This window comes from Gossypium arboreum, chromosome 3, assembly GCF_025698485.1.
Source record: "Gossypium arboreum isolate Shixiya-1 chromosome 3, ASM2569848v2, whole genome shotgun sequence".
Taxonomy (NCBI): Eukaryota; Viridiplantae; Streptophyta; class Magnoliopsida; order Malvales; family Malvaceae; genus Gossypium; species Gossypium arboreum.
The window spans coordinates 71,167,695-71,239,783 of NC_069072.1; the positions used below are offsets into that span (position 1 = coordinate 71,167,695).

Here is a 72,089-nt window from a genome sequence, read left to right on the forward strand (position 1 = left end):
AATGAAAGAATGTTGTGGGATTGAGGGATGGTTTGAATGATCAGAAAGGGATGGCTTTTATAGCTGATTTTCCTGCTAAAAATACCAAATTCTAGCATCCAAAGAGCCCCCCTATGGCCAGCCATCTACTTGGCAAAAGTTGAGACTTTCAACTTTGCTAAAAATAGCCTGGGGCAAATCTACAAAGTCACAATTAAAGGTGGGGTTTGAATGCAATTTGGAAGTCTTTCAAGGGCCCTTTTGCAAGCATATTTAATCAGCTAAAATGCTAATTTGGGTCGACATATGGACGGTTCTGGGCTGCCCTATTGGTGGCTAGTTCGGTTCACTCAATTTGGTTCGACCAGTGCGGTTCAACTGGACCATTTTTCATAATTAATTAAAAATAATTTATTTAACCCAAATTAAATAGGGAATGATTTAAAATTAATTAAATTATGAATTAATACACATTTTTGGACCATCTTAGGCTGGAAATTAATGTTCCTCGATACTTCAAATTGCTTCTCGATTTTGTGCTTTCAACAGTGTTAGCCGAGCCAAGTTTCGCCCTTTGCACAAATTTGTCGAAAATAGTCAAAATTAATCAAAATTAAGTATAAAATTAACTAAAATTCAACATGTTCATATTTTTAACACAATTTAATTTTTTATAATATTTAATTATTTTTCGACAATAATTTAACCAGATTTACATGAATTTAAGTAAAAATGGGTATGAAAAAGCATATAATTTTTTTGTGTTTCCATTGCTCCCGTATTATTCGTGAAAAAGAAGGACAGTTCTATGAGATTATGCATTGACTACCGGTAACTCAATAAGGTGACAATAAAAAATAAGTAACCTCTGCCAAGGATTGATGACTTGTTTGATCAGCTGAAAGGAGCGACATGGTTCTCTAAGATAGATTTGAGATTCGGATATTACCAGTTACTAGTTAAGGAGTCAAATGTGCCTAAGACTACCTTTAGAATGAGGTATAGCCACTAAAAGTTTCTTTTTATGCCATTTGGATTAATGCATGCTCCTGCCGTGTTTATGGACTTAATGAATCGAATTTTTTGGCAATATTTGGATAAGTTTGTTGTGGTGTTCATCGATGATATTCTGATTTATTCTAAAGATTAGGCAGAACATGTCGAGCACTTGAGAACTATATTGCAGACCTTGAGAGATAAACAGTTATATGCTTGGCTTCGACAGGTCAGATTCTTAGGCCATATTGTTTCAGGAGATGGTATACGAGTTGATCCCAGTAAGATTTTTTCCATTGTTGAGTAGAAGCTACCAAGGAATGTAACTGAAGTTAGGAGCTTTTTGGGTTTGGTCGATACTACAGATGGTTTGTGAAAGGATTCTCTATGATAGCCACTCCTATGACAAGATTACTTCAAAAAGATGTCAAGTTTGAATGGTAAGAAAAATGTCAGTAGAGCTTTGAGAAGTTGAAAATGTTATTGACTGAGGCACCAGTGTTAGTGCAACCGGAATCAGGGAAAGAATTTGTGATTTACAGTGATGCGTCCTTGAATGGACTAGGTTGTGTGCTTACGCAAGAATGCAAAGTAGTAGCTTATGCTTTGAGGCAACTAAAGCCCCATGAGAAAAACTATCCTACGCATGATCTAGAATTGGCCGCCATTGTATTAGCTTTGAAGATGGTGACATTACCTATTCGGGGAGAAATGACATGTCTATACAGACCATAAAAGTCTTAAGTATTTGATGACTCAAAAAGACTTGAATTTGAGGCAACGAAGATGGCTTGAATTGTTAAAAGAATATGAGCTTGTGATTGATTATCACCCTGGTAAGGCAAATGTGGTCGCCGATGCCCTGAGTAGAAAGTCTTTATTTGCTTTGAGAGCTATGAACACACGGCTGATCCTATCTCTTGATGGTGCAATTCTAGCAGAGTTAAGAGCAAGACCGACTTTTCTTCAATAGATTTGTGATGCTCAGGAAGCTGATAAAGAGTTACAAGTTAAGAAAGCTCAGTATGAGTCGAACAGCAAATCAGATTTTCAGATAGATTTTGATGGTTGTCTGAGGTTCCATGGAAGGATTTGTGTTCTGAAGAATGCTGATTTGATTTAAAATATTTTGCATGAGGCTCATAATGGAGGTATGTTAGTTCATCCAAGTAGCACGAAAATGTACAATGATTTAAAGAAAATGTATTAGTGGAATGGTATGAAACGAGATATATCCGAGATTGTATCGAGGTGCTTAATTTGTCAGCAAGTAAAGGCCGAACACCAGGTACCTTCAGGTTTACTTCATCCTTTTTTAGTTCCCAAATGGAAATGGGATCGAATTACTATGGACTTTATGACAGGCTTGCTGTTGACACCAAGAAAAAAAGATGTCGTATGGGTTGTAGTTGACAGATTGACTAAATCGGCTCATTTTATACTGGTACACATTGATTATTCACTTGATAAGTTATCCAAATTGTATATTTCTGATATTTTGAGACTTCATGGAGTACCTTTATCGATCATTTCGAATAGAGATTCAAGGTTCACTTCGCGATTTTGGAATAAGTTACAAGAAGCTTTGGGTACGAAGCTGAATTTTAGTACCGCTTTTCATCCACAGACTGATGGTCATTTCGAAAGAGTAATTCAGACACTTGATATGCTCAGATGTTGTGTTCTTGGATTCCAAGGTAGTTGGGAAAAGTACTTACCTTTGGTTGAATTTGCCTACAATAATACTTATCAGTCGAGCGTGAAGATGGTGCGTTATAAGGCATTGTATGGATATAAATGTCATACACCATTGTATTGGACTGAGCTTAACGAGAATAAGATTCATGGAATTGATTTAGTTAAGAAAATCGAAGAAAAGGTGAAAGAAATTTGTGATTGTTTAAAAGTGGCATCGGATAGACAAAAGTCATATGCGGATTTAAAAAGGAAAGAAATTGAGTATCAAGTCGGTAAAAAGGTATTCTTGAAAGTATCTCCATGGAAGAAGGTTTTGAGATTCGGTAGAAAAGGCAAGTTGAGTCCTCGTTTTATAGGACCGTATGAGATTACCAAAAGGATAGGGCCTGTTGCTTATCGATTGGCTTTGCCGACTGAGTTAGTAAAGATTCATGATGTGTTTGATGTGTCCATGTTACGCTGATATAGATCAGATCCTTCACATGTGACTATACCGACAGAGGTTGAAATCAGACCCGATATGAATTATGGTGAGGAACCAGTTAAGATCTTGGCTCGGAAGGTCAAGCAATTGAGAAACAAAAGTGTTGCTCTTGTGAAATTTTTATGGCAAAGATAGGGGGTTGAAGAGGCTACTCGGGAGCTTGAAGAGGCTATGAGGAAACAGTACCCAAACCTTTTTACCAGTAAGATTTTCAGGGACGAAAATCCCTAAAGGGGGAGAGTTGTAACATCCCGAATTAGGGCCTAGTCAGAACAGTGGTTTCGAGACCACAAATCTGAGATAGAAATAATTATTATATGATTCTTATGAGGTCTATGATATGAATGCATGCTTATGTGAAAGTTTCATGAAGAAGTTCTATGCATAAAATGTCTAATTGAATTTTAGGGACCAAATTGAATAAGATGCAAACTTTCATTCTAGAAGCTTTTACATGAAATTGCTTTAGATTATAAATTAGGAGGTCCTAATTAGCAATTTGACCAATTTCTATAATTTTGGACAAAAATGGACATGCATAGGAAAATTTGAAAGAAAGACCCCAAGGGCATTTTGGTCATTTAGTAATTAAAAGAATAGAAAGGGAAAATCAAAGCTAAAATGTGCTCATCTTCTCCAAGTGCTAGCCTAAATTCTCAATAGCCATAGCTAGGGTTTTGTTCAACATTTCCAAGCTTGATTATCAAGAAAAACGTGAACCGGGTCTTGATCGAGGAAAGAATAAAGTATACGATGATTAGGCTCGATTACCTTCATTTTATACCGAGGTAAGTACATGTGTAAATAATGTGACAATGTATTATGTTTTGATGTATTGATATAATGTGATAAATGTTTTATCCATATTGTGTATGCTATGCCTAATGATAATTGTGTAAGTATGAATGATATTGGCCATTATCCATGACATTACCAGCAAGTGCGATGGAGATGTTACATACATGTGAGGAAAATCCCATTTGAACCTTAGGAATAGTCTAGGATACAAGTGAAATGTCATTAGGAATTAAGAAATCCGAACTCATTAAGTTGGTCTGGGTTCGTGATATATATTAGGCATCCGAACTCGTTGAGTTGGTCTGAGTTCATTATGGATGCAAGCATCCAAACTCATTGAGTTGGTCCGAGTTCATAATGGATGAGATACATGTAATTGGGTTCTGGGAAATGGTCTTGTGTGACCTACCGATGGCTAGGTAATCCTTGAGTTGGTCAGATACCTGACAACTTGTTTGAGCAGCCCGTGTAGTTACACCTTGATCAATAGCTTATATGAGTAAGCCTGTGAGTAGCTCCTTTACGAGCATTACATGTTATAAGGTAGCTTTGGCTACATATGTATGTGTGGAACTTATGTGCAAGTTTTCCACGTATCCAATAGTATTCCGAGTGTTCAACAGGTAATGCAATGGATGTGATGAAAGTCCCGAAGAGGGCATGTTAAAGAGGTATGATTATATGATATACTATGAGTACAGGTATGTACGCTAAACCTAAGAATAATGCCTTGATAAAGGATGATTTGTGATGAGAAAGTATATATGTACATATGATAAGTAAGTCAAAAGGTATAAATGATGAATAAGCCTTATGTATAAGTTACTATGTTTTTGCATGTTAATTGCTTAATATCATTGCATATTATTTGCATGCGGACTTACTAAGCTTTAATGCTTACCCCCTTTCTTTCCATCCTTTGTAGTTCTGTGAAGCTAGCTCGGGGATCGAAAGTTGTCGGAGTATTCGATAACACTATCAAAAGATTATTGGGTATAGTGAATTTGATATTTTGAGTATTGCATGTATAGGGGACTTGGTTATTTTGTGATATGTGTCATGCTATTTGGCCAAATTATGAAGGCCTATGATGTTGATGATTCGTTTTGTAATAGCCATGTGATATGGCTTATAATTGATTATTGGGTTGTAATGTCTAATTGTTTATGCATGCATGTGTTAATGCCTTGATGATGTGCTATGTGGCTTGTTTGATGGATGTGTGATGAGGAATGAATTAAGTACTTGGAACTAAGGAGTGACTTAATGACATAAGATAATTATAGATAAGAATGTGTAATTTGAGGTCATGGTAACAAATTTGATTACGCATGAAATTGGTGTGGAAGGCCTCCAAATGGTGTGACTAATTGAATGTGTAATAGGACAACATTATAAAGGTGTGAAAGTTCCATGATGTTGAATATTTAAGTGTCTAAATATGTCATGTTGTATGCTATGAAATATGTTTGAGTGTAAGAATGATTGAGGGTGACAATTGGCTTGGAAAATAGCCTTTTAATGGTCCACACGGGTAGACACAAGGGCATGTGTCTAGACCGTGTGTGACACACAGTCTGCCCCACGAGTGTGTTGAATGGTTGTGTCCCCTGCACCTAAAATTTGCAAGTTAGTATGCCTAGTAGTAAACATATGGGCTAAGACACGGGCGTGTGCGTGTCCGTGTACTCTGGCCGTGTGAAGTTTGCACCATTTTATGAAAAATCTATTTATTTTTAATTAAGCACACGGTTTGGCCACACGAGAGTGTGATACGGTCGTGTGACCCTAAATTGGTGTTGACGTCATAGTCAGAGAGTTACACGGCCGGAGGACACAGGCGTGTCAAGAGTACACGGGCGTGTCCCCTGTCTCACATGGGCGTGTCCCCTGTCTCACATGGGCGTGTGGCTTTGTATTAGGTAAAATTTCCTAAGCTTTTTTAAAGTCCTTGATTTAGTCCTGGACCTTTTTCATTAGTTGTTTAGGGCCTCGTAGGCTCGTATTTGGGACAAATTGTGTGTGTATGAATGAAGTTACTTTAAAGGAAAATTTTATAGCCTGACTTTTGCATGAATGTATGAGTATAAGTTTGGTAATGCCTCGTACCCTGTCCCGGCTTCGGATGCGGATAAGGGGTGTATGAGTAGAAGTTTGGTAATGCCTCGTACCCTGTCCCAGAGTCGGATGCGGGTAAGGGGTGTTACATTAATAGACGACATATTATTCTTTCAATCAGTTTACTCATTTTCAATTAGCCTAAAGACATGTTTAGGTTTATCTATTCATTAGTTTAAACATTAGAAAACCAATGAGTAATATTTGCTTCCATTTTGCTTTGCGTGCAAAAACCATATGAGGACAATCATATAAAGTATATTAATGTAATCAATGAATTTGTTTTATTAACCAATATGTTTGAAAAAATTACAAGTTTACAAACAAATATACTATACTCAGAGCACAAAATCCAACATATATATGTCAAATCAAAGAGTAATCTAGAAGATCCTTTAACCGAAGGATTACCAAGAGATTTGGTAAGTAATGCTACAAGAGGAATGGGTTTAAAACCCTTAATATTAGAATCTAGTAATGGGAACCCAACTTTTAATTAGTAATCTTCAATTAAAAGTTAAAAGGGTAAAGATAAGTTATTGTATGTGTCTATAATGCACTAATGAAACCCATTCTAGACAAATAATACTATAGTGACTACTGTGGTCCGTTATACTAAGAGGATAATTTAAATACTCTTAATAAAGTTCATTGCTTATTATTTAATGTCCAAAGCAATGGGGACAATATATGAACTCTACCTACATAAAAATAAGAAGTGTTGTCGCTTCAGCAAGAAGAATTAAGGAGTTTTTTTTTGTACATTTTTATTAGGAACAAAATAAGCACATAGTCATTTAGTACTAAAGGTAAACTTCCAACAAAATTATAAATGAGTATTGTGTGTGATATATCTTCAATTTTAATATATAAAGAGTTATGGTTCAATCTACGGACAACAACAACTTCATTAAAATTCTAAGATATATTTGCTAATTGATGGCTCAAATCAAGAGATACCATCAGTACAAAGAAAAAGTGTTATTTATTGACAGAAGATTATACTGGCAGACTAAATCTATCAATATAAATGTTGTACACTAACAAATATAAACCCGTAAGTAAATTTAATAACATTCACTGATGAATGAAAACACCCATCAATATAAATATTGCTTATTCTGACGGAAGATAAAATACCACCGCTACAGACAGTGGATGGTTATATTCGTCAATAAAGTTATGTGGTGGGAACTTTTTTCCCAACAAATTATTTGCTTTAAAATTTAAGAAGTTAAGTAGCTTTTTAGTTTTAAATATGCAAAAGGTTTTTATGGGCAATATACTAAAAAAAAGCCTTTTTTTTCGTTAATTACTGAAATAGTCTGACTTTTTTATTATTTACGAGAAAGGACCGTTTTCCCCGAAAGCACGTCCGCATCAGCGCGGAGTCAGGGGACGTGTCAGCAAAACACGTCCCTGGGGGAGCGTTTTGTCCACATCAGCAAAAATCTCACCCTCGTGGACGCGTCCCCCAAGGACGTGTTTTAGCCTGTGTTTAAATTTTTAAAAAAGGTCAATTTTTTAAATATTATAAAATAGACCAAATTTTTTGAAATTTTACAAGAACAAACCTTAAAAAAAGCTCAAAGTGATAACACCACTTTTTTTAAGGTGTCACTAATTAATATGAAAACAAAACTTACAAGGCAAATCTTTATATAGACTCAAAGTCTCATTTCTCTTATTTTTTTAAGCAATGTAGGATATGAGATATGTGTATATATAGACTCATAAATAGGTTTGCAGCTTGTTTCAAAACAATGTGAGATTCATTCATCTTTTAACTAACAACATGAGATTAAAAGCTACACTATATTTTATATTTTTTTACTTTGAGTTTAAATTTTTTGCAAAAGTTAACATTTGTTATATTATAAATAAAATTTTAAACTCTATAAGTAAAAAAATTATAAAATATAAAATGAGTATGATAAAATATTAAAAATAAATATTTAAAAATTACTAATAGTTGAGTGATCATTTTGTAAGTTTTATAATTCGATAGCTAAAAATCATAGTTAAGTGACTACTAATATAATTTAATCTAGATATAAAAATATGAAAAATAATTATTATATTTTATGTATATTATATATTTCTATAAAAAAACTTATTTAACATAATTATATACTATGTTTAAATAGATTATCTATCTAGTCAAAATACATCTAAAATAAATTTATTAGCATTTATTAGGTGATGAAAATTAAATTAAAATTAGAATTAAAAAATTAATTAGTATAGTAAAATATTAAAAATAAGTAAATATTTAAAAAGATATATCGATTTTTAAAATTACAAAAAAATACTATTTGAGTGCCAAATACTCACCATTTATTTATTAATCAAACATTCATAATATACAATAAAAATAAAATTAAAAATTAAAAGTATAACTTCTAAATTTAAATAATGGAAAATTATTTTAAAAATTAGAATTGCATTGATATTAACTTCGAGCATTCAAAGTTGAATAGAAAATTATTGCATGTACAAGTTTCATACGTGCAATTTGTTCTCTTTTTAATTGTTCTTTTGTATATGTTAACAACAATTCTAAAATACAACAAGAATAAATATATCAAAAGATAATTTTATAATATGGGAAAATGATAATTTTATAATATGAGAAAATGTTAACAAAATATAAATAAAATAGAAATTGTTTTGTAAAAAATTATAAAATATAGTGTAACATTTAGTCTCATGTTGTTAGTTAATGATAAAGGAATCCCACATTGTTTAGGAATAAGTTGCAAACCTATTCATAAGTCTATATATACACATATCTCATATCCTACATTGATTAAGAAAACAAGGGAAATGAGACTTTAAGTCTATATAAAGATTTTCTTTGTAAGTTTTATTTCCATATTAATTGGTGACACCTTAAAAAAAGTGGTGTTATCATTTAAGTCTTTTTTAAGGTTTATTCTTGTAAAATTTCAAAAAATTTGGTCTATTTTTATAATATTTAAAAAAATGACATTTTTTTGAAAATTTAAACATGGACTAAAATGCGTCCTTGGGGGAATGTTTTTGCCACATCAGCAAAGTGCGTCCACGAGGAAGTGATTTGTGTTGACGTGGACAAAACGCTTCCCCAAGGACGCATTTTGTTAACACATCCCTTGAGTCAGCGCTGATGTGGACGCACTTTCGAAGAAAATGGTCCTTTCCCATAAATAATAAAAAAGGTAAACCATTTTGGTAATTAACAAAAAAAAAGGCTTTTTTTAGTAAATTTCTCGATTTTTATGCTCCTTTGAAATTTAAATTTTAATTCTTATATTTTTATGAGATATTGAGTCCTTGTTATAAAAAGGTGAAATAAAGTTTTAGCCTTCAACATTTATAGTTTTTGTCAATTTGGTCATTACCCTTTAAAAGTAAATATTTAAAAAATTATTTTTCCATATTTTAAATTAAAACATAAAAATTAAAAATATTTTTTAAAAAATTAAAAATAAAATAAAAGTCACTTTAAATATATAAAAATTCCATTATTCAATGTTATCTAAACTAGATCGGATTGATTGGATCATTAATCAACTGAGGGTATCGGTCTGGTGAAGGATAAAAATCGATTGACCCACAACTTAGTACAGACTTATTGAATCAAGCTAAAAATTTGGTTGAATCTGTATATGATTCAATTTTTATAATTTTCAATATTTTTATTTTTGATTTTTAATGATTTTATTTGTTTTGAATCTATCGGTATGTTCAAACTACTAAGCAATTGGCCTGATTAGTTCAACCACTAGTCTAGTTCCAAAAACATTGCCAAACAATTTTTTAGCTTGATTAACCCAACCATATCGATTCCCTAATCAATATGGATCTTTTTTAATTTAAAAAAAAAAACATTATTTACTTTTAAAGGGTAAAGATCAAATTGATAAAAAAACTATAAATGTTAAGAGTTAAAATATTATTTCACCTTTTTATATAAGCCCTAATGGAATAATTAGATGGAGGTAATAATGTTTTAATTTCAAAAAGTACATGGACTAAATATCTCAAAATTAAAGTATAGGGACTAAATTTTAAATTTTAAAGGAGTATAGGGGACCTTTAACAAATTTAATCCAGTTTTGATGCCTCTTCTGATAAAAAGCCTTTGCCATACAAATTTCCAAATCCCAAATAAAATCCTCCCTCGTATGAAATTTCAAATTCCCTCTCACGCTCACCATTTTGTTCTCAAAATTTAAAACCCTGTTTCTAAAATTCCAATCTTTCCTTTCGAAATATATTCTTTTCCTTCATGGAATATGAGATGAACGTTGCGGCAGTGGCGTCGACGGTGTATGTGAGCATCTTTTCTCCAATGGCACCATTTCCACCCTTTCCGTAAGCTCTTCCATTAAAATTTTAATTGTCTATAGGAAATCTGAGTAATTCTTTTCTTTTGATGCAAAATTTATTTTAGTTTTCATATTAATTTTGCTGAAATTTTGACTAATGTAGGAGAGTAAATTTTATAAATAATATGCTTTACTAAAAATTTCTCATCCTCTTCTTCGTATATTGTTAGGGGTGCGTTGGGTTTTGGAGATTTAGGGGTTCGTATATGGGTTGTAGAGAATTATTTATGGTGCATGTGAAAAAATTAGTCGAAATTGACAGGAATTGATTTGAAATTTGAGGACAAAGATAGTAATACTTTTATGGTTTTGGTCACTGTTGGTTAATATATTATTATTAGTAATAATGTTATAATTAATGCAATAATTTATATAACTTTTAATATTTTATAATAGGTAGGATTTAGTGTTATTGGGATTTCAATAATATGATGGTTGGTAGTGATAGAGCCTGCAGTTAGAATGCTCAATGCAGTGAGCACTTTCTTCATTTATCTATGTATTATTATAGTAATAATAACTTGATTGTAGTATTGTTTCTAAACAGGTTCTAGTAACTTGGCTAATCCATAGGCTTCTTTTTTAATAGACATACACAATTCCCTGGTGATTTTCCCCTCTGTGAATTACAAGTCGTTGATATTCGCTATGTTGCATTTGCATCAACTCTAGATTTTGGATTCTCCTGAAATGCAACTTTAGCTAGGCATGTTTCAGTAGTCCTTCTGATTGCATATTGGTTTTTGCTTCAGATATTGTGCACATCTTTTCTTACTTGCCTAGGGATCTGAACTTCGTCGAGCAACAAGTAGCATTGGTTGGAAAGAGTGAGTATAGTTGATTTCATGGTAATGCTTTTTATATTTTCATTTTTCATTGATTTATCCACTTCTAAATTATTTGTCTAGTAAAGCTGATATTAGAGCATTCTTGAACATTATCACTTATAGTTGATTTCATTGCTGGTGCGAAAGTTGACACAAGTGGCTAACCACAATACAAAACTAAAAATTTTCGTTGTTGCTATTATTATCAAAATACTACAACTAAACAAAAATGTCATCAAATTACGTCTAGTTTTGATGCATTCCCACTTGGCATTGAATCACAATATAAGAAGTCGAATGCATATTTAGATATAAATAAAGTAACGAAGCTTCAAGGTCCTTTTAAATATATTAGATATATCCCTTCAATGCAATGTATAAGTAAATGTTCCTCCTGTTGAGACCAAAGATTTCTGTTATATGCTTGGGGATTAACAAGCATTTAATTAATAACATTTTTCTAATAAACATCTGATTTAGATAAACTGATATATATCTTTCTTATTGCAGGGGTTATAACAACTTTCTATGTGAGAATTGAAGGACTTGAATCATTTGAAAGAAATCAAGTATTTTTTTTTTTTGGCTCAGGTGGTAGATGACAATTCAAGGGACGTGTTTTAATGATTAAGGTTCTAAAAAAGACATATTTAGTTTTAAGAAACCCTTTTTGTGTTTCTAACAAGGTTTGTTAACTTTGTATTCAGGAAATTTTATAATGTTTTGATGTTAACTTCATTATACATTATGAATATAAAATATTTGTTTTCTTTCTTTATTTTTATATTTTATTAGAATTTTATTATGGATTATACTAATTTTAATATTTCATTATAAAAATATATAATTGCTAAAGAAAATTTGAAAAAATCAAATAAATTTTTTTAAAACAATTTGCAGAAAATAAATTTAATATTTTTATATTTTTATTGATGATTAACCTCTGTCGGTAAAGATTTGCAAGGGTATCTGATATTGATTTAAATCACTAACATTACAAACTAGTGAAGGATTGTTAGTAATTTGCAATCTTTTAATTTATCTGAATCTTACACCTTGCTTAGAAAAGTTCAAAATAAATAGTATAAAATAGTATAAATTAAGTTATCCTTTATTAACAAACAAAAAATAAATAGTATAAAATAAATTATTCTTTATGAATAAATAAATAAATTAAGTGATTAAACCTATTTAGTGGGTCTTTATATATTATCTAAAAACATGGGCACTTTTGATTAATATTTTATTTATTTTTTCAAAATATAATTTTGCATTACAATAGTTGTGTCATGTAAGGTAACAACACAACTTAAGCTAATAATAGTGTTATGAAAAAACATACGACAATAGTTAAGTGCCTATTACCAATAGCTATATGTAGCATTAGTTGTGTCATGCAATGTAGCAACACAATTTAAGCCAATAATTATTTTATGAAAAGACATACAATATCATTAAATGACACAATTTATGACAATAATTAAGTGCCTATTAGCAACAGCTATATGTAGCATTATTTAAGAATTTTTCATTATCAATCATTGACTATTTTGTTTTTTTAGACATTTTAGACATTGTTGTATTCTAGATGTATAAAAAGCTTTAAGGAAAGTGTGACATGCCTCTTGAATATTTCTTTAATTTTGTTTCTTGCGTCACAAGTTCCTTTCTTAAACTAGAATTTTCTAACAATCTTAAGGCATTTTATTTCATTTGTCTAAAAATAATCATGTAGACTGAATTAAATTCTAGTCCAAATGTTCATCAAGATATGATCAAGTTAGATCCGTTCAATGGAACCAATTACACAAGATGGAAAGACAAGATGGTGTTTCTGTTAACTACACTAAAGATTTTTTATGTTCTTGATCTAGATCTTCAACCATTACTAGAAGCAACACTTATAAACTCTAATGCTACATTAAAAGAAAGATGTAAACGCCAACAATATGAGTGCATTTGTTGAGGATACGTTTTGAATCCTTTATAGATCAACTATATGATCTTCATAGAAATATGACTTCTCCAAAGAAAATCTGCACTGCTTTTGAGAACTCATTGTCATAGTTGCCGACCACTCTACCCTATTGTCGCCATTGCCAGTCAAACCACCACTAACCACCGTTGGTTGAACCATTACCGGTTTCTTGTTGATTGATTTGCTCAGGTTTGTTTTGTCTTTATCATTTTTGGATATGTCTCATTTCTCCATATTTCGGGAAAAAAAAAAGGTTACATAATTCCATGTCTGTTTTCGGCTCACATAGAATTATTCTAAAATAAAAATAAATAAAAACATGTATGGAGGTAAAACTCCATGATCTAATTCTATAACCTAAAATTAATGAAACCTAAATTACACCTAATCTAATTTCTAGGAATCACAACTTTTTGTAAAACTACTTTATCAAAAATAAAATAATATCTATACATTCAATCACATGTATATATTTTAAAGAACGTCACATCTTATCTAATTTAATCAAACACGAAAGAAAGAGAGAAAATCTAGAATTGGTTTATATTATAAACATAACATAACTTGACTCTGATGCTAGTTGTTGGAAAAATTGCTTTAGATAACAGTTAGAAAATTGAGCCCTTTTGTGATATTTATAGTAATAAAATCTAACTAGAATTATACATGTGCTTTCTGCGAGGCAAACTCATGTTGATCTTGGCTTTCAACCAAATGCTCAACTTTGCTATCCTCATACAACAAATCGTATCAAGTGTGCGCTCGAACAACACGAACCAAATTATAGAAAAGAAATTATTTGCTTATTTTCAGTAGGAAAGTAAGTACTCTCTATAAATCAGTAAAACTCGTAATTTCGAGAAAATCGAATTTATTTTGTGTAAATAAATTACCACTATTTTTTGGCATAGTAATGATCTATAAATGTTGTTTCTAGTATGTTTTTAGGTCAACCCGTGCTCTCGATTTATAGGGAGAAGTACAAGAGTTCTCGTTGAATAAGTCATTTATAAATAATATTATTTAAATAAAAAATACAGTCCTACTCCAATTAGAGTAAGGGGTGGCACACCTTGGTATTTTCTATTATGGTTGTCACTCCACATGTACATATGAGGACTGAATGGAGCTCTCATATATTGGATCTAATTATATGTGTTTACTAGATTTTTAACTCAAAACTTTATGATTTACTCTAACCCAATATTTTTTTATTTTCCAAAATAATATCTTTTAATAAATTAATTTAATTAACTAAATTTATTTCTCAATTAAATAATTTTCATAATCCAATTCCAATTCCATTAAATTCATAACAACTATATCGTAATAGAATCTATGAGGAAATATATTTAATTTCCTTATTCAATAAATCTCATGATGACTAATTAATTTAATTCCATATTCGAACTTCAATTATTTATTTATAATTAATTAAATAATAATTTGAAGAACCATAAATTAATTCTTAAGTCATTTCGTACTTAGCGAGAAAACACATTCACTACGGATAGTGATTCATAAAATCTATTTATCTTATTTTATCATTTCTATTCATTTCCCTTTATTGGTTGTACATGTAATTCATTTATGATTATTTCGAGCTAGTAGAGGGATTGATTGGGCATATATAAATAGAGCTCAAATAATTTATAATTAAGTTTTCACTTTTTGCCTATTAAATATAAACCTATTTAGTCACGAAGTCATTCCACTAAAGTATTGTGACTGAGCTCTCCCTTATTATATACCATTACAAAAGCTCCTTAATAAGTGCTCTTCCAATGACCTTATCATAAGTGTGTTACCCTTATAGGATATCCTTAATCCTTTTGGGATAAATCCATTTTTTCAATATGATCATATTTTATCTCATGGTAACCACTACATCTTTCTTCATGTAAAGTCAATTACTATCAAATAATAATCTAATAATTTATCACACAGACAAATGACCAGTGACCGCATTTACTTTTCATCTATCATGTAATGACAATGAGAGGATATCATTTACCCTTTAGTTGGGTTATGAATTCCACTATTGTGGAATGATACTACATAATACAGAAGTCGTATACCTAACGTACCAGTTTTCGGTTCCTTATCTATTTGAACTCAAGCTGTAACACATTTTCCTTTAATTTTTTTTTTCATTTTACAGCCATAAGCAAACATTATTATCAAGATTTTAATTGATTTATACCATAGTAAACAATAGGGAAATGACATGGATACACGAGATTTCCTCCAAAATACACCAAATTGCACAATGTATGTAACGAACCAATTTTTAGTGGTATCAGAGAATGCGGTTTTGAAACCCTATTTTCATAAACCAAATCTGTAAATATTAAATTTAAGTATTTACATAAATAACATAAAAATTATTGAATTTTGGTTGAGAAAATATTTTCAATTAAATAGTTAATTAAGGCTCAAAGACTAAATTTTAAAGTTCAATTGCTAAGGAGTTTTAATTGTCAAAAGACTTGAGGATCTAAATAGAAATTAGTTAACTATCAAAAATGGTAATTGTACCATTTTTAATTATGTGATAGTGGATGATGATGGGAAAATTCTACTAAGTTAGATTAAAGGTTAATTATGTTAAGAAATCATAATTAAGTTAATTAATTTAGGTTAATTAATGATTAATTAAAGTATAAAAGCTAAAAATAAGTGGCATATCATCTTCTTCTTCCTATTTCTCATTGTCCATCATAGAAAAAAAATTGGATGAAAGCTTTCAAAACCCTTGTGACTTTCGACCGTTGATTAGGTATGAAATTTAAGTCATTTTCTTGTATTTTTTTTTTATAGATTTGAGGTCATGAGAGCTTGATTTAGCTAACCCATGTACAAATTTGTGACAATTTCAAAGTTTTAAAAAATTAAAATTGTTGATTTCTTGAAGAATTATGCTTGAAATTGATAGATTTTAAGCTTTATTATGAAAATGACTAAATTGTAAAGTTAATTTAGCTTGTTTGTTAACTTTGTTACATTAGGGACCAAATTGAATAAATGTGAAACTTTTCATGAAATTATGTTATAATTATAAAGTATAAGGTCCCTAATGAGAATATATGAAATTGTATTTTAATCCAAAGCTAGGAATTGAAAGTTATGACTGTCCCAAGTTTAGAAACTAAATTGAATAAAATGTAAAATTTTAGAGATATCAAAAATGAGTTCATATAGGTTCATTCATATCATGGAATAATATGAAAATGTTTAGTATTGATTGGTTATATAAATAATTTCGTAGATCAAGAATTAGATCAAAGTGGAGTTAATAGGGGAAAAAATAAAATTACAGATTAGTCCCTGATGTAATCCACTCTTTTTACATTTTGAACATATATGTTCATATGGAACATACAATTTTATTTCATGTTATGTGTGATTTTGTATTTAATTCCATTTATGTACGTTAGTACAAAATTAGAACATTTGTGAATTTGGCATGTACGACTAATATTGATTGAATTAAAATATTACATGATATTTGGTTATAATGAAATAGTACAGGGTACAAATGTGAAAGCCTGAATGTGTACAGGGCATGTAATTGAAACATGTGATCATATATAGGGTACAATACGAAATATGAATGATTACCGGGATGATATTGTAATATGTGAAATTGAGGCCTGTGTGAACTTAGTAAAAAGTTAGGATACATTGGACATGCCAATAGGGTCTTGTGTGCGATTGTACGGGGATTATCACAGATTTTAATAAGATCCAACATTCGTCGTGAATTCTTGAATATTATGTTACAGGTTTAGCTCGGGTGAGTCACCTAATGTGTCATGATATAGGTTTAGCTCGGACGATAACTTGATATTTATATATTCAACTCAGACAAGCTATTTGGTGTGGTGTGGTTTACCAGTGTATCCGAGTCCGTTTTACTAGGGTTCATCGAGCGAAATAATATAATGAACTTGGTAACTTGAAAAGAGGATAAAATGGATTTGGTAATCAATTTGAATTGTCATTAAATTAATTTGGTTGTAATTGATGCATTGGCATAATTTATGGTGAAGAAAGGTGATTATCTTGATTCATGTATGCTTGGTATAGATATATGATTGTTAATTGATTATGCCATTGTGATAACTGTAAGAAAGTAATATAAATTGATATGCTTAAGTTACATGTAGCATTTGATGATCTTGTACATTGTTTAAGCTCACCTTGTTGATGTTTGAATGCAATGTACTAGCCAACATTATGGAAAACTAAGGTTTGATTTTATCCTTATTTAAGAACAAGGTAAGCATAATATTTTTCCAATTGAATTTATTAAGCTTTCTAAAGAAGGTAGAATTATGTTCTTTTAGGTCACAACTTGGTGGCATATATATAGGGGCATCTTAGTGTGCAAATGATCATTTGGGATAGTTTCTTATATAGTAATTGTTACATAGCTCATCTTTTGTAATATGTTTTCCTTGTGACTTGATAAATGTATGGTATTGATCATGTTTCATGCTAGAATGGGTGATGATATAAGCTTGTATGTATTGGTATGTGGAAGATTACAAAATGAGGTAAATAGAGTAACTAAGTTGATGAATGGTTCGAATTGGCATATTTGAATGTTATGCTTGGAAATATAGTTGACTTTTGTTTTGTTTTGGCTCAAATTAAGGTCATATAGGTTCATGGTGTAGAAAAGGAAATGTATAGTTAACCTTGTGGTAAACTTGAATGAAGTATTTGATATGCTTTGGTGAATAAATAGATTGATTAAGTTTAAATGATGAACATGTATTGACAATAATAGGTTTTGTCATAATTTGGCAAAGGTAGAAATGGTAAATGATTGAATATGAACATATGATTTGGTTGGAAACTATTGTATAGGTACCAAAAATATGTATTTTGCCAAAAACAGGGGCAACGTCGCGACCAAGAAATTTCGACGTCGTACTTTCGTTCGACAGTGAGTGGCTTCACGATGTTTAAAGGTTTGGCATTGCAGTGTAACTCACTGAGTTGACATGGTCATGACGAGGAAATTATGAAGTCACGATGTTGACCCAAAATTTTTAAAATTTTACAATTTGGTCCTAATTCATGCTCGGGTTAGCAAAAAAGCTTTCATAAGATCATGTGAGATCCAAAAATGATTGTGAAATATACTTTGAATGTGAATGATACTTAGTTACGAGTAGGAATGATTGAATGTTGCAAAATTGTTTGCAATTGCTTTGGCGATGGTTGTAGCATCCTGTAGCTTGGACCTGTCAGTTGGGTCAAGTGAGGGGTGTTACAAAGTGTTTGGTCCCAGATCATGTCCCTCCCAAGCACACAAGGGCCCATAGTGCCAAGCCACCAAACACACCAAGAGAGCACCGAAGTGCCAAACCCGAAGGCAACGGAGAATATACATAATGTGTGCGATGCCCGAAGGGAATAGAACTCTAGATATAGATCTATCCCTATTGGAATGCCAATTGTATCCTAGTATTTCACTAAGTTTACTAAGGCACTTAGGGTTACATATAAAATAATTTCTTTGAAGCCATTAACATATACATATACATATACATATACATATACATATACATATACATATACATATACATATACATATACATATACATATACATATACATATACATATACATATATACATATCATATAAAAGCACTTTAAATGCTTCCATATACTTATGATCCAATCCATAATAACGAAAGCCCTGTGAGCATGGTCATTTTTCATATATAGGCATCATAGGTGCCGTTACATTCACATACATATACACATTTTCACATTTTTTTTCGCTTTATAGGTGCCACCTAAATCATCCCCTTTTCTGCCACTGCTTGTGGTATTTCCACCCTTTAGAACAGAACCATTTTTAGACTGTTGTTTCTTTTCAGTTTCCACCCCCTATAGCAGTGAGTTTCTTAAATTTTCCTTTGTTTAGATCTAATCTAAACATTCTTAATTGATAAAATAACCAAGGTGTTCAATCGACAACTTAGATATTTTATGCAATTAAAATTACATACCTTATGTGAAAATGATTAAATACAAGCATGTATGCATGCCTCTGTTATTGTTAAAAGAAAAGTATGCAAAGGGTACTCCTACACTATATATTTATATACATGTTAAAGCAAGCCATTGTACCGTGACTGATAATGCTAGCATAGAATGCTTATTAATTGAATGCCATATTTCATATGCATGGGGTGGGTTATTGTGGTTGATGGAGGAGTTCACGGAGTACCGACAACAATTTAAGTCCGTATTGTTGTTTACAGTGCACTGCACCAGAAGTACCAAAGAGATTGGCGATTTATCCCATTACTGGTAGTTTTTATCTGTAACAATGTTGTGTATTCACAACTTACTGGTAGCATATTATCCTATAAATTGTTACTGGTGGCTTGTCCACAAATTATTGGCAACTTGTCTGCATAATAGTTTTATTGGCAATATATTTGTATTACTATATCGATGGTTTACCCACATCGAGCTTGGCTTGCATTGTTTGGCATTTGGCAAATGAGTTTTGGGGAACTCGTGGAGTGTGGTGGATGGATGGGTAGGAAATCTCTTTTGCATTGCAGCATGAGCATGAATAATATGTTGGAATTGAAATGATATTGAGATGTGCCATGAATTGAATTGCAATGAAATCATTGATTGTTGTTCTATTTTTGACTCACACTGAGCTTTTATATGATTACCCCTTAGTCTTAACTTCTTAGGTAATAAACAAGACTAGGATCGGACCCGGCATACAGACGTATCATGGACTTCAAACTTTTTTTTAAAAATTGATTTTCCTTAAGTTTTTATTTTGGTTTATGGAACTGTACAGTTTAATTACGGACTATGGTTTGTGGATTTTGGATTTGGGATTATGCATGCATTTATTCAACACAATATAAATGTATGTTAACCGGTAACTGCATGTTACTCGACTTAACTAAAACCTAACATTATTAGTATTTTTCCACTGCATTAAAAGATAATGATTTTTTTTTCAAAACAAAGCGACAAAAAATGAATTTGCCAAAAATGTCACCATCATTAGTAAAATGGATCTTAAGTATAGACGACTAACTAAGTGAAAGTTTTCAAACTAATTCAAGTGCAATCATAGTTTTACTAAAGTGAAATAAAATAGGGCTTTTACGGTGTGTAGGGTTACTTAGTCATTTTAGTGACAATGTAGTCTTCACGATTTGGCCATAACATCTAGGCCGGGTTGGGGAGGTAACATAGGGTTAATTCTTGTTAATAATTATGAGTGTAAGGCCAACATTTGTGAGTTAATGAATTAGATATTTAATCTGAGAAGAGGTAATATATAATAGACAAAAGACCTAGATGGTGCATGTCATGTTGATATCGAAAGATGATTGTTGTATGCATAAACTGCATATAATGCCTGAAAGGGTGATCTCAAGGTTAGTTTGACATAGACATATATGCAAGGTAATTAATAGACGTAATAGGACTCCGAGAGAAGCCTATGCCTTAAGAAGAATTAGGTTTAACAAATTTTCATATTTCCACAATATTTCGTAAAATTCTTAATATATTTATCAATAAACCCTTGTTAAAGCGAAATAAATGTTCTAGTCTATTGATGTCATTATTGTTAAATCTTGTGTTCAACCTTTCTGCTGCTATTCTATTCTGTATTGTGTTTTTTATTTTATTTTATTTTGTACGTATCTTAAATTTTATTACATTCACATCTTTATTTTGATTTTTCATCAACTTATCTTTACTTGTTACTTTTCAAATTGTTTCCTAGTTAACTTTGCAAATAATCTACACATGCAGTTCTATGGAGACGGTAACTCTTTACTTACTACTTAATACTTGTAATGATCGTGTACACTTGCAGTTAATCGCCATACAAAATTCAATTACTATCAAGTAGTTATTAAGTCATTTATCACAAAGAAAAATGACCTGTGGCCAGGTTTACTTTTCATCTGTCATGTAATGCCAATGACATGATATCATTTACTCATTTCTTAGGCTATGAATTTCACTATTGTGAATTATGCTACAAACTACAGAAGTTGTATACCAAACGCATCATCTTTCGATTCTTTATCTAATTGAACTTAGACTTTGACTTACATCAAAGTATATGAGTTACACATACATAGTCTATCATCCACTCAGGATTAAGATATATCACACTATGAACGTCACAAGTGAATAAATCCATAAACGAATTTAGGATCTATTTTACTTGGGTCTTGTCTGATGTATTATCAGTCACATCTATGTCTCTATCTTTTAAGAGTTATCTGCTTTAATGCTCAAGACAAAGCATCTCCTTAATTGGACTTGATAGACGACATATTAGTCTTTCAATCAGTTTGCTCATTTCTTATTAAATTAAGGACACGTTTAGGTTAATCTAGTAATATAATTTGTTTTTCTATATTACGATCTGACCTCGTAATATCGCTTAGTATTAGTTAAACATTAGAAAACCAAAGTACTAATATTTGCTTCCATTTTGCTTTGCATGCAAAACCATTGAGGACAATATACAAAGGATATTAATGTAATTAATGGATTTTATTAAACCAATTTTTTGAAAAAAAATACAAGTATACATAGTTGAGAATACTACAGTTAAGGCACCAGATCCAACAACTACAAGTAAGGGTAAAGGCAAGCTTATATTGAAATTTGGCCAATTTTTAGCTCTAAGGGTCCAATATATCGAAACTAGGCTTGGATGTATCGGTACATCCAAGTCAGTAGCTAAAAAGCTATTATTTTCAAGGGATGTATTGGTACATCTCCTAGAGGTAGCAAAACATATCAACGCATCCTCTCCTGCACCAACAAAAATGTTGTCTTGGTCATTTTTAACTCCCAAAAGCTCATTTTATGTCCCGAACACCTCTAATCACTTATGTAATGAATCCAAATAATCTTAAAATGTTTCCAAAGCCTCATAATTTTTTAACTTGATATATTAAATTTATTTAATTGACTTAAAATATTATTTCTAAGAATAATAACTTGGAAATGTTTTGATGTAACATGGTAACATTTCTTATTTGTGCTGATCATTGGGATGAGTAACGAGTGTTACATTGAAAGCTGCTAGTGTACCAAACATTTTAAAGGAAGTTGTTAAGCTCAAACCTGAATAAAATATGGCTCATTTTCTTACTCCATCATGTGCAAAAAGTATGAAAATCATGTCTAAAAAGGATTCATTAACGAGAGGAATATCTAAGAAGATTGGTTTGTAGTGTACGAGTAGAGTAGAATGACCTTATATTGTTAGTATTCTATGTCAAGGCCTATGTCAAGAATCTAATGCTTGAATTTTATGCAAATATCCAAGTGACGATCAAAGATAAAGATGATGCACACTACATATAGACTTATGTGCATGGGACAAGACTTCAAAATTTAAAGCTTAAACCTGCATAAGTAACATTACAAGCGATTAGTACAAGGATCTGATTCTTATCTAAGCAGTGTATGGTTTTCAACAAAAAGATGGGTGCTCTATTGTAGAAGGTAGTTTCATTTATTCCTATTAATCTTGGTAAACTAATCTTCAATGAGATTTTGAAACATGCAAAGACCAAAAATACCATACAAATGCCATATTTTTTTGCACTTAACTACTAGATCATGTGGCACCAGAAGAAAGACATTTTGCAAAAAGATGAAGTTCTAAAAGGTTCAAAGTTGAATTGAAATATTCCTACAAGTGGAACATGGAGAAACATTCAACTGTTGACTCCGATATTGAGGTTGTTGACTCAGAAAATTATAAAAAATTAATGTGAGATGCAACATCTGTTACAACTAGGCCTGTATCTTCCTCTGCATTTGCCTTTACATCTGCCTAAATCTTCGTTACTAATAGGACCATATTTATTAAACATCTAGATTAGGAGATGAATTGTATTAGAAAGTAGATTAAATACTTATAGAGCCAAATTAAACTCCATAGCAAGTAGAAAAGTCAAGCAATACACTAAAAGGTTCATTTATTTGCTCATGACACCTGACTAGACTTTTGGATTTCTTTTTATCGAAAAAGGGGAGAATAAAGTTAGGGGAGCTATGTTGTGTTGTGGAAGCTGAGCAGATTGTGGTTTGCATTACTAATGATGATACTTTGATTTTGATTTTTTTTGGGTAAACTTTATTTTAGGCTATGTTGTAACACCCCTAACCTGTCTTCGTCGCTGGATTTGGGTTATAGAGTATTATGACACATATAAAAGCTATTTACATCATTAAACTAATCATTTAATAAATTAAATAACCACATTAAATTTACATTTTATTTATTTCAAAAATCACATTTATGACCTTAAATTGAGCTTATGAGGCTCTAAAAATGGTTTAGGAACAATCTAGGACTAATTTGAATCAAAACAGAAAAATATGTAAAAATTTGAAATTTTTGGAAATAGGGGTCACACAACTGTGTGGCTTCAAACATGGCCGTGTGGCTTCCCCACACGCCCGTGTGGCTAGACTATGTAACTAACTATGGGCGTGTGAAAAATCCTACACTTAAAATTAATAAGACACATGGTCGCGTGGAATAGCTCAAGCTATGTGCACCTTAAAAAGCTTTCAAAATAAGACAAACTTTTATTCAAAACTTAGGTTCCAAGCCAAATTAGAATAATCCATTTTCATACTTTAAAAACACATTCAAAGAAGCCTAAAACATGCCAAAAACATTTAACATAAGTGCCAAACCAATGTGTCTTCATTGACACCATAATTCAAATATCAAATCAATTTGCATTCAACCTTAACAAATTCATACATTCCATCTATTCAAACATCAAGAACTACTAATGTTATCAACACAACTTCACACTATATATCAACTTAAATACGAATTCAACATGACCATTAACCAACTTCCAAAAGAACCAACTTATAGTATATACAAGCATTTACAACCTAACACAAAACATGTCCAAACATTCACAAAACAAGTATCTTATATACATGCCACATATAACCATCAACCAAGACTTCAAAAATCTACCGATGATAGACGATGATTGTGCGAGCTCCGACAATTCAATCAACACACTCCAAAAGTTCAAAATCTACCGAAAACAACAACAAAGTAAGTAGGTAAACCACTTAGTAAGTTCCCACAATTTAACATATAACTTACCGAATTCATTTAAATGACATTTGCACATAATAAATAAATTCAACCTTATCACAACATAGTCCAACAATTTCATGTCAGAAATATTTAACTGTACAAATAATCAGAATTAATATCAAATTATTTTTATTCTTTCAATGGATCTTGGTAAAAGTAATCAACTACATGAGTCCAGAAACAGATAATGCTCGTATGAGTTATTTAGATACAGATTAAATATGTCAGGTTATCCGGTTGGCTATACCAATGACATTACAGATAAACTAGCCTGGCTAGGGCTAGGTATACATGTAAAATGACAACAGATTACCAATCCAGGCTAAATCCGTGTCACATGTACATCTGAGTTTGCAACACATGCAGGAACTCGGTCCAGATCATAAATTCAAACAGAAATCTCATGTAAGAACTTTTACTCGATCCATCGAAATTATCTCGAAATTTTGATAAAAACTACATAGCTCATTTTGATTCAGCAATTTTTAAAGTATATAAACAACATCAATAACAATAATGTTTATTGGAAAATATACTAAAATAATTGTAAAAACTTACATACCATGAAAAATAATCTATTCAAACCAAAGCTAATCTTCAACAATGGTGTCTTCCTTTTTTATTTTCGGTAGTGGCTCCTTATGGAAAATGATAACCCTTTTGTTTATTTTTTGTTTTAGTTTTATTTATTAAATTACCTTTTTACCCATTAGAAATTTTACTTAACAACTAAGAAAATAATGTCTATAATGGTCCACTATATATCTATATGGTATATTTGTCTCGAAATCCATAAACTCTTATTACTTTAACTATTTAACACTTTTAACTAATCGAAACTAACTTTTACAGCTTTTATGAATTAGTCCTTTTACTTAATTAACTAATTAAACGTTAAAATTTCTTAATTAAGTCTTAATACGACATTATAGAAACTCTATAAATATTAAATAAATAAAAATACTAACTTAATAATCAGAGTCATGGCCCAAAAAATCATTGTTTCCGACACCATTGAAAAATGGGATGTTACACATGTACTTAAGTATGGATGTTTAGTACACTACTTACTATGTTACTATGTTTTTTTTTTCCTTTTATTAATGTTAAGTTCCTTACTGCAATAATGATTTCATAATTTTTTATTGGTTGGATAAAAAGGGAGTACTGTTTTGATGTTATTGTGAAGATTGACTCTTACCTTTATTGTGATTATTGTTGTGTTTTTAGTCAAAATGCCTAAGAGGGAGAATAATAGTGTCAGTAGGACATCCAAGATGTAATCATAGTTGCAACTAGGTCGTTGTGCAACTTGTCATATTTGTTGACATTATTTTGACTAAAACCTTTTGGAAAAATTACATTTTATGGGAATTTGGAGGCATATTCTCAATAAGTAAAGGTGGAAATTTGAATCATATTATTATAGTTTCATATTCTACTCCATGAGACCTTTACAACGGTATATCATATGCTTAAAATGGTTGAGTGATGAATAATAAATTGATGCTCAAAGTAAGCTACTTGGAAATATTGTTGAGGAAAAGTAAAGACTTAGATCCTACATTGGTTAAATACCAAAGTGTGAAATGTGTTTATATATGTGAACCCTCTTGAAAGATAATTGAATGACTAAGCTTGTAACCCTATCTCGTGTGTAGGAGGGTGCAGGTCCAAACCCAATGGGGTTAGGGCGCACCCACACGACGTGGATAATGTGAAATGTCTGAATTGGTTGGGCCCATATGGGCTTGTAGTTTTTGTGGATATTTTATTTTCCAAAATTCTAACACTCTCCATGGCTATAAAAGGCCATGATTTTTAAAGGGTTTTTGCACACTCATACTCTCTGATAATTTCTCTTGCCAAAACTCTATTGCTATCAAAACTTTTCCTTTTTCTTCTTCGTATTTTCAAACATTCCTGTTATAGAAAAAGGCATTGTTCGTTTGTTGATCGTTGTATGTTGCTACTTTGATCATTGTTGTTGTTCTATCTTGGGAGACATTCGACTAATGTTACTCCAAGTATCGTAGGAGCGGCCGAAGCTGTCTTAAGGAAATTGTGTTTCACAGGCCTCAACGTTTCGTAAAATCTCGATTCTTCTTTATTTCAACTGTTTATTGTGGTTTTATTTGATTTTTATATTTGATAAATTAATTATAAATCATTTTATTTATATTTTATTTCATATGTGTTTATTTATAATTAATTTATTTTGTTTGCTAACGTGTTTTGTCTAACAATCTTAAAATAGATCTGATTATTTTTCAATTTTCTAATTCGAGACAAACGAGACACCAAGGCGAAGAAAAAAAATTTTGAAAAAAAATTCTTTTAAAAATTAAATACATCTGTTTCGGGATTTTTCCCACCGTTCAACAGATTTCTTTTTCCTCTATTTTTGTTTTATTTCCAAATGGATATTAAAAACTAATAAATCTGTTTCGGGATTTTTCCCGCCATTTAACAGATTTTATTCGATTTTGTTTCCAAAATTAAAAGTAAATAAAATCCGTTTCAGAATTTATTCTCGCCGTTCAACGTATTTTATTCCATTATTTTGATTTTGTTTCCAGACGGGAAATTAAAGGTAAATAAAATCTGTTTCGGGATTGATTCCTGCCTTTTAATGATTTATTCCAAATTTTGTTTTATTTCAAGAAACGAGTAAAATAAAATCCATTTCGGGATTGATTCCCATCGTTCAATGAATTTATTACATTTTGATTTGTTTCCAAAAATGAGAAATTTATTAAATAAAATATGTTTCGGGATTTATTCCTATTGTTTAATAAGATTTTATTTGATTTTGATTTATTACAAAAGATGTAATCAAATAATTCTATTTCGTGATTTATTCTTGCCGTTTAACAGATTTTATTTTGATTTAATGATATAATTTTGTTTTGGAATTTAATCTTGCTGTTTAACAAAATTATTTTTGATTTAGCTTCAGAATTTTTATTCTGTCGTTGAACAAATCAAGGAGAAATTTTCTATTTATGGTCGCCTTAATTGTGGCTTTAAATTGAATTAAAAGAAATTTATCAATGGTGAATTAAAAAGACAATATGAGAATGCATGTCTAGGATTGGTTCTTTAAAAAACTTGGTATTTAAACGTGTAGAGTGCACCACCTCTCTTTTAGGGTTACCTACTGGTGAATTGTTTTATTGTATTTTTTATTAGACCGTATAAACTTTTGTTTTGGGTTTTTATTAGATTTCTGTCATTTAACAAAAGTTGATAAGTTTTCTAATTCTGATTTTGTTTCTTAACAGAAAAATGGAAACTCCCACCAATTCAATCAATTCGCAATCTGAAGCTTTGGTTCAAACACAATTATCGATCCAATATTCAATATTACCGATGGCGACTGTTGTAAGCCATAACGAGAAACCTACAAAATTCTCGGGAAAAAATTTCAAGACTTGGCAACAAAAAATGTTGTTTTATTTGACCATGTTGAACTCGGCCAAAATTTTGAAAGATGACCCTCCTACTGTTAAAGAAGGCGAAGTAGATGAAGTTACTGCTTTCACAGCCATTAAAGCTCAGAAACATTTAGATTTCCTATGCCAAAACTACATCCTAAATGGATTGTCAGATGCACTGTACGAAGTCTATAGTGTTAAGAAAACAACTAAGGAATTATGGACATCGTTGGACCATAAATACAAAGCCAAAGATGTTGGAACTAAAAAGTTCTGAGTTGCTGACTTTTTGAATTTTGCAATGCTTGATTTTAAATTAGTTGTGAATCAAGTGCAGGAACTTCAACTAATCATTCAACAAATTCTTGCTGAAGGGATGATAATAAGTGAATCCTTCCAAGTGGTAGCCATTATTGAAAAGTTGACTCCTGCTTGGAATGACTTCAAGAATTACCTAAGGCACAAAAGAACAGAAATGTCAGTGGAAAATCTAATTGTCAAACTTCGGATTGAAGAAGACAATAGAGGTACGTAAAAGAGGCTCAACAAAGCAGCAAATGACAATATTGCTAGAGCAAACGTCGTAGAAGTCAAGAAAGACTTCAAGAAGGGAAAACAATAGCAGAATGGGTCTAAACTGGGACCAGAAGGTGGTGTTTCCAAGAAACAAAAATTTCAAGGAAAATGCTTTAATTGCAACAAGATGGGGTACAAGTCATCCGACTGTAGGATCCCAAAGAAATTTAGAGCTAACGAGGCTAATGCTGTGGAAGAAATTTCCAAGGAAGTGTCTGATATGGAATTATGTGCCTAATATACGCAAGAACTATGAATAAATGTTCTTTAAAAAAAGGGAATGTTTGTGGGAAGGGGATATGTATTAAACTAAATGCTATCTCTGTAAAAGCAAAACTATGAATAAGAATGTTATTCTTTTTCTGCTTATATGCTTAAGTCATTTAATTTATGGTATAGTAGGCTCGGACATGTTAATTATGATACTTTATGTACATAAATTAACTTAGAGCATATTCGTTTGTTTCACAATAATTATAACTATAAATGTGAAACATGTGTTGAGGAAAAATTAACAAAGGTCAAAAATCACTTGATCTAATACATAGCAATGCTTGTAAAGCTTGTTTAAACGAGAGGAAGGAATAAAATGTTTATTACCTTCATTGCTACCAGCTAAGACGAAGAGAGTTTTATTCTATATAAGTAAGAAGTTGAAAACCAACTTAATAAAAAGATTAAGTGATCATGGTGGTGGATATGTTGAATCATTTGAATAATGTACACAACTTAATAACACTACCATACTTTCCTCAAATAGAGTAGCCGAGCAGAAAATTAGACTCTAAAGGAAAAGATGAACGCACTGCTAAAAAGCTCTGAGTTATCACATGAAATATGGGGGGAGGAGAGCGTTTCTATGAGTTAATTACCTTTTTAAATAAGGTACTCTACAAGAAAAGGGTCAAGACACTACATGAGTTATTGAAAGGTAGGAAACCTTCCTACAACCACTTGAAAGTGTGGGGGATGTCTTGCTACCATAACATATAATGGTAAGTTAAAACATATGAGTCGTCGACACAATACTGTTAAACAAATGGTCTCAAACAGAGTTATCTCTATTGATTTTGAAAAATCAAAAGATAAAATTGCGGATCCATTAACCAAAAGGCTTAAAATGAGATCATGTTGTTAAAACATCAAAAGGAATGCGACTAAAGCCCATGAAAATAAAATGCGCTATTTGAAGGAAAACCCTACCTAGTTGACTGGAGATCTCAAGATCTAGGTTTAAAGGGACAACCTAATTGCATAGACCTTGTGAGGTCATTGTAGGGGGTACTTATCCCAAGTCCATTCCTATGATGTAAATAGTGACTAAAAATGGGATAGGTTAAGCAATGCTTTTAATGACCATTGTGTGTTTTGATGAGCCAAACAACATAAGTCACCTATGTGAGAGTGAAGTGGGGCCGCTTCAAGGAGACTATTGGGGCATAGTTCTCTCAAACTTTTACCGAACCAGGAGATGTTCATGGCTATATGAACATAACCATGAGAACTAAAACCTTACTAGGGAGGTAGTTGTGTGAGCTATATCATCATTTACACGCAAAATAGTTCAAGGACGTCACGTCTACTGGTCAGTTAGTAAAGTAAATATACTTTCACAAGGGAAAGTTTAAGGGTGGATACCTACCTATCCTATGCAACTATCCATTGTAGATTCTATCACCACATCGAGTCAATTTTTTTCGATAAAACTATTGTTGGAAAAATTACATTTTATGGGAACTTTGAGGCATATTCTCAATAGGTAAAGGTGGAGAGTTGAATCATATTATTATGGTTTCATATTCTACTCCATGAAACCTTTACAATGGTATATCATATGCTCAAAATGGTTGAGTGATGAATGAGAAATTGATGCTCAAAGTAAGCTACTTGAAAATATTATTGAGGAAAAATAAAGACGAAGATCCCACATTGGTTAAATTACCAAAGTGTAAAATGTGTTTATATATGTGAACATTCTTGAAGGGTAATTGAATGACTAAGCTTGTAACTCTGTCTCGCGCGCAAGTTTAAACCCGACGGGGTTGGGGGGCACCTACACGACGTGGGCGACATTAAATGTCCAGACTGGTCAGACCCAAATGGGCCCGCAAATATTTTAGCCCAACATGTATTATTTTTCTCAGCAGACAAAATCTGCTTATATATAGAAACTTATCTTATTGATTTGATTCCAATAAATCTGATTAAAATTTTAAATCAAATTGATTTAATGGCAGATTTTGTGGATTTTTTTCCCCAAAATTCCAACACTCTCCATGCCTATAAAAGATCATGATTTCTGAAGGTTTTTGCACACCCATACTCTCTGATAATTTCTCTTGCCGAAACTCTGCTGCTATCAAAACTCTTCATTTTCCTCCTTCATATTTTTAAACATTTCAGTGATAGAAAAAGACATTTTTTATTCGTTGATTGTTGTAGAGGTGCTGCTACTTTGATCACTGCTGTTGTTGTATCCTGGGAGACATTAGACCAACATTACTCTAAGTATCGTATGAGCGGCCGAATCTGTCTTAAGGAAATCATGTTTCATAGGCCTCAACGTTTCGTAAAACCTCAGATTCTCCTTTATTTCAATTGTTTATTATGGTTTTATTTGATTTCGTATTTGATAAATTAATTATAAATCATTTTATTTATATTTTATTTCACATGTGTTTATTTATAATTAATTTATTTTATTCACTAATGTGTTTTATCTAACAAAACCTCATGGATTATTCTAAGATATCTAAGAGGATTTTAAACAACAATTGAGTGGATTGAATCATGTTGTGATCATATTTTCTTAATAGACGAGATCGGGTTTCTATAAAAAAAATTATTTCTAGAAAATCTTTATATATTTGATTCCTTATTAAACACTTAATGAATCACAATTCAAGGCAAGATACATTTACACTAACGGGAGTTAAAGCCTCTAACATCTATTTAGACAAGACTTATTTCATTATGTACTTTTTGAAGAGAACACTTATTTGTTCATTCTTTGAAATTTGTTTTTGGTGCAGTTACTTTGTGAACAAATTATTCTTTATGTAACTAAGTTTGTAAGGGAAAAGTTTTAATAGGAAAGTGATCTTATATAGATGTATAGAAGTGAGATAAGTTGATGAGAGGGTTAAATATAAATCACATTTTATATTATTGAGTGATAATGAATTACTTTCTAGGTAAAGCATTATGGAAGTAGGAAAATCTTTTAAATTATATAAACAAATTTTGTGTCCCTCTCTATTTTTACTCTTCAATTGATTGTGTAATTGAAACTGAACAAGCAGCTGATAAGCAATTTCAATGGATTCTGAATGCTAAGTGTCCGGCCAATGATATATACAAAGCCCCTAATTTATCCACTCCTACAATGAACAAAACAATGAGTAAAGGTTGCGCATCTTTGTCTGCTCCTCCCACCGGTCATGTTTTCTTTTGTGTGGATGGTTGAGCTTTTGGCAATCCTGGCATTGCAGGTATCGGAGGTATTTAACGTAATGAACATGGTGAGATTCTGACTTCTATTTCGAAGCACATTGGCTTATCTGATGCCAACCTTGTCGAGGTGATCTTGGCTGTTAAGGAAGTAATTTGCTGCTTCCTTAATTCCAACGGGGCGTTCTCCTTCAAACTGATTGTTGATTGCGATTGCCGTAACATCATTGAGTAGATCTGTAACCCGATAAATGGTCCATAGAGATTAAGAAATGCTGTAGACGATATCAGGTTTTCAGGTCTTAAAAATGAGGAGTAGCAGCTGATTTATATTCCCAAACAGTTGGCTAAGGAATGTGGTATGTGCTCCAGCAGAGTCAGTCCTAGGAGTTTCCAAAATGATGAGGCCGAAGATGAGTGACACCTCCCCCCTTTTGGCTGCTATTTGTTCAAAGTATTACTCCAATGAGAACCAAAAACAAATAGACTTGTACTTTACAAATAACTTGGTTTAATTCCAACAAATTCTAAATTTGGTGTATAATTCAGATATTCTGTGGGTCATTCAAGACTGAAGATGATAAATCCTATACATTCATCTTCAAGGCTCAAGAGAATCCAAGCGGAGCATCATCCCTAGTTAGGATCATTTAAAATCATTAGTAGTCTCAAGCTAAAAATCTCACTTATCACATGAAAATGTCGTGATAGGCATTAAGTAAACTAACAAATGATATTTCTCATATTAGGTAGCAGTAGTTATCCACATATTAGCTCAAAATTTATCCAACCATTAGTTGCATCTGTTGGAAAAAATAGATTTAGGTAGAGCATACTGAGTCGTCAAAATAGCTTTGTCAAAAACTTTTATCCATAACACAATCGACTAAAAACATGAAGTTAAATAATTTGGATGCGATGATGTTATCTTTTAACCATTAATAATAAAATAAATCAAAAGCTTTATTTAATTCGAAACATAAAATATAATATTGTAGTTTAGACAAATTAGATTGATATTGAGGAGCATATCTCTGGTTTTAGATGATGTATCCACTACAAAATTGAAGGTGATGCAGGTAGGCAGGCACATGGAGACTAAAAAAGTGTCATCTTCCCAACCAAAAAAAAATGAATGAAAAGGGATGGTGTTAGATTTTTAATCTTGCTTGAAATGTAAATAATAATAATAATAATAATAATAATAATAATAATAATCCAAAAGAAAAGAAAAGGAAAGCAGATGAGGAAAGTGGATGAAAAGAAAGAACATATCCACGCTCCTTGTCTGATATATTATTGTATTTTAAGTACCCCATTATTTCTATTATTTGGGGGGGGGGGGGGGAACACTATCATATCGTCACTAGAAAAGACTAGAGGAAACTGAGATTAAAGTTTGGAAGGTTATTGGAAAGAAAGAGCAATTCCAAGCGCGATCCGAAACAGAATCGAAACAAGATCGTTCCTGTTCCGTTTAAAGACATTAGTGACAAACTTTTGCAATAAATACGCTGGAATTTTATGTCTGCCCCTTTTCCCTTTGGTTTTATCTCCATTAATGGGTTAAGCTAACTACATACCATTATTACAACATAAACTCATGCTTATGGCATATACATTTTTTGACTGTGTAATGTGTTGATGTTGACAGATTCGAAATTATAAACATATATGTGTGTATATATGTTTTGTGTTTGTATCCGGGAATAAATGCAACTTAAATAAGAACAAATTATAAAGGAGGAGAAGATTGAGGGGAAGATGCTATCAATATGACAAGCATGATGGACATTTTGGCATCAATTACAACATACTTCCAAGGGAAAACAATTATACTCCACACAACACAAAACCAGAATCACTAATCAATGCCTTCCAAGGGCCCTGCCCATCACTCTCTTCTATTATTAACTTCTATTTACTTGGGATACCTTATTATTACTATTATATTCTAAATCAATTCTAAATATCTTATTCGGTTCCAAATTTTAAGATTTAATCAATATATTTCATGTACCATTCTGGATTAAAATTTTCCATTAAAGAAACTGACATGACAAGGTGATGGAAAATTTTGACAGCGTTGATGTTTGTGAATTAAAATATAAATATTAAAATTTAAATTGAGAATGATGTTCAAAATGTTGAAGTAAATGTAAAAGAAGATTGTGGCCCAATAAAATCCCCAGCACCTTGACAGCTTGAGAAACTAAAAGGACAATCATATGATACCATGACAAGTGCAAACTTGGTGTTAATCTAATTAAGAAAAAGCAGCCATTCCGACTTAACATCTTTATTGCCAATTATCTACTTTACATAAAAGCTGTTTCATATTTGATTAACCCCAAACAGTATTGCTAATCAATAGCTTCATTTTCTTTTCTTTTCTCTTGGAATTTAAAATATAAAAAAATAAAAATAAAATGAAGCTAATCCGAAATTCAAAACAATTTATCCAATCCACCCCTTCTAAGTTGTTTCTTTTGTTTTTAACTTAACTTGGTATGGATATCGATTATTAACTTTAGCCTTTTACAAAACCAATAATATTTTACTTATAATTATCCATATAAAGGCAAGCAAAACAACCCTTAAAAAGCAAATTAATTAAATTATTGCAATTGGAATAATGGATCAACATAATTCAACTACATAAATATGAGCTAGATGCACTTTGTTGTTTTCTTCATCTAGATAAATCTCAAATTTATATATGAATATAGAATGTTATACATGATTTACGATTTTATGTGATTTTATAAATAAACTTTTGCTGTGATTCTATTTTCACTAATTAGTAATACAATTATCGATATAACATCATTTTATGTGTAATACCCCGAACCCGACCTAGATGTTATGGCCGAACCCGGAGATGTTATATGGAAAGATTTTGAAAACAGATTGATTTGATTATAAAACCCACATTCCTTCGTGTTTAATACAGAAAACATTATTTTAACCGTTTATTTGCCAATTACTTATTACATCGGAAGCTTTAATCATTTATGTTTGAAACCCGTCGTGTTTTAAGAAAATCATTGTTTGCATAAAACCGTTGTTTCCAACAAAAAGTTTTACCAAATCAATTAAATCAGAAATGACCAGTTAAAAATCAAACAGCCTAAAGAGTCCCAAAAATTATAAACTGTCAAATGATTACCAAAAATATAAAAAAAAACCCTAAATTATTGACTTTAATCAGTTTTATGAAAAAGTGGTCACCGCTGAGTCCCGCTACCCCGATCCGCCTAAGATGTGGATTACCTGACAAACAAACAAGCAGATGTGAGTTTACGTAAACTCAGTGTGTAACCCAACAGAATTAAGCATGCAAACATGCAATCATCGTATACAGAACCAGAACAAATACAAATACGTACATCATGTTATTTTCAGATACAGTAGTAGAATCAGATATAGATATACATAATCCAACCCCCATCCTCTACACACCATCTTCGTCCATCTTATCACACTATGAGGGGTTAAAAGTACCCACCCATCCCTACACACGACATCGTGTCAATAAGACACGTATCAGATATAATATGCAGTCAAGCTGCCAGAATATAGGAGTTTAACGCTGAACAGAATACTTCCTCCTCATATACAAATCCCACCCCAAAACAAATATATAGCATACATACAAAATTTAACAGATAGATCATGCTTAACATGCTTATATAATCAAATAACCAATACATATGACATAATCATACTCAGAACAGTGTTTCAGTCTTACAGATCACATAGGCTTAGGGCTCAGTTAGCCTTTACCAACCCTACGGTTGGCCCACAGTCTATTAGGATGACTTATGCCACCCTACAAAGAATTTTAGTAAAATGAGCCCGCATACCCGGTGGGCCTACACGCCCAGATTGGCCTTACCTGTGTGGTCCACACGGCCTGGCCCAACAGTCTACACGCTTGTGTGAAACACCCATGAGGGTCCACATACTCGTGGCGCCCAACTTGACCTAGGCCGTGTGACCCACACGGCCACACTCAAGCCACCACAAGGCCGTGTGCTGTGCACCGCCATGCCTTCGTCGACCACATGGTCGTGTACTCGCACACGACCTACCACACAAGTGACTGCATGCTCGTGTGGCGTCGACAGTGTAATTTTTTGGCTTTCGTCGAATTACGTTTTTTTACGTTGCAGGTACACACTTGGTATCGATTTGATGCAAAACCACCCCTGAACCACACAGCATCTAAGATTGACCAACAAACACTAAATTAATCACTTAAATTGGTATTAAATTGAACTTTCTCAAAATAGCAAAGGTACAAATTGAACATCCAACGATTACCTGTTTCCTCGAACACTCTCAACTATGATTCTGTGAGAGGTAAGTCCCGTTCCTCTCGATACCCTTCTGTCAAAATCCAACTTTAAATCCAACGAACATATTTTAGGAATACAAAACACGAATTTAAGGAACTACTCCCTAATCGAGCAAAACTAAACAACCCTTACCTACTAACGAACAACCACCTTGAACCGACCACCGAAAATAGAAGACAAATTTGCCCAAAAAGAGAAGAAACAAAGAAGAAAAGGAAAAAGAAGAAAATGCAGATAGAGGAAAGGAACAGAAACAGAAAAAAACATTAAATTCTCAAGACGAGACTTTTGGGGAAAAGATTAATTTCACTCAACCCCCACTACATCCACACTCCTAACCACCCACTACTCAGAACTCTACTACAACTGGAACTCTATCACAGAGCCGAGCAAAAAATAATATCCACGCTCGCGCAGGGATTCGAACATAGGACCTCCATCACACCAACACATTTACCACTTGAACCAGCAGGCTCATTCTGATATGAATTATAAGCAATTAAATATAGGCCTGTTGAACAAGGATAAGGCTTAGTTCTAAAAATAACAAAAATTGACAAATCTAAGACTTAAACTTAAGACCTCATACACACCCCCAAACACTTAACTCCTGAAGCAGATACACATTTTGTGTCAGATATTTACAGAAGTAGAAATAAATTATTTGGGGCGTTACAACTCTACCCCCTAAAAGATATTTTGACCCCGAAATTTACCTGATCAAAACAGATGAGGATACTGTTGACTCATTGAGTCCTTAGGTTCTCACGTGGCTTCCTCAGTACCATGATTTCACCATAGAACCTTTACTAAAGGGATGGACTTTCTCCTTAGAATTTTAACATCTCGATCTAGAATCTAAACCGACTCCTCCTCAAAGGTCAAATCCAACCTAACCTCGATCCCCTCAACAGAAACAACATGAGAAGGGTTAGACCGATACCGCTTCAACATCGAAACATGGAAGACATCGTGGATACAGTCTAACTCTGGAGGTAGCTCCAACTGATAAGCAACCGATTCCACATGCTTCAGAATCTGATACGGTCCAATAAACCTAGAGCTCAACTTTCTATTGAGAACAAATCTGAAAACCTTTTTCTACGGAGAAACCTTAAGAAAAACGAAATCCTCCACGGAATACTCAACATCTCTCCTCTTCAGATCCGCATAAGACTTTTGTCTATCGGAAGTTGCTTTCAAACGATCCCGAATCAGTTGAACCTTATCTTCAGTCTCAGAAACCAACTCAGGACCCAAAACCTATGTTCACCCAACTTAGTTCAACATAGCGGTGTACGACACTTACGACCATATAGAGCCTCGTAAAGTGCCATCTAGATGCTAGCCTAGAAGTTGTTATTGTAGGTAAACTCAGTTAGCGGCATATAATCCTCCCAACTACCTCGAAAATCAATCACACTGCTCCAAAGCATATCCTCCAATATCTGAATCACCCTCGTAGATTGACCATCGGTCTGAGGATGGAATGCAGTATTAAAATTCAATCTCAAACTCAGAGCATCATGCAACTTTTTTTAGAACCAAAACGTGAAGGATCCCTATAAGAAATGATCGACACAGGTATCCCATGCAATCTCACAATCTTTTGAATGTAGAGTTTCACTAGCTTCTGTAGAGAATAGCCTATCTAAACCGGAATGAAGTGAGCAGACTTGGTCAATCAATCCACGATAACCCAAATAGAATCCTTCTTAGTAGGTTTCAAGGGCAACCCACTAACGAAGTCTATTGTCACAGCTCCCATTTCCATAGAGGAATCTTAATTGGCTGCAACAAACCTAAAGGCAACTGATGCTCAGCCTTAACTTGCTGACACGTCAGACATTGAGCAACAAAATCAGTAACCTCATGCTTCAAACTCGGCCACCAGTACAATTCACGAAGATCTCGATACATCTTGCTAATACCAGGATGCATTGCATAAGAGTTACTATGTGTTTTCCTTGGATCGACTGTATCAAATCTGAATCGTTCGACATACAAATCCAACCTTGAAAACATAGTACACCATTATTATTTAATCCAAAATCAAAAGTAATGCCACTCTCAATCTAACAAAACCGCAAACCCAGAGACTCATCCTCTAACTACTTAACTCGAATATGATCAATCTAAGTCAGCTTGACTTTTAACTCGGCTAATAAATTCCCTTCATCAAATAGACTAAGGTGAGCAAACATCACCCTCAGATCAGTCATCCCTATACGACTGAGAGCATCGACCACCATATTGGCGTTACCAGGATGATACTCTATCGTTTAATCATAATCTTTAAGCAACTCAATCTATCACCGCTATCTAAGGTTCAACTCCTTATGAGTGAGGAGATACTTGAGGCTATTGTGATCGGTATAGGTGATACACCTCTTACCATGCAAATAATGCCTCCAGATTTTTAACGCAAAAGCCACCGCAGCCAATCAAGATCATGCGTCGGATAGTTCCCTTCGTGTGTCTTAAGCTGACGGCACGCATAAGCCACAACCTTACCATCCTGCATCAGAACACATCCCAAACCAACGTGCGATGCATCACTGTAAACCATGAACTCCTTTCCAGACTCAGGTTGTATCAGAATAGGAGCCTGAGTCAAAATAGACTTAAGCTTCTCAAAGCTCGATTGTTGTGCATCAGTCCAGACAAACGGCACACCCTTACACAGAAACTTAGTCAAGGAGGCTGCAATCAGAGAGAATCCCTCAACAAACGACGATAATAACCAGCCAAACCCAGAAAGTTATGGATCATAGACACATTCCTAGGTTGTTTCCAATCCAGTATAGCCTCAATCTTTCGAGGATAAACCCAAATCCCCTTAGTAGAAACCACGTGTCCAAGAAAAGTTATTTCACACAACCAGAACTCACACTTACTTAACGTAGCATAAAACTACTTCTCACGCAGAATCTGAAGCACAACCCTAAAATACCCATCATGCTTATCCTTGGTCTTAGAGTATACTAGAATATTGTTGATAAAGACCACAACGAACTGATCCAGATAAGGCTGAAACACTTTGTTCATTAGATCCATGAATGCGGCTAGAGCATTTGTCAGACCAAAAGGCATAACTAGGAACTTGTAATGTCCATATCGAGTCCTAAATGCAGTCTTATGAACATCAGCTTCCTTAACACTCAACTGATGATACCCAGATTGAAGATTAATCTTGGAGAATATTAACGCTCCTCAACACTAATCAAACAAGTCGTCGATCCTTGGAAGCTGATATTTATTCTTTACGGTCAACTTATTCAACTGCTGATAATCGATACACATCCTTATGGTCCTATCTTTTTTCTTAATGAACAGAACTGGTACCCCCCATGAAGACACACTCGGACAGATGAAACCACAATCCAGAAGCTCTTGCAGTTGAGCTTTAAGTTCTATAAACTCCTTCGATACCATACAGTAGGGAGCGATGGACATCGGAGTGGTAACTGGAAGAAGCTCAATCTCAAACTCAACCTCTCGATTCGGAGGTAAACTTGGTAACTCCTCAGGAAACACATCCAAAAAATCCCTTATAGTTATGATATTCCCTACAAAAGAGTCCCTAGAACCAGAAACACTAACGTAAGCTAAGTATGCCTCACACTCTTTTTGAACCAATTTCTCAGCCATAGGAGCGGAGATCATCTTATACAAGTAATCTTGATGCTCGCCAATTACGACCACCTCTTTATCATCCTTAGTCTTCAAAATGACCCTCTTTGGTCACGCAGTCTAAACTAACCCAGTGCTTGACCAATCAATCCATGCCTAGAATTAAGTCAAACTCCCCAAACAGAAGCTCCATCAGATCTGCCAGAAAAATAATCTCTTGCATCTCTAACGAAACATCCCTATAGAGTTTACTAACCCAAACAGACTGCCCCAACGGACTAAGTACAGTGATCTCACTAGAAGTACTCTTAACTGAAACCCCCAAGTTTTTAGATACAGTGCTAATTACGTAGGAGTGAGTAGAACCTATGTCTATCAAAGCAATATATGGTACCTCAGAAATTAAGAATGTACCGGTGATAACATCTGGAGTATCTCTATCCTCTCGGCATCGAGCAGCATAAACAAGTACAGGCTACATTGCCTCTGTCTGACTAGTACCTCTGCTCAGTGCTCTCTATTCACAGCCCAAACCATTACCACGCCTAGCCGCTCCACGGCCCCTAGGTGGGCTGTGGAATTGCCCTCTAAGGATGCACAGAACACGGAACTGAAGCTTGCATCTGATCTGCCCATTGTGGATAGTCCCTAATACGGTGTTCAAGAGACCCATACCTCAAATAAGCTCCTATCCTCCTCCAACACTCGCCCGAGTGGTGCCTACCACAATTACTACACGGCTATAACCTAGTAGGAGCAACAAGGGCCCCACTCCAACTGGTCCATCAGATCTGGCCTTTTTCTTAGGCCTCTGCATAGAACTTGAGGGCTTCGAATCCCTATTGTTCTTACACCTCTCTCTATCCCTATTCTGGCGCTCCATGCACTTAACATCTTCTGTAATTTTTGCCTTCTCTACTAATATCATGAACTTACGCTCCCTCTACGGAGCAATTAGTACTCTCAAGCTGTCCCTCAGACCATCCTCAAAACGAACACTCTCTCATACTCTGATGCCACCATGCCTCGAGCGCAATGGCTCAACCTTAGAAACTTGGCCTCATACTCGGCCACTGACCTATCGCCTTGCGTGAGATTCATGAACTCACGCCTACGAGTATCTACATAGTTTGCTCCTACATACTTGCTCTTGAAAGTGGTCTTAAAGAAGTCTCAGGTCAAACGATCAAGCTGAGTACCCTCCTCAATAGTCAGCCACCACTGATAAGCCTCATCGCGAAGCAGAGAGACTGCACCCTTCAGTTTCTACTTAGGAGTGCAGTCTAGATCATTCATAATCCTTTCTGTGGCCTTCAACCAATACTCGGCCACACTAGGGGTGACTCTAGTGACACCCCTAAACAGCTCAGCTCCATTAGACCGGAGTCGTTCAGTTACCAACCCACAACCCTCAGCTCCATAATAGGGTCTAGCGACCCTCTCCAAAATCTTCAACATGGCTTGGGGTAGTGCGTCATCCTCAGCCGAGTGACTCTGAGATCTAGTCTCAGTAGTAGGCGATACTGGTGTCTCACTCATATCCAAATTTGGTATACTGCCCAGAGGGGAAGACTCAGCTCGAGTCCTCCCACGGCCTCTTCCACGATCACGAGTACCACGTCCGTAAATTTCACGAACACTTATTGTCTAGTTTGAGTTTCATCTACATTAAAAATTTTATGCATCAGTTTCAATTATTTATTAGCAGATATTTTATACATGATTTATCAAAAGTTTAAAGATGTTCTCAGAAGTTTTAGTCTCTAACTATTTTAATACAGTCTTAGAAGATACTATCTACAGTAATTTCAGAATAAACTACCTCAGTTTCAGAAGTACTTACAGGATTGACACCGGAGACTCAGTGTACCACATACTCTTTCAAATTATTCAAAAAATTTGAAAACCAATTCTTTTTAAACACAACTTTGGAACCCTAAATCCACAGCCGAGTTTTGTAATCTAGCTCTAATACCACTAAATGTAACACCCCAAATTCGGCCTAAACATTATGGCTAAATTCGGAGATGTTATATGGAAAGATTTTGAAAATAAGTTGATTTGATTATAAAACCCACATTCCTTCGTGTTTAATATAGAAAATATTATTTTAACTGTTTATTTGTAAATTACTTATTACAGCGGAAGCTTTAATCACTTATGTTTGAAAACGCAGTCGTGTTTTTAAGAAAATCATTGTTTGCATAAAACCGTTGTTTCTAATAAAATGTTTTACCAAAGCAATTAAATCGAAAATGACCAGTTAAAAATCGAACAGTTCAGAGAATCCAAAAAATTACAAACTCTCAAATGATTACCAAAAATATAAACAAAAACTATAAATTATTTACTCTAATTAGTTTTACAAAAAAGTGGTCACCGCTGAGTCCCGCTGTCCCGATCTACTTAAGACTGTGGATTACTTGAAAAACAAACAAGTAGATGTGAGTTTACGTAAACTCAATGTGTAACCTAATAGAATTAAGTATGCAAACATACAATCATCATATACAGAATCGGAATAGATACAGATACGGACATAATGTCCTTTTCAGATACAGTAGTAGAATCAAAATCAGATACAGATATACATAATCCTACCCCCATCCTCTACACACCATCTTTGTCTATCCCATCACACCATATGGGGTTAAATATACCCACTCATCCTTACACACCACATCGTGTCATTAAGACACGTATCAGATATAATATGCAGGTAAGCTGCCATAATATAAGCGTTTAATGCTGAATAGAATACTTCCTCCTCATATACAAATCCCACCCTAAAACAAATACAAAACATACATACAAAATTTAACAGATAGATCATGCTTAACCTATTTACATAATTAAATAACCGATACACATAACATAATCATACTCAGAACAGTGTTTTATTCTTATAGATCACATAGACTTAGGGTTCAGTTAGCCTTTACCGACCCTACAGTTTGCCCACACTAAATTAGGACGACCCGTGCAACTTATAGAGAATTTCAGTAAAATGGGCCCACATGCCCGTGTAGTTTGCCCGTATGGGCCCACACGCCCAGATTAGCCTTACCTGTATAGTCCATACGGCCTGGCCCAATAGCCCACATGCTCGTGTGAAACACCCATGAGGGCTCACACACCCAACTTGGCCTAGCTCGTGTGACCCATACGTCTACGCTCAAGCCACCACACGGCCGTGTGCTGCGCACGGCCATGCCTTCGTCGACCACATGCCCGTGTGGCGTCGACAATACAGTTTTTCAGCTTTCGTCGAATTATGTTTTTCTGCGTTTTGGGTGCACACCTGGTATCAATTTAATGCAAAAACACCCCCAAACCACATAGCACCTAAGATTGACCAACAAACACTAAATTAATCACTTAAATCAGTATTAAATCGAACTTCCTTAAAATAGTCAAAGGCACAAATCGAACATCCAACATTTACCCGTTTCCTTGAACACTCTTAACTATGATTCTGTGAGAGGTAAGTCACGTTCCTCTCTATACACAGCTGTCAAAACCCAAATTTAAATCCAACGAACATATTTTAAGAATACAAAACACGAATTTAAGGAACTACTCCTTAATTGAGCAAAACCAAACAACCCTTACCTACTAATGAACAACCACCTTGAATTGACTATCAAAAATAGGAGACAAATTTGTCCAAAATAATGAGAAGAAAAGGAAAAAGAAGAAAATGTAGAGAGAAGATAGGAACAGAAACAAAAAAAACGTTAGATTCTCAGGAAGAGACTTTTGGGGAAAATATGAATTTCATTCAACCCCCACTACATCCACACTTCTAACCACCCACTACTCAAAATTCAACTACAACTAGAACTCTATCACAGAACCGAGCAAAAAGTAGTACCCACACTCGCGTAGGGATTGGAACACAGGACCTTCATCACACCAATACCCTTACCACTCAAACCAACAGGCTCATGCTAATATGAATTACAATAAATTAAATATAAGCCTACTGAATAAAGATAAGGCTTAATTCTAAAAATAATAAAAATTGACAGATCTAAGACTTGAACCCAAGAGCTCATGCACACCCCTGAGACATTTAACCTCTAATGCAAATACACATTTTGTGTCAAATATTTACAGAAGCAGAAATAAATTATTTGGGGCATTACATTATGTTTACATATTGCATTCATAAATAATTATATTTATCTTATATAAAAAAATAGTGTATTTATTTCTTTAAATGTATAGTTGAACCACAATTAAATTTCATGTATACAGTTGAACCATAATCAAAGTTCCATGTGTATAATTGTACCAAATCAAAGTTCATGTATCAAATCGCACATTGAATCAAAATCCATGTGTAATTTTAAGATTTATCCTTAATTCAGATATCTAATCTAATCTAATCTGATACATTATATTATATAACAAGGTGAACTTACATGGATAGTCTCTCTAAATGATCAATCATGCTATTAACTCAGTGGAAAATTTGTTGTGTATGTTTCAAGTTGATTGGGATGAGGTCTAGGGCTTGATTCTTGTGTTTGTAAATTCTTTCCTCCTCAAATATTTTTTCACTCAAACTTTTAAAAAAGTATGACTCCTATTTCAGTCAAATTTGAGAAATAATCTTCTAATTAAACTTTGTTTATTTGTTTCAATTAAACACTAATTAGTTTAGATTATTTTATTATTATTTAACCTATAAATTTAGCCTATAAATAGACTCTTTAACAACCTTAGAAAATACACCCATGAGATATTAGAACTCATAACACATTTAGAGAATTTTGTGTTTACGTTTTGAGGATTCTTTGTTTTCGAGTTTTCAGGGTTTAGTTTTTATCTCCATCTTTTGTACTCTTCCTTCTTTTGCCACTATAGTAAAATTATCTTTGCTCGTGAATTTTTATCCTCTTTGGAGGGGTTTTTCCACGTTAAATTTGTGTATTCAATTTCTCAATTTATTCCGCTATCTTTTTTACTTGTTGCTTAATCAAGTCGATCTTAACAAGTGGTATCAGAGCTAGTTCAGTTGTCATAGATCAACCCATTCAGATATGGCAGCAGCAAGGTTTGAAATTAAGAAGCTCGATGGTGAAACAAATTTCAATCTGTGTCAAGTTTGGATGATGCCAATTTTAGTTCAAACCGGCTTGAAAAATGTTGTTACCGGGAAAAAGCCTAAAAAATCTAAATCAAACAGAATGGGAAGAGCTTGATGAAAAGACCTTGTCTGCAATCCAGTTGTACCTTGCGAATACAGTGTTGCAGGAGGTATTAATGGAGAAAACATCATCCGCCTTGTGGAAAAGGTTAGAAACTCTTTATGCGACTAAGTCTCTGGCTAACTGTTTAGTGTTGAAATGTCTATTTACATTTCGCATGAACGAAGGTGAGCTTCTTAGAGATCATATCAGTCAATTCATTACTCTTTTAAATGATTTAAAGAATGTTGAGGTTCTTATTGACGATGAAGATCAGACTATGATATTATTGTGCTCTTTACTCCCTTTATACAAGTTTTTTAGGGAGACCCTGATTTATGGCAGGGACAAACTCTCGTTCGAAGATGTGAAGGGTCATTTGTTGAGTAGAGACAAACTCGACAATGAGTTTGGTTTAGATAGCAAGGCAAATAAGCAAGCTTCCATTTTGGTAGCATCAAAGAAACGAGACAAAAGGTGTCGCTATTGTAAAATATTAGGTCACGTCAAAGCAGATTATTATAAACTGCAAAATAAAAGAGCTGCTGAAAGTAACGAGAAAGATGTAGCTAGTGCTAATTTGGCCGATGAAAGCGGTGATGATTTCTTGTTAGTGTCAACGAGCAATAACTCCAAGCTCACGTCCGAGTGGATCCTAGATTTGGGATGTTCTTTCCACATGTGTCCTAATAGAGAATGGTTCTCCACATACAGTTCAGTTGAAGGTGGAGTTGTGCGCATGGGAAACGATTCATCTAGTAAGGTAATTAGTATTGGTACTGTTAAAATTAGGATACACGATGGGGCGATTAGGACACTCTCAAATGTCAGGTATGTACCTGATTTACGAAAGAATCTCATCTCATTGAGTATTTTAGAGTTGAAAGGATGCAGAATCAACATCTAGTTGAGTGGCATTAAAGTATCTCATGGAGCTCTCGTTTTGTTAAAAAGTAAAAGAACTGGGAGTTTTTATATTCTGGAAGGTTCTACAGTGACTGGTGAAATCAGAAGTCCCTCGTCCGTTATAGAGTCGAAGTCAATTTGTTTGTGGCAAAGGCAACTTGGTCATAGAAGGGGAAAATGTATGACAGTTTCGTTGAAGAGAGGTTCTCTTTTGGATGCAAGTTTTGAAAAGTTAGGGCACTGTGTTCGTGAAAGTCAAACTCGGGTTAGTTTTGATTTGGCAGTGTACAAGTCGAAGGCTAGAAGTCTTCCAGTTTCTAAGCACAGATTTGACTCAGTTAATTCCCTGCATGGTTCAAGATATGCTTGTGGCGGGCTTTAGCAAAGAAGGCGTTGTGAAAATATGAGTCAAGGTGGAGATTTGTTAAGTATGACTCCTATTTCAGTCAAATTTGAGAAATAATCTTCTAGTTAAACTCTGTTTATTTGTTTCAATCAAATACTGATTAGTTTAGATTATTTTATTATTATTTGACCTATGAATTTAGCCTATAAATAGGCTCTTTTACAACCTTAGAAAATACACCCATTAGATATTAGAACTCATAACACATTTAGAGAATTTTGTGTTTACGTTTTGAGGGTTCTTTGTTTTCGGGTTTTCAAGGTTTAGTTTTTATCCCCATCTTTTGTACTCTTCGTTCTTTTGCCATTATAGTAAATATATCTTTACCAGTGATTTTTTATCCTCTTTGGAGGGGTTTTTCCACGTTAAATTTGTGTGTTCAATTTCTTAATTTATCCAGCTATTTTTTTTTACTTGTTGCTTAATCGGGTCAATCCTAACAAATTTCAATTTTAAATATATGCATAATAAAATAAAAATATATATATATATATATATTTATGTTCAAATTGTATTAAAACATTAACCTAAAATTAAAAAAATCCAATTTATTTATGATTTATGCTTAATTAATTCTATCTTTGAGTGTTAACTTAATTGATATGGACATTGTTGCCATTGCAGGAAAACGTGAGTTCGGGTGCGCTGAAACGTATTATCCTCTTGTTTATTTGTTAGGAAAGAGCTATGGATAGTTTTAGGCATTGTGTTAAAAAGAACAGATAGTATAAGAACCTTAGTATAATAAGATTGTTAAAAGAAAAACTTCATTTTCGATTTTAAAAGTATATTTTACGTATTTACAAAATTACACTATCTAATTTTTTCATAAACGTAATATTATAGTTTCTTTATTATTTTAACGTATTTCATTTCAGATTATATTTTATTAATTGATATTTTCTTCTTTTTTTTTTAATTTTGTATGTGTTGATTATGTGATTTAAAATATATGAAAAATAAAACTAGTACAAACATACTTCCCATTATTAAAAATTAAATATATTACTTTGTTAAAAATAAAATATACATATGGGATGTTATTTTTCTTCATTCAAATTTTCAATTTTAAAATTTAAATTTGAAAATTTTATCTAATTAACTTTAAAATATTTATTAAAACATTAACAATATAAAATCTATTTATTTTCAAATTTTACTATAAAATTTTAAAGAAATTATGGAATTTATTTAAGATATAAACTTAACAATATATACCTGTTAACTTATCAAATATATATTTCTTAAGTATACGTAATCATATCATATATTCATATACTAATTTTCTGTTTAAAAATTAGCAAGTAAACGGTACCCTAACATTGTGGGAAAGGAAAATATTAAAACTATTTAAACATGAAAACTTTAAATTATTTTTATCTTAACTTTGTATACCTAACTACACAAAAATAGTATTGTTACTATTTTGGTCACTTTAAATATATTTTTTTCTCAATTTAGTAATTCTAATTAAGATAATTACTCGACTTGGTCACTTCTATTAAAAATTCGTTAATCCATTAATATATTGTTGATGTGACTTTTTTTACTTTTGACTAAAGCTAGGGACTTATATATAATTAGTCCAAAATAATTTTTTTTATTTAATTGCAACATAAAAATTTCGATAGTGACATCATCAACATTTGAATCCTTTTTAAGGGAATCCAACATGATGACAACGAACCATGATTATGATCCACCCCTTTTCGATGAGCCCGCCTGTAAGCGTAACACTACCGCCACCCTACCACCACCACCAATAGTGTTGCCCATTTCACTATGTATAGCTCACCGAACTCTACATCATCAGCTACTTTGGTCGTGACCTCGAAGTTGTCAATCCTTGCTAGCATCTTCAAAAATTCTTGGAAGACTACAAACAGACAAGGGCGTAGCCAAACTTTTTTTAGGGGGGTCGGAATTAAATTATATCATTTTTACTAACATAAAAATTTCGATAGTGACATCATCAACATTTGAATCCTTTTTAAGGGAATCCAACATGATGACAACGAACCATGATTATGATCCACCCCTTTTCGATGGGCCCTTTGTAAGCGTAACACTCGCCACCTACCACCACCACCAATAGTGTTGCCCATTTCACTATGTATAGCTCACCGAACTCTACATCATCACTACTTTGGTCGTGACCTCGAAGTTGTCAATCCTTGCTAGCATCTTCAAAAATTCTTGGAAGACTACAAACAGACAAGGGCGTAGCCAAACTTTTTTTAGGGGGGTCGGAATTAAATTATATATTTTTACTATAGTAAAAAATGTAATTTCACCATTTTAATAGCCCATATCTTTACAATTTTTAAAGGAATAAATAAAAATTTTATCATTTTTGTGAGGTCAAAGTGCAATTTACCATTACTAATTTAAAATTTTGTAAATTATAAAGGGGCCTAAATGAAAAAGATTTCATTTTAGGGGGCAGGGCCCGTCCCTCCCTCCGAACCTTTTGGATCACCCAAAATTGCTCCTTGTGCCACAAGTCCTCAACGCTCACACCACTCCATCGGAGCTCAAGCATGTCTGTCACTATAATGGAAACGAAAAGGCTGAGATATAGAATGCTTGCCAGGTTTGAGAGTTGGTCATCAATGTGAAGCAAGAAATATAAGTAAAATTACCCGCATTAAGTAAAAAAAAAAAAAGAATAAATAGTTACCATGTATGATGAATTTCCTTGTGAGAAGACGAATTGCTGGAAATGTACAGTAATTAATGAGTGGAAGAGATGTAAATGGATAGACAATAGTGTTGATGCATGCCATCCTTTGAAGACATTTTAGACAATGACCCCAAAGCCATGGCATAGGGGGCAATGCCTACAAAGGAAAATTTCCACAAATCAAGAGCCTATCAAATAACCTGGTGCAACCTCTCAGACAGGTTGATGGGTGCAAATCTTTTGAATGCAAGCCTTAAGGGCTTGTAGTAAATTGATCTCCACCCTTGACAGTAGGATGGTCGGTGGTGTTATGCTGGCAGGTGGGGTCATAGTCATGGTCATAGTTTGTCGCCGCTACATTGGATTCCTTTTTTTTAAAGAGGATTAAAAAATTTATGATGACACCATTAAAATCTTCATGTTGTAAATAAATAAAAAAAATATTTTGGACTAGTTATAGAGAGGTCTCTAGCTTTAGTCAAAAGTAAAAAAAAAAAATGCCACATTAGCAATTTGTTAGTGGATTAACGAATTTTATTTAATGGAATTGGCCAATTTGAATAATTATCTTAATTAGAGTGACTAAATTGACAAAAAAAACATTTAAAGTGACCAAAATAGGAACGACACAATTTTAGGATGACCTACAATGTAGTTTACCTAGAAATAATTAAAGCACTTTACATTTTTTAAAATTTTCTAATCAAAATTGTATTTAAATGCCAATTTCAAATATTTTTTCAAATTACAATTTGAATAAATTATTTAAATAATATATGAAAAAATTGTTTAAAATTAGATGCAGATATTTAATCAAAATTTAAGAATATTTGAATAAAAATTAATACATAAAAATTATTTAAATATTTATTAACTATTTAAAAGTAGTCAAAACAAAAACATTATTATTGAGATACTATTATTATAATAGTAAAAAGTTTTAAAACAGATAATTATAATTAAAATTTATTTTTAAAAATTGTACTTTTCAATGTACTTAAAATTGTATTTTTAATTATAAAATGTAAAACATGTAGAGTCCATTCAAATTTATAAATTTGAATATAAAAAGTAAATAATTTAATTATTTTAAAATATTGGAAAAGATTTTAATTTTTAAGATTGAGATTTGTTAATGTTTAAATTTGATAATTAAAAAATAAATTATTTAAAAATATTGAAAAAATAGATTTAGTTTAAACATTTAAAATTGGTATATAATATTTCACATCCTTCACATTTAGATCTAATTTTTTAATCTTTTACGTATAAATTAATGTTAAAAATCATGTTTATTTAATTAAAATATTTTAATAAATAAATCAAATATATAACTGAATATATATTTTATAAAAAATATGAATTTTAAATTATACAATTTTTAAGTTATCTCTTCATTTTCAAATTTTAAATATTGTTTTAATTATAAATACATATATTAAAAAATTTAATAAAATATTATATATTTATATTTAAATATTCAAATTACTTATTCAAAATTTTACCAAAATTTAACAAATCAATATAATATATTTAAATTAAAAAATACATATGTAAAAAATTAGTATATATTACATAACAATGTACATTTGCATTAACTGTTTTTTTTTTTGATAAATAAAAGAAAGCACCAAGTGCCTTAAATCAACTTACCTTTACATAAGTAACATCTAGTTTGTCTTTCAGTAACAATCTCCTAACCTGTAAATTAGGAATTTCAATGTTATCTAATTCTGAATTAGAATAGGGGCATGATCGTCCCAACTAATCGGCCACCTTGTTACCTTCCCTTGTAACATGTTGGAACTTCACAAGTTGAAAAGAATCACATACTTCTTGTATCTTCCGAATAAGTGTATCTGATGAATTATTCTCTAATTTCTTCTTAACCATCTCCAAAGCATGCAAGTAGTCATTCTCAATAACTACTTTACTATAGCTCTCAGATCGTGTTACTTCTAACCCATGTAAAATTGCTCAAACTTTAGAATTAATTCTAGATCCCCTCTCAATGAATATTCTAAGGCTATGTATCTAATTTCCATGTGAATCTTAAATGACATCATCGATTGCCAATCCATCGTCTGAATTTTCATCCAGCTTACACTAGGTGACTGCCATCTACTATGTAAAATTCGACTACCTCTCGTTACATCACATCTCGCATTGTTACATATACTAATGGCAAAACACTCGAAACTCCTCATTACCATCAGAATGCTGAAAAACCCATTTGTTTCTGATTTTCCATAATAACCAACATACGATAGTAAACACCACGTTACATTCAACCTTCCCATCTTTCTAAATGACTTGCCATAAAAAAACAAAACTATCATGAATTAAAAAAAAAAGTAATACAAAATTGAATAAAATATTTATCATTTATTTATCTTAACATTTGAGTTAAAATATTTGAAACTAAATAATTGTTATTAACCCATGCATAATGTTATTTCTATAAACCGCATATACATTAATAATTTACGTTCAAAATTCCAAATTCTTTTAGGTTCAAAATCCATAATTATTTATTAAAATTATTAGTATTTATTAAAATCACAAATTAATATTTAAATTTTTTAACTTCATTTACGTTCAAAATCATAAGTCCCATATAATATAAAATATTTTTATAATGATTATTTATTAAAATCATTGCTATTTATTTAAATCATAATTATATTTTACTTATAATTTTCAAATTTTAACTAAAAATCAATTTTAGATTATATTAAATGTTTACAATCTACTGCGTTTACAATCTAATTTTAATATTATATCTAAATTATGTTTTAAATTAAACTTTTAATATTTAAGAGATAAATTTAAGCAACTTTTAAAAATAAGTTCACAAATTAAATTAAATTGTAAATATTTATTATCATTACAATTAAAATAATTATAAATATAATTTTCTATAAATCCTTTTTAAATAATTTTTTCTATAAATCCTAATTATACAAAATTTATTTCTTTATATTTTTGCAACATATAACTTTTATAATTCAGTTTTTTAGTGAGAGAATGTTATTAAAGAAAGTTTTAGAGAATGTTAAACAAAAAGCTTATTATATAAAAAGATCTTGTAAAATAATTCAATAATCAATTAAGCTTTCAATCGAATAAACAACAATCATTTAGGCTACTAATTAACTATAAACAATTAATTAAGCCTTTAAATCACAATTTTTGTGTAAGTCCTTGACAGACATTCAAATTATGTTGATTCAGATTTTCTAGTCCACGTGGCAAAATATTAGTGGATGAGAAAATTTATTCAAAATAGAAAATAATCACTGGAGCAAAACTGATTTTTAGTGGCCTTTTTTAGGCCTATAGCAGCGCTTTTAAGCGCCACTAAAACTATTACAAGCGCTGCAACAAACGCCACTGTAGATATCGCCGCTAAAGTTTGCGGCGTTTATTTGCCAAAAACGCCACTAAAGAACATGACCTTTAGCGGCGCTTTCCCCAGAAACATCGCTAAAGAACATGACCTTTAGCGTCGCTTTCCCTAAAAACGCCGCTAAAGACATGATATTTAACGGCACTTTCTCTTCAAATGCCGCTAAAGATATGACCTTTAGCGACTCTTTTCCCAAAAAGCCACTAAAGATCATATCAAATTCAACTTCCTTTTTAATCATCTCATTTACATTCTTACCTTAAATGATCATACAAAATTTAAATAACCTAACAATGGACACATTTTAAATTGTTTTTGAGTTAAAAAACATTAACAAGAGAACTTTTCATAATGTTTGATCAAAATGTTGACATAATCATCTTTGAAAACCCAATCTAATGACTACAATACACTTTCTTCTAAAAAGTAAAATCTTTGAAACTTCTACTGAATAAACAACAAGCATACTACAATTACTTAGTTTAATTCCAGCAGAGCTTCTTGATTGACCTGCTCCAGACCTGCACAAGTACTTGTCAGTTGATGCTGCTGCACCCATGATCATACCTAAAATTCCAAAAACATAGAATCAATGAACTCATATAGAGTATACCAAATCAACTGTGAGCTTTGAAGTTCTTAAAATGCTACACAAAGAACTTACATAATTTATACATATTTATTTCTCATTTTTTTTCCTGGCTATAGATTTTTCAAAATAATCAATAAAATCATAATAAATTCTACTTTTAGCATAAATTCAAGGGCTTATGTAGCCAAAAAATCTTAAAATTTACCCTTAAATAAATCTATAGATCCCTATATTACTCCTATTAAATCTTTAACCTTTAATTTACATTCAAGTAAGTTCTAACTCTGGAAGAAAAACGCACTTGGAACTTTGCATTACAATCCTCAACCAACGATGGAAGCTGAGAAAGGAAAATTTCAGCAGCCATGTCCCATGCATCCCTGGAATGTGCAGAAGAAAATTTTAAAATAAACAACTGATAAACAAGTTGTAAAGTAAGTTAATATCCCTTACAGTACCACATATGGTGCTGATGGGTGACCAAAGAATCATATGGCTTACATTTATAATCATTGGAATCAAGATAGCAGAAATAATTGCACAAAGTACTACAATCTAAACAATAATTAAACAGATATAGTTTTTAGTTACTTGTAAACCAAATAAGGAATAAGCCAAAAGTAGTACCTCATAGCATGATAGAGAGGGCTATACCACATTACGTAGCCACAAGGCAAGAAACCAAATTGTTGGACCTGGAATAAAATATAAACTTACACTATGATAAAGATGTCAAAATAGAAATTAAACACTTGATGGATTAAGCACAATACTAACTTTGAAAACCCACATCTCCTTTGATCCAAGCTGTAGCATAGCTACCACATTCCAAGTGAGACAAAGAACCAAACCTTCCATCCAAATAAAATTACAAACTTAAGTCAGCATTGGCCATAATAACAAATTGACAATTTAGACGTTTTTCAAGATGTGAACAGAAATGAACATTAAAGACAATACAAATCACATTCAGTTACTACAAGGACAAATAAAAAAGAACCTACCTCCTGCTATTGCATCCTCTTTCCTTCTCAATTCCTGCAAAATATAAAGTTAACATTCAGTTACTACAAGGACAAATTATTCTAAGAGCAAAATGAATAGCAAGACCACCTTACATACAACACAGTTACATATTGCATCTGAACATGTAAGAATCAAGTCATTGCATAATTTTAGTATTTTCATAATAAAAAGACTACAGAACATAATGATATTTTACATGCATTCAGATAAAAAAACTAAATTGAAAATGGGTAATTTTCTCAGCACTTTGACATGAATCAATTCTTTGAAAAAACTTGTTAAAAGAGACAGATCTCTATCCAAACATTTTGACAAACAAGTTATCAAGTCAGGCCAAAAAAAAAGGGGCTATCATCAGATTTACATCAGTCAGGAAGGAGGTAAGGAGATGGTCTTTCCTGCTTGAAATATACGTTTGCCTCCAATAACTCAAACCTACAGCACCTTCATGTATATAAAATTAAACAGAATTAAAATTCATATATATATAATTAAATATTAGATCAAAGTTGATATATAATTTTTTGGAATTATCCCAAAATAATAACATAGAATAATGGGGTATCGATGAAGGAGCTTTCATGGGCAATTTGGAAAGTCCAAGCACAAATGTCGATTGGAAATTAAACTGCTAAGAAAAAAGAAAAGTAAAACACATGTGCATGACTTGAAACATAGTTCGAATCATTTGGTTTGATTAATTTGTGCCAAAAATCCAGAAAAAATATATCTTTATATTAAGTAATTGATTAAATTGGTGTACAAAATTAAATGAATATATCTTAATTAGAAAGATATAAAATAATTTTTTAAAAATAATAAATTGTGTCATTATAAAATAAATATTACCATATTTTTTCATTTAAATTTCATAATATTATATTATTTTACAAAAAATAAATTGCTAGCTTTTTTAATATTGTTTCAATAAAGAAAAGGTAAATTGGCAGTAGTCCAATAAAGCTATCTGATTGCCCATTTTATGATTCTTCAAAACCATAAGCCTATCATTTTAAAGAGAGAAAAATCTAAAACATAAGTTTAGTAGATTGATTGAATTTAAAAGAAAAAAATTGGAAATTAATTTTTGAGATTTGGATTTAAATTTCTAAAATAATGTAAATTGAGTAATATCTGTATGGGCATACATACAAGCATATACCTAACATTTTCCAATGATAAAAAGCCACTATCACTGTCCTCACCTTGTTGCCTATCATAAAGGGAATTATTTAATATAACATAAAATATTTTATATAATTTTAGTTGAGGCAATTATCAAACAATAAAAAATGCTAGCAAACTACTAAGCCTTAACAGAGGGATATAATTAAAAGTCACTATCCGGGTTATGTAGCATAGGGAAGTCGAGGCTATGTAAGTATAACAAACAAACTCTCACAATTATAAGTTGCACTAAATTACATTCAAAGGAAAGAATCATTCTTTTAACTTTAAGGGAATAGATTGGAAAGGCGTAATTTCCATTAAAAGAAACAATAGAAAGCCTTACCAGAGGGATATAATAATCATTCAAATCAATCTTAAATAGCCATTTAAATGACAATCGAAATTGATAGTAAGCACAAAAATTGTAAACTAAAATTAATTGTATCAATAATTCAAGACTAATTTCCAAGACAACACTAACCTTAATAAGCTTCCCAAAACAGTAGGTTCAAAACCAAGCTTCAATCCACTAACTTCTCTTCACCTTTGATACTCCTTTAACCCTTGTTCTCTTCTCTAGCTTCAAGCATATACCTAACATTTTCCATGCATTCTTGATAGATAGACATATGCATAATGCTCAACCAAAAAAAACAACACCATGATGCCCAAATAGACGACAATGCTACAAGATTAGAGCCTAATAATTTAGAAAATAAAACTGAAATTTGATCTAGAAAATAATTTAAAACTATTGCTGACTGCTTCACAAGCAAGTATGAACTGCTCAGCTCTACCAACATCATTTTTGTAGAACAAAGTAATAAATGAACAACTCAGTAATAAAACAAAGTAAAAAGCCAACCTGTCAAGATTGTAGGATACAATTGAAAAACCTCAAAGGAATACCAAAAAAAGATGCTTTATTGAGAGACATGCTAATGAAATGTTTTATGGTGTCTGGAGTTGTTGATCCCTTTGTATAGGCACCGCAACGAGAAGATCCAGCCAAAGCATTTTACAATTCTTCTAGTTTTCTACCAGTTAATCCTCATTATTCACAAAAATAGATAACGGGAATTTTCTACTAGTTTTCTACCAGCCAAATCTTACTTTTAATAAGCTGAAAAATATTCAAAACCATGGTTTTAGAATCAAGGTTATCTCAAATATAAATTGATGAATAAGCAATTTTTTTTCAAATATTTTAATTTCTACAACTAAAACACAGTAAAAAAACAAATGAAGGTAAAATTCACAGGTAAAACCAATAATTTTTGAAGCATTTCAAGTTTTAACAAAGTTCAAATATAAATGAAGGGATTTTTTAATATTTTCATTTTCTAAAACTCAAAAATAATAATTAAAATATAAAGCTAAAATATAACCATAAAATTTTTTAACAATTGAGATTTTTTAAGAAAACTAGTTAGGGAAACGTAGAAATAAATACCTTAAATTTGCTCAAATTCGAAGCAAACTTCTAAAAAAAAAAAGAAGTAAATTAGTACCGAAAACGAATAAAAGATAAAAAAAGATAAAATAAAACGAGAGAGAGTCCAGTGAAGGGAGTAAAAAGCAGCAAAGACGGAAGAGCAAGCAACGAAGATGACGGAAGGAAGAGGGAAAGAGAGAAGTAAACAAAGTGTAGAACAAAGAACGACATAAAAGTGGAGGTAGATAGTGGCCGAGGGTATGGACGAGCCAACAGCGGACCACCGTGAGGATGGAAAGCTTGCGGCAGCTGATGGGAAAGAGAGGATAAAGGAAACAGAGTCCTTTACCTTTTAGGGGGAAAATTAGGGGTTTCAGAGGGGAAATTTAGGGATAAAACGGGGCGATTTTTTTAAAGTAAAATATTTTTTGCTACCTTTTTGCGGCGTTTATAAAAAGCGCCGCTATTGCTTATCTTTTGCGGCGTTATTCATACAAACGATACAAAAAATCATTTCATTTTGAACAAAACGACGCCATTTTGCTCTACTAAAATTTTTTATTTTGTGCGCTAAAATTATTAGTTAAGTGATTTTATAAAATATTTTTATTACTATTTTTTATAAATTGGATTTTTATAATAAAAAAACCAAGTACTCTCAAAATAAATATCGTATATTTTAATAAGAAAACAAATGATTAAATGGTTGTAATTAATTATTAAGTTAGAATTATCCAATGTAAGCAATCAATCTCTCACATATCAAATTTCTATTAAAGATTGAGGCGTTAGTCATGATTTTATATTATTATTTTCGATCTAATCTCCATTTTATTAGAGATATTTCTTCCTAACTAAAATATAACTATTTTGCTAGATGTTCAATGTGGAATGATTTTAATTTTTGTATTTCATTTTATTTGTTATAATTTGGTCCTATCCAAAATAGTTAGTTACTTATCCTTATCAATCATTACTTTTTTTAATTTATTTATCAATGTTTTTTAATCTAATATTTAAATATATATGAAATGGTTTAGATTAAATATTTTAAAATATAAAAGCATTAATTGATTGTATAAAATTTCATCATTTAACAAATCTCAAGTAAACCTTAAATCCTAAATCATTTAATATATATAAAGTTTATCTATTATCTCTTAAATAATTTAAACTATAATCATAACTTTAACATATTAAAATTAATATTATCTCTTTTACAATTATATAAGAAATTATTTAATATATAAATTAAAAACACTAATTAATTTAAACCCTAATCCTTTAACCCCTATCCCGTAAACCTTAAATCATAAAACATAAACCCTAAACCCATATCCCCTAGCCCATAAACCCCAATCCTTAAACCATAAACCATAATCCCTAAACTCATAATCCATAAACCTTAAAATAGTAACTTTTAAACCTTAAACCCTAAACTATATACCCTAAACCATAAACCCTAAATCCAAAACTATAATGTTAATTAATTTAATATTTTAAAATTAATACCATCTCTTTTACAATTATATAAGAAATTATTTAATATATAAATTAAAAACAATCAGTTATATACCTAAAAAACTTTAAAATTATTTTAAATAATAGTATTTTAATTTTTTTCATTTTAACAAATACTTTTTATGTTTTTACGTTCAAATTTTTTCTACGTGTCATTTTTTTTTCTGAAGAATTTAAATATTCAATTAAAAATAAATTGTATTTTAATTAATATAAATAAACCAGTTAAATAATAAATAGACATAAAATGTTTTTTGGCATTTTTCAAAAAGCATCGCTAAAGCTCGACCTATAGCGGCGTTTTTCAAAAAGCACCGATAATGCTCAATCTATAGCGGCGTTTCCCATAAAGCGCCGCTAATGCCACTAAAGCTAACCTAAAATGACGGCGTTATGCTTAATTTTTTGCGATGCTCGATCTATAGCGGCGTTTCTCAAACCTAATGCTCGATTTATAGTGGTGTTTTCTAAAAAGCGTTGCTAATGCTCGATCTATAGCGGCGTTTTCCAAAAAGCGCCACTAATGCTCAATCTATAGCGGCGTTTTCCAAAAAGCGCCACTAATGCTCGATCCATAGCGGTGTTTTTTGTCAAACGCCGCTAAAAATGTCGCTAAAAACCTATTTTGCTATAGTGAATGACTTGGCAATGGGAAAAAGATAATGAAAATTAAATCCTTTTTAATTTTTTGGAAATGAATCTCTTTTTCTATTTCTTTTTAACTTTCCTTTTTAATTTTTATATTGTTACTATTTCCCTTTTCCCTTTTCCTTTTCTCTTTTGATAACCTTATTTGCCGCAACTATGGCCGTCACCTCACCACCGTTGAAGCCTTAACTAGAGGCAACCAAATAATGATACCAATTAAATCTTCTTAACACCTTATATACAAATATGGGCTCAAATTTTCCAGAAAATATCTTGGAATGCCCAAGATTAAAACCAAAAATTCATACCTCTCATTTTCCATCTACTTTTATAACTGTTAAATCAGACTAGTATTTTTATTGTGGCTTCACCATGACATGGGCTCACTCTCTACCACCTGGATTTTCAAACGGAGCTCTGTTACCCCAAGAACTGAGAAATCTGGAAAATAATAGGTTTCGAGTCTCTTTGATTTTTTGCTTTTCACTTTTTCTTTCTATAGATTTCAATTTTCTATTTATTTATTTTGGATTGTGAGGATTTGAACTATTGGGGTTTTGTAAGGGTTTCTTTATTGAATGAGGTTTAGAGATTGTGGGTGATGTTGAGGGTTAGCTTAGGCTTGGCTATGATGGTTGGCAGTGGTGGTAAAGAAAAAAGTAGTAGGGTCGGTGATGGATGGAAAAATGGTGACTTGGTGTGAGAGAGGTGTCTTCTTGGTTGTTTAGGATGGTTCTATCATGGTGGGCTCATATGATTCGAATCAAACACAGAACTAGAAATAATTTTATTTTCTTTTGGGGTGAAAACTAAAATTCTCTTCTCAAATAGAAATCGACAAACTTGTTATTCCGAAAAATAGATTTAATAGTTGAGAATAAATTCTCTCTATTTTTTTAGCAGAGTAACAATATCTTAAAGTTGTGTAAATAACCTTACCAGTGCCATCTATTTATAGGGAGAGAAGGTAAAATCCTTGTTAAATTATAGAAGTTTATTTCAACTAGAAAAATGAAATCCTAGTTTAACTAGAATGTAGGGGTGGCAACCAATGTTAATAATACTAGGGTTTGTTGTGCTACACCCAAATCCAGTGGATTCGAGAAGAGGCGTGTAGATGTGAAGTTATTTATTTGGTGTAGTATAGTCCACCAATTAATGATCTTCAGGCAGATTAGATTTTGGTGTAAAGTATTCACCATAGAAGTAATTAAGGATTTTGTCTCAGGTTATTCTTTTGTTTAAGAAAAAAGCATGACAAGCGAAGAATAAGCTTGGTGAGAGTTATTGCCAAAAGAATAATACGCCTAGTTTGCCTGAGCATTATGCTAATTGGGTTTTGTAACGTGATTTGGTTAGGAGCCAACTAAATTGATGAGTCAAATAACATTTCTACAGGATTTTCATTTATATTTCTTCAGGATTTTGTAGGCCACTTATTAGGACAAATTTTGGATACAATTGACACTAGTGTCAAGTTCCATTAAGGGGAGATTGAATATATATATGGTGAGAAGAGTTTGTCTGGATGGTTTTTCTTCCTTCAATATTACTCTTTGGTTCTTCTTAAACTTATATGATCTCTTCTTTATTAAGCTGAAAGCTAAGGTTCTTGAATTTAATCAGTGGATGTTCCACCTCTTAGTAAGTCTAATAGCTCTACATATTAAGTTTTTGAAAGAATATGGATGTTAAGAAGCATATGAACAATAAGTTGTGAATAAAAGACCCTACATGGGGGTCATATATAATTAAGATGATAGCAAATTATATGTAAATAGGTTTTAATGGTGGTTCCATGTTATTTAAGCAGTTGTTGCTGTTGGTTCAAGAAGAGTGTTCGGGTTTGGAGCTTCAAGCTACAGTATAGGCGAGTATCTGGTAAGTCACTATCTTGGCTCTTGCATGTGGACTATTCAATTAGAGATATATGATGATAATATCTCAAACAATTGGTAAGTGTGTATGCAAAGTAATGTAAAGATTCTATATGAGTAAGGATGATATTTGCGAGGTACTATTTGAGTAAGAAGTTATTTAAGTTTGCTTGTGATATCTAATATTAGAAAGTAATAATTTGGGTAAGTAATTTTTGAGTGAAACATTTCTTTGTTATCCCTCTAGTAGGGTTGTTATATTGTTAACCGGACTGATAGATCACGATATGAAGATATGCGTAAGTCCATATGGTAGAGACCCATAGCATTATAAAAAATGAAAATACTCATGGTGTTGCCTCTAGTAAGATGAGGATTAGACTGGCAGATCATAGCACGAGGATGTGTAAGTTCATGTGGCTGAGACCTATGGCATAATATGATAATAGGAATACTCATGGTAATGCCTTCTATAATATGTAAATCGGGCTAAGAGATCATGACATGAAGATATGTATAAGTCCATGAGGGAGAAATCCATGGCACCTTTTATTAAAGTCCGCAGAGACAGTAAACACATGACTCTGTGTGTTGCCCCATAGAACCTTCTATGAAATCCTGTTGGGATAGTAAATATGTGATTCTATTTGTTACCTATGTGACATGATCTGTTAAGCCTTAGTGGCATACTCTGTGTAGCATTTATGGTGAATTCTGCAACATATATGTGGCGTATTCAGGGATTGTAAATTCCCAGGTTTGGCAGGTCTAAGGTTTTGGCATATAGTAGTAGAATAGTCTATCTGGTGAAATGAAATCCACCCAATAACTTATTATGGCTTATATTTGTGGGCATATTGTAATCGCCACATCAATGAGTAAAGATTTTTTACAAATATATTTTGATATGTTAAGAATATATTTGTGTTATGCGATAAAGAGTAAGTATAGATTGAGTTACCGCCAAGGGTATATGCAAGGTACTTATTTAAATATCTCTAGAAAATTGTATGTCATTAAGAAGGAAAATTTTGAAATGTATGACACTTGCTATGTTCCACTAAGTAAGTTGAGTCATATTTATATTCGTAAGATGAGTTCTAAAGGATGTTCTTCTTTTCTTTTTCTTATTATTCTTCTTCCTTAAGTGGTATTCACCAGTTCCTTCCTTAAATTTGAATGTATCTCTTCCTTGATAATCTAGAAGTTATGGTTCTTTAATGATAAGTAGTATTCCATCTCAAGGTAAGTAATTCAATTTTGCATGCTAAGTTCTGAATAAGTAAGTTTGTATGTGGTATTTGAACAGTAAGTTGTAAGTGCAAGGTTTTGCATGAGGTTGTCAACGATTAAGATAATAACTAAATTGTATTGTATTGTATTGTATTGTATTGTATTGTATTGTATTGTATTGTATTGTATTGTATTGTATTGTATTGTATTGTATTGTATTGTATTGTATTGTATTGTATTGTATTGTATTGTATTGTATTGAATTGTATTTTCTGAATTGTATTGTATTTTCTTCTAAAATTTATTCTAAATTTGGGTCGATGTTATTTTGAGCTTATAGGATTCTGAAAATAAAATGATATGGAATTCACATGAATGGTCTATGGAACATCACCAGTATGGATATTTATGGTATCAAATCAGGGTATGTATGAGTGTGAATTTAATGGTATCCTGTTCTGTGGCCAATCATATATGTATCCACTCGTAACAAATGTTAGTAAACTACCGTTTGAGATAATTATATGTGTTAAAGCATGGGTTGTTAAAAGTGGACTCCGAGGATATGTTCTATTTAAAAATATATGTGTGTTAAAGAGATGTAGAAAAATCTTTGGAATGATCGTTAGTTAGTTAGATAAGGAAGATATGATTATGATAAGAGTATGATAGTTAGCGTATAAGTGTATGTTAAAACTGTAGTGATATTCGCCCAAAACAAATGGTCTAAAAGAATGGTTGGTGCACTGTAATTCATAGAAGAATGCAAAATATCCATTAAAGTATCTTTGTAATGAAGTTCACTAAGTACTATTGTACTTACAAGGTTTGTTATTGTTAAACAGGAATATAGGAATAGGCTTCGCCTGAAGGGACAACTCCAGGAGTATCCCAAGATAGTGTCAAAATAGACTATTATGCATACAACGGAAAAGTGAAGTAGTCTAAGATTTACATCATCTTTATATGTCTTTAATAAACTTTTATTTTATAATGATTCATGTCAAGTCTATTGTAACTAATTTTTTAAAATATTTCTCTGTTTTAGAATGTTAAGTTATTTAGTTAGAATAATAAATAAATATTTATGATAATGAGAAATATTAGACAGTTTTTTTAAAAAAATTTGTTAATAATATATGTAGTAACACCCGAGATCCTGACATAGTAAATCAGGTCGGGTGGAGGGCGTTACAGGGATGCCTACGTGGTAGAATCTAGTTATCCGCCTTTGTGGTAAGATCTAGGTAGGTTCTGAGATTTATTCGATAGATAATTCTATGACAAGGATCTATACTTCTGAATGTAACTTGGTTTTTTCAATTTTATGATGAAATTGTGTAAAGACCCTGTAGTCAGGGGTGTCAGAAAGCACATTCCCGAGACTCCATTTCCTTAAATCGAATTCGTAAATATTTTTATTAAATATTTACGAAGTTAGTAATGTAGTTAATTAGATTTCGATTAAGTGAATTCTAATGAATTAAAAGTTATTATAGTATGAGGACTAAATCGTGTATAAGATAAAAGTTGAATTATAGATTAAAATTAATTAAAGGACTAATGTAATTAATATGAATTTACTTTATCTAGTGGACGACATTAGTGAGTTATGTATGTATAACTTATATGTAAATTATTTTATATATATTATAATAATTATAAGTTAAAAGTATGTATATGTATTATCTAATATATAATATGATAAATAAATATTAAAGTATAATAAAATGAAATAGAAAACAAAGTGGAATAAAAAAAGAAAGAAAGAAAGACACGCAAATTAAGAAAGAAAAAGAAAGAATAAGAGAAGGAAGAACACACGGCCAAGGGTTTTTAAAATTTTAAACTTCAATTGGTTAGTCAATTTAGTTCATTTTCTTGTAATTTTTATATTTTTGGGATTCCGGTACCTAGGGCTACCCGACCCATGTTATAGTTTTAGCATTGATTAAGATTTTAAATGTTTTTATTATTAAATAGTTTTAGTATTAGGGATTAAATTGATAAATTTTTAAGCTAGAAATGAAAAAGGATCAGAACAAATCGTAAATTTTGAGTAATGGGACTAAATTGTGAAAAATTTAAAATTTAAGAGTTTAATTGAAGATAGAGAGTTAAATTTAGCTTAAAGTGAAATTAGTATAAAAATATAGGATTAATTGTGAAGAGTAAAAAATAGTCTCGGTTTAAGGACTAAATTGGAATTTAAGCAAATGTTGAGTAAAAATTGAAATATTCAATGTGAAATGTAATTGTGTTGTATTGATATATTTTAATTGTTTTAATTCCGTAGCTAACGTCTTACTGGAATCCTCGACTAAAAAGGGGAAGGATAAAATCGACGTCGAATAGCTCGAAATCCACTGTTTTTATTTCTATAAATCTAAACTTATTTGTTAATTATTGTAATTCAATTTAATGCATATGATAAGTGATTGAGATGAGTATTTGGGATTTTGGTGATTGATTGAAATGGATTGAATTGGTATATACATTATGAATGTATTGATTTATTTGAATTGAAATGAATATATGTACAAATATGAGAATTGAATATTAGTTGTATTTGAAATGTGAAATTAAACCCTATTAACTAATCGGGCTGAGTCGAATATAGATGGCATACAATAGGATAGGAAGAGTTTAGGGATTTCTTCGACTTCGAGTCGATGAGGCACTGGGTGCCAATTTGCTTCGGTTTAACCGATGAAACATTGAGTGTCAATTTATATGACGCTGGACTCAGTTATTACTTTGGATTTATCCAATGAGGCATTGGATGCCAAACTAGTGTGTTGGTTGGATCCGTGTATCCGTCAGAGTCCGAGTAAGTTCTATATTTGATATTAAAATGACATAATATGTAATATCTTAATTTTGGGCCTAGTCGGAATAGCGGTTTCGTGACCACAAAATCCGAGATAGAAATAATTATTTTATGATTATTTTGAGGTCTATGATATGATTGCATGATTGTGTGAAAATTTCGTGAAGAAATTTTATGCATAAAGTGCTTAAATTGAAATTAGGGACTAAATCGAATAATTTGTAAAACTTGCATTCTAGAAGTTTCTAGGATGAAATTGTTTTGAAATATTAATTAGGAGGTCTTAAATAGAAATTTTTCCAATTTCTAAGTCTATGGACAAAAATTGTACATGGATGGGATTTTTGGAAAGTTTAGTAGTAGGGGCATTTTGGTCATTTAGGGGTAAAATGAATTAAAATACAAAATTAAAAGCCAATTTTGCTCATCTTCAACCCCATGGCCGAATATAGCAAGGAGAAACCATGGCTAGGGTTTTTCAAGCCTCCAAGCTCGATTGTAAGTCCGTTCTAGCCTCGTTTTTAATGATTTTTACGTTTTTGGAATCCCGGTAGCTCGATGAAGCTTATGCTAGCAATAATTCAACCTAGGGTTCATATTTGGAAAAATACCCATAGGTGAAATTAGTGTATTTTGGTGTTTTATGATAGAATATGAGGTTTTAAATTATGTTAGACAACTTGTACTACTCGGTTTTAAGTGAAAACGAGCAAAAGGGCTCAATCGGTAAAAATACCTAATAGTCATAAGTACATGTTAGAGTGAGAATTTGATGTTGCCATAGAAGGGAAAAATGATCAGCATGTCATAAAACATAAGAAAATAGGCTGAAGTTTAATTTACGAGGTTTGGGGCAAAAGTGTAAATATGCAAAAGTTTAGGGGAAAAACTGTAATTTTTCCAAAATATGATTTTGGGTCAATTTGTATAATGCGAGTCCTAATTAGACTATATTTTAAATGATAGAGCAAGGAAAACTAAAATTCGGGCTAAAATGGGGAAAATACCAAGTTGTGGACGAAATGGTAAAAGTAGCCATTTTCGCATACGAGGTAAGTTCATGTGTAAATAATGTAGCATAATTGTTATTTTTAAGTTATTGATGTTAATTATATGATATGCTGATTTTTAATCATGAAATATTATACTTTGTGGTTAATGTTGAGTAATATGCAAATTATGTTTACTACTTGATAAATATGAATTGCTACCGAGTATCGGTTCCGATATTCCATGGAATACGGCAAATGTGAGATCGAGGAAAAAAAAGCCCGTTTGAACCTTAGAAATAGATTACGATACAAGTGACATGTCACTAGGATGGTTGAGCATCCGAACTCGTTGAGTTGAGTCCGAGTTCACTTATGGATGCGAATGTCCGAACTCGTTGAGTTGAGTCCAAGTTCACTTATAGATGCGAACGCCCGAGCTCGTTGAGTTGAGTCCGAGTTCACTTATGGGCGGGTTACATGGTAGCTTGGCTACATATGTGGCACTTATGTGCAAACTTTCCATGTATCCGAATTATATTCCGATGTGTTCAACGGGTAAAATTCTACTCAAATGGAGGAATACTCGAGATGAAAGGGATGTATTGGTAAGTGTTGTGAAATGAATACTTTGAACAGGTATGTACTTAACCCTCGGGTTGAAAACTCGATATAATAACAATATGGTAAGATGATAAATGAAAATGTGATATGAATGTCTCGGTGATGATTATGCAAATGATGTTTTATGTTTGCGTATATAGTTGTGTTACTTGCTATTTGCATGTGAGCTTACTAAGCATTTATGCTTACTCCTCCTTTTCATTCCTTGTAGTGTTGACAAGCCATTTCGTAAATCGGGAGCGGTGGAGGCACACTCACACTATCCAGTATACCATCTTGGCATAATGGCTTGTATATTTTGAGTATGGCATGTATAGCATTATAATCATTTTGTATATATGGTCTTATGATATGGTTATTGAGTGGTATGGAAATGCTTGGTAATGATTAGCCATTGGAATGGCTAATCCTGATCATATTTGGTGTTATGTATGCTAAATTGCTAGCTAATCCATGGAAACCATGAAATAGGTAAAATTTACCATAAAATAGATTCAGACAGCAACAGTGATGTGAGTTTGAAAAATCATTAAAAATAGTAGAGATACAATTAGATGATGAATAAAATATGGAATTGAAGATTTATGAGTCTATTTTCATATGGATGAAACAAAACAGGTATATGAGTTATATTTTATGAGATGTTTAAATTTTTGTGAAATAGGTCCAGAGTGATTTCTGGATCCCCTGTTCTGACTTTGGAAATTCACCATAAATTTTAAAAAGATAATTAGAAGTCATGTTTTATATGTACAGATTCCTTTTTGAGTCTAGTTTTATTAGAGCAAACTGCATAGTCATTAAAGCTCTGTACAGGGAGATATCTGATTCGTAATACAGAGGTCGAGTAGTCAAACCACAAAGCAGGGGATAATTTAACTAGTAAACTGTACTAATTGGCCTGACCAAAAATTCTAGAAAAAATTAGTAGATATATATATATGAGTCTAGTTTCAGGAAAAATTTACAGAATTGGATTTTGAGTTTCAGTAACTCGAGATATGATTTTTAAAGAGACTATGATGCGATTAGCCGACTTGTGCGAAATTTTAAAATGAATTGTATGAAATTTGTTTAAGTAATGAATTAAGTCTGTTAACACCTCGTGTTCGACTCCGGCGACGGTCTCGAGTACGGGGCGTTACATAATATGTGTAATAAAAATGAGATATTAGATGGAAAAATGAAAAATGAAATTGTTGTGAACAAGAGAAAAATATGAGTTATGTGCTCATGAATTGAATATGGAATGAATTGTGCCATTGTATAAATGCAATGTTGATTAATATGTGGAAGCTATTTATATAGCAAGTGGTGGGAATTGAAATAATTGTTAAAGCCAAATCAAGAATGAAATCATGTGAAAAGTTGAATACAATATAGAATGATGCGATAATATGTATGAATTTGAAAGGATGATATCTTGTAATGATATGCTTAGTTATAATATGATTGAATAATTCGGTTTTAGCATTCATATATTGTTATGTCTTTAAATTGTTCAGATTATAGAATTATCACTGAGTTTTACTCAGCATACAGTTTTGTTTTCCGTGCGCAGGTTAGGTACTTCTTTTTTGATAGCCGATTCAGAATTTAGCAGTGATCCCGATCTCAAATGTGGTGATGTTTATCTTTTTGTGTTGGCATGTACCTAGGATGTCTAGTTGATAGTTATTTTGTGGATGTATTATAAATGAAGTTATAAGTGCAATGTTGGTTTGAGTACATAAATGTATGTATGTGCTTGTTAGGCCAAATTGATGGATTTTGGCATGTTTAAAATTTTGGTTTGAATGATGCATTGATGATATGTTTTGATGATATAAATGTGGTACCAATGAGGTACATTGGTTAGGCACCTAGGACGATTGTTTTGACATGTTTTAAGTGTGTTTGATCGTGTTTTGAATAGATTAATGAATGGTTTTTGAGTTTCTTAATGAACAAGAAAGTAGGAAATGGTAAACTTGTGGTTTAAGGCAAATTTTAGGTCCACACGGCCAGACACACGGGTGTGTGACTTGGTCGTGTGAGACACATAGCTAGCACACGGGTGTGCGAGGCCATTTCGAGGGTTACACGGCCTGGCACACGGGCTTGCGGCTTAGCCATGTGAGCCAAGTCAATGAGTTACACGAGCACGGACACGAGCTGGGACACGGTCGTGTATCCCTACTTAGAATGCCCACACGGCCAGACACATGAGCGTGTGACTTGGCCGTGTGAGTTATACGGTCGTGTGGCCCCTATAGTGAAATTTTTATAACTTTTCTCAAAATTTTTAAATGTTCCCAATTTAATTCCAAATCGTTTCTAAAGTGATTTTAGGCCCTCTACTTACTTTGTCTTACAGAAGATCAATTGAAGCATAATTTTAATGGTATTTTTTGTTCACACTAGCTGAAAATTACAAGTAAAAAAATCATATATTGAAAACTTGTTTTATGTGTTTATGTACAAATTAAAGAGCACTTATTCTATTCATTAGAGGAATTTCCTTTAATGAGAAATATTTGTAAACAAGTTATTTTAATATTCAATTTGTAACTAAGCTTTTAAGGGGAAAGTTTTAGTGGGAAAATGATCATAGTTGAAATAGAGGAGTAAGGTTGCAACTTAATAAGTGAGTTGAACTTAAATCAAAATTTATAATGTTGATTTATAATGGATCATTCTATAAGAAAGGCCTCACAAATGTAGGAAAAGGTTTTAAATTGTGTAATCAATTCTTGTGTCCATCTTTGTTTTTTTTACTTTTTCAATTGTTTCTTTAGTCGCAACTTAACTTCCAACATGAAAGCAATTCAACACTAACAATTGGTATCATAGGTAGCTACTTGACGTATTAGGTGAAGATCCTATTATTTATTTGATTAAAGATAGAAGGATGCTTAATCTCGAGATCCCATATTCTTGATGGTTCCAACAATACCTACTAAAAAGCCCGAATGAGGGCATTTGTCAAGTCTTTGGATGAAAAGCTTAGAGAGTTGTGCGTGAGGAAGATAAACTAGCTAATACAAAATCAAAAGCTCTTAATGACATCTTCAATGGTGTGGATCCTCTAGAGTTTAAGAGGATATCCAAATGTACTACAACTCTAGAAGCAAAGATAATCTTTGAGACAACACAAAGGGATTTCCACCATCAAATAGTCCAAACTACAAATATTAACAACCATGCTCAAAACTATTAGAATGCTTAAAGATGAGTCACTATATGAATTTTATGCAAAACTATGTAATATTTCTAACCAAGCATTTGCTCTTAACGAGGAGTATTCAAATGTCAAGATGGTTTACAAGGTGCTGAGGTCTTTACCTAAACGATTTTTTATCGAAGTGATTATTATAGAGGACCTTAAGTATATTGATATGATGAGTATTGATGAAATCATTAAGTCATTTCAAAGCTTTGAGATGAATCTTAAAAGGTCCAAGAATAATAAGATCAAGGAAAAAAATAATGCTTTACAAGTTGCATCCTTAGTAGAAAATAAACAAGAAACTAACATCGATGGCTTACAAGATCAATTAGCCTACTCATAAAACACTTCAATAGGGCATTCAAGAAGTTGACAAGAAAGAGTAAGAGCTGTGAAAGGTTCGTAGTTTTAGCAAAGAAAAAGGGAAAGTTGTGATACCAACGAAAAAGCTCTTAATGAAAAAAAATAAAGGTATTCAATGCCACTAAATGTACCAATACATTAAATAAAAATAAGAAATCCTTTTTTGTTACCTAGAGTGATGACAATTCTTCAAGTGGGCCAGAAAAAAAAAAAGAGGAACAACTAAGTAAATATGTGGCTTTCACCTCCAAAATTGTAAGTAAAGTTGCAACTGACTCAAAAAACTACAATGGTAATGATGATGAGTTTTCTAAAGACTTCATGGATACTTATAAGACAATTTTGGATAAGGGGGATTGGGTTTGCAAAATTAACATGAGCCCCACCGACGAAAACTCTATGCTAAAACAAGACGACCAAAACTTTTTGAAGAAACTTTAGGATAAAGACTCACTATTTAATGATAATAGTGATGAACTTGATGCAATTATTAATGAACTTTGTACTAGGCCAATTTCGGCCCAATCTCATTTACAAATTAAAACCCCATTTACAAAACACTAAACCCCTTAAAACCCAAACCCATTCACACTCTTACAAACCCAAATACTATTAGCCCAATACCCTAAACTAACCTACCCTAATCCAAAAAACCCCTAACCCAATAAGCCCACTAAACAAAACAAGCCCAAACCAATACCAAATCCCTAGCCCAAGACCAGAATCGGGAAACCCTAGTCCCACTTGGCCTCGACTCAAGAATGCCATCGATCGAGTCTCCCACTCATTTCACGCGAGTGCCAAACCACTTCCTCCTCTCGCCGAGACCGAGCCTTGCCCATCTTGTCGACACTCTCATCACTTGCACCTCCACACCTGCGAATAAACAAAGGAAGACAGGAAAGGAACAGAGAAACATGCAAAGCAAAAGCAAAACAAGTAGAAAGTAGTGGAAATCACATGTAATCGACTATAAAGCCGAAAGAGAATCAATGTAATAGGGGGCTGGCCTTTCTTTCTCTTTTGTTGGCAGTTTAAAAAATCAAAAAAAAAGAAAGATCATCAAAAAAGTCCAGAATCAAAATAGCAGTCCATTAATCGTTTGAATTCAATAGCAGCGTTCAAAGCATACAAGTAAATCGAATACCAAAATCAAAGAATCGGAAGCTAAGAAAAAAACTAAAGGTTATTTCTTTCTCCATTATTATTTCATTTTCGCTAAAAAATCCATTTTACTGCATATATACATAAAAATATAATAAAAATATAAAAAGAAAAAAAAAATTAGAAAATCACCCACGCGGTGGCCGGCGCCGGCGCCGGTGACCGTCCGGCGACCGGACCCATGGCCGGAGCTCTCCTCTTTCCCCCCTCTCATTCCTCCCTTCTCTCTTTTCTCCCTTCTCTTTCTTTTTTTTTTCTTCTCTGCTATGCCCAAATTATTTTTTTAAAAATTTTTTTGTCTTATATAGGGACCAAACGCACTGTTTGGTCCCCCCCTTAACCCTTAAAAGCCGGCGCCGTTTAGGCCCAGGGTCGGGTCGACCCGACCCGCACCAGGGAGGATCTGCGTATTTTTCTTTGGAAGGGCTAATTGCACTTCTAGCCCATCCGCTTTTCTGGGAGTTTACAATCAAGGTTTTTTTTTATTTTTAATTTGGCCCCATGGTTTTGCCCCAAATTCATTCTGGTCCCCCACGCTGCGCAACGTTTTAATACCTGGGTTTATTGCGCTTTTGACCCTCCAAGTTGCACGCGTGTTACAATTAAGTCCCTTTTCTTTGTTTTTATTTTAGATTGGCCCCATAACTTCGATTTTATTTTAATTTTAGTCTTTTTTCTTACCTTTTCTCATTTTTAATGTTATTGTATTTATTATTACCTATTACTTTATTCTTATTTTATTTTTATATCATTATATTTTATCCAATTTTATATTATTATTATTATTATATTATTTTTATTACTATGGTTTATCTTTACTTATATATACATATATATTTTTATGTACATATAGCCTTTATATAGTTTTTGATTACTTCATTTTAATATTATCGTTATCTTATTTTATTTTTATAATGTTTGTGTTTATG

At 32.2% G+C, this 72,089-nt stretch overlaps 1 long non-coding RNA gene across 1 annotated transcript; it reads left to right on the forward strand.

Moving 5' to 3' along the window:
* The first annotated feature begins 10,185 nt into the window (after positions 1–10,185).
* Positions 10,186–12,051, forward strand: LOC108475694 (uncharacterized). The gene is made up of 3 exons (XR_001870008.2): positions 10,186–10,432; positions 11,199–11,273; positions 11,784–12,051. It is a non-coding gene; the product is annotated as an uncharacterized LOC108475694 (long non-coding RNA).
* Positions 12,052–72,089: the final 60,038 nt, after the last annotated feature.